Raw genomic sequence first — 71,346 nt, 5'->3', positions numbered from 1 at the left:
GCTGGTAAACAGTTCTTGTATTGAACACAAGGTGGCACCGCTTCCTTTGCTGAAGGTCTGTCTGGCATTTAGCTTTGTCAAGTTGATACAGGTTTATATATTGATTATATTACTACTGGTTCAGTAGATATTGCTGATCTTGTCACCGTTCTGTTCAGTTAGAGCACAGAGACCTTTTATACATGAGCACATGTTTTTCTTATTTAAATGACAGAACGAGGTGGCTTTCAGTAGGGCTGCCCTTTAATTTGGGTTACCATTCGGTAATGGTTAGCAATTGCAGATATTAGAGGCTGGGTTCAGTTGAACACAAGGGGAAACCCAAAGAGACAGGAAGTCAGACCCTGCGTGGACTGGAAGTAATGAGGTGTGGTACCCAGCCCTAGTTAGTCACCAGCGACCAAAACGATGACAGTGAATGAGAAGTGTTTGTGGATGTCATTCCCGGGTCCAGGCATGTGAGAATGTAGCCTGTAGGTTTATTACTACATGACTTAACATACAGAAACTAATGACTCATGAACGGGTGGGCTTGTTCTGTCAACACTGTCACTTCAGATTAAGACTAAAAGCTCAGTGATAATAAAGTCCATTTCAAGAGGAACATTATACCTGTTTAGGCTGTACAAATTTGGCAATGTAGAGCAGGCTCTGCAATGAGCAGTTTTTAAGGATGTTTCTTATTGTGTGTTATATCAGTGTACTATTGATTGAAAATGTAACTGTAGTGGTTTAACCTGTTTAATAATAAATGGTGCACATTCTCACAGATGCTGATGTAATAAAGTATTCTTAAAAGTTGTTGTGTTTTCCTTCTTCAAAAAAAAACCAGGCTCCTCTGTGTACTACTTCATTTAAACGGACCTTTTCACAGTTTATTGCTATGCAGCTGCTACAGGATAAACAAGTAGCCTAGCCTATAATATACGGTGTTGCTTATTCAGGTTAACATATTCCAATGGACAGTCATTGTAAAAACAACCATTATGTTTCGATTCGATTATTAAAATAGATGTTTCCTAAAGCAAGCACTCGTCCTCGCGTTTTTAACGAAGGGAAGCCCATATTCATAATGCACCAGCATATGACCACCACCGCATAATTAATATCAGCAGAATATCTGGAACGCCACATTCGTCAAGAGGCAGCATCCTCCAACCAACACAGGGTCCAAAATGGAGTAACGCTGAATGCTGAATGTTCTCTGTTTCAAACGGAAAGTGTTGCGTTGCAGGTGAAAATTGAGACTTCTAAAAACCACTGTGAGGAAATCGCCTTCGTTGTTCCTGCTGTCTAGCTAGCTGCGCAGAACAGGTAACTGACATGGGATTACTTCGGCAACTGACTGGAAGGAAGCTAGTCCAGTTAGCGTTAGCGGCTAATGCTATGCTCATAGATACCTTTTTAACAACAGCTTTTAAGCAATAAAGGTTGCCTGCGCGTTACATGACTGTTTGAAAGCATTAAAGTTAAGCAACGTAATGCAATTTGTGATTCGTATTAGTGAAATATTTCGAAATGGTAGTATAAACCAAAGCTAAACAGTGCTAACGTTAGGTGCTTTGTTTGCGATGCTAATTTTAATGGTGTGTAACATGAGCTAACAGCTGTAAATAACATAGCCAGAGCTAGCAACATTAAAACCTATTTTGTGGCTGCTTGTTAGTGTAGCGATATTATTCGTTCCCTTCATATCCCCCTTTGCGTATGAATAAAGCGTCATATCTTATTACATTAATGCGGCCCTGCTTGGTAAGTAACATCATAACCAAAACGTATGACGTTTTGCAAAATAATATATATCAATGCATTAACTATACTACTTTATGTACATTGTGTCATTTTACCAGAAGAGCTCCTATGTGTTTAAATCTTAAAGTGTTCATGTTACCGCTGCAGGCCCTCTGATCATTACATGTACGATGTGAGGGTCTAAGGACAGAGGGTGTCGTATTGTCATACTGATATTCTGATATTCTGTACACACTGTGAAGACCACTGAGACAAATGTAACATTTGTGATATTGGGCTATATAAATAAACATTGATTGATTGGTTGACATTAGCTTGTACAGTGTGTGTTAGTAAGCGATTCAGCCAGCAATGTGCGCAAATATCATGTTTGCGTTTAGAGGCCTGCACAATGGAAGAGCCTTTAGAATAAGAAGTGCTCTCTAAAATGCACACAGTCATTCATATAAATATGATCGATTGTGGACGGGATGTATATGTTTCCAAAGTTTGATTGTGTTGACCTGTGCGTCGGTTGTGAGCAGGTGTTCATTGTGACTGCCTGTGTTCCAGTGAAGAATGGAGCCTTCAGAGCAGGCAGCCCAGACTCCGGCTCTCCAGGATGTCAACCCTGTCTTCCTGCAGCAGCTCAGAGAGCTGGACATCCCAGAGGAGGCAGCCAAACAGGTGGGAGTCACAGCACACATTTACATCAACATGTAATGATGTGTGCTACTGTGAAGGTGTCATGTTTCTATAAGCTCCTATGACATAGCTGTGTTGATGGTTAATAATACTGAAAGATGTATGGAAAGAAAAGAAACGATAGTTACGGCTGTAACTACGGTTCTATGAGTCCCGGATGACCGCCAGAGGCGGTGCTTTAGCACTGGATATGTCCATCGCGCGCATGCGCAGCTCGAGTACCAATAACAACAAAGTCACCTGTGACCCACGTGACACCGGCTATATCAGCCGGTATTGTCGGAGGATCTGTTCCCCGAATCTTCTCGCGAGCACACAAGAATTCTGAGTGACAGGGAACTCTGGCGGTCATCCGGGACTCATAGACCGTAGTTACAGCCGTAACTATCGTTCTATTTCGTCCCTACTGACCGCCAGAGGCGGTGCTTTAGCACTGGATGACCTATACCAACAATGTCATGAAGAATCCAAGCCCTTGCTCACCACTGGAAGCAGCGGAGCTCGGCAAAAGGACCACGCCCAAAGAATGGGGAGTGGTGACATTGACCTGATGACAACTGGAGAATGTGCCAGAAGACGCCCACGACGCCGCGGCGCAGATGGTCTCCAGGGGGCACCCCTCTCAGGGCAGCCCACTATGTGGAGATGCTCCTTGTAGAGTGGCATCTCAGCCTGGTGGCAGGGGGCGGCCACTGGCCCCGTAAGCCTGTGAGATGGTATCGACAAACCCAGTGGGGAAGCCACTGGTTAGAGGGCCTAACCTCCTTTAGTGCCGCCAGGGCAAACTCAAGAGTTGCTCCTCCTGCCGTATACAGGCAGTAGCCTTGATATACGCCCTTTGGGCACCCCCGGGCACAGCAACTTCGATGTGCCGTACTCCTGAATGTCAAGCGTGCCAGCTGGGCAGGCTGATTGAAGTGAGTTTGTGGAAGTCCCACCTCCCGCATGTATTGTTTATGGAGAGGACATGCAACTCCCCGACTCACTTCCTGAGGCTATGGCAAGCAGAAATGCTGCCTTTGTGGGCAGCCACCTAAGCCCCACCTGGGCCAGGGGCTCGAAGGGAGGAGGTGATAGGGCATCCGGCAGCAAGGGCAGGTCCCAAGCCGGAGCCCTCGGGGTGCAAGGGGGACGCTGCCGTAAAGCCCCCTCTCATAAAGAGGGACACCGACCTGTGGCACCCCACCGTGGCGCCGTCGACCGAACATGTCGGGCAGAATCGCAGCCACATAAATTCAGAGTGGAGTTGAGAACGTCCACTATCTAGAAGGGACTGTTGTCTAAGCAACAATGTACATGCTGTCCCCAAGGAACACGCACATTCTTGCCCCCCAGTTGGGGTAGAAAGTGCGTGAGTGCAAGCTGCACGGCCCGAAGCTCTAGCACGTTGACCCGGCGCGCACTCTGCTGGGCAGACCACTGACCCTGAACGGTCCTGCCCTGCCGCACTGCACCCCACCCTGAGAGACATGCACCTATGGTGATGGTCTCCTGGCGGGATGGGATGGCGCCCATGGGCACGCCTACCAGAGATAGGCCCTCCCCCTCCAGCGTGACGGAGAGTGGAGCAATGCTGCGACACCCTGACTTCACTGTGCCTGTGCCACTTGGCGTCCAAGTGAAGGCTGTTCAGCCACATCTGCATGGGGCACAACGACAGCGGGCCTAAGGGCCCAGCGGCCGAGGCAGCTGCCAGTCTGCCCAAGGGCCGGAGGAACTGAATATAAGGCACCCTCTTGCCCGGCCCACGTGGAAGTAGGCATCCCTCGGTTGGGAACCACTCCACCTGTGCGTATGCAGTAGTCAGCATATAGAATGCAGCACCTTCAGGAATCTGTTGATTCCTCTGAGGTCCAAGATCGGGCGAAATCCGCCGACTTTCTTGCTCACGAGAAAGTATGCCGAGTAGAACCCCCTGGCTAAGCAGAGGGTCTTACTGGGTTGATTGCGTCCTTGGACAAAAGGACGGACAACTCTTGGCCCAGAGGTAGGGGCCTCTGCCGGATCGCTGACGACTGTCAATTAGACCCAGCCGAAAGCTAGGGGCCGGAGCTGCGGTCCGTACCCCTGGGTTAAGGTGAAAACCACCCAAGGGACGGAAGTACAGACTGCCCAGAAACTGAGCTGCTGCTGGGAAAGCAGCCGCCGACCACCCCGGGATTTCAGAGCCCAGCCCTCCGACCCTGAGCCTCTTGGGAGGTTCCGGTCAGGCTCTGGGGCACGAGGCCGCCTGGAAGGCGGGCGACATGGGGCACGAAAGTTGAGGCGGTTGAGTGGGCCGCTAAGACCTCTGCAGACCAACCCCTGTAATCCAGCGGCTGAGTGCGGCTGCTAGAGCGGCCCCTGGGCCTGCTGGGAGTGGGCACAGGTCTGCGAGGACCCGAGTGCTGCTGCCTGGTCTGCCTAGCTTGGGCGGCACACTCCAGTGCCTCCGAGGGCAGCTGATCTAAACAGCTCCCCTGGCTCGACTGGTATGCGACGGAGGACTCTCCGTCAACCGGAGGAGGTGCGTCAGCCGAAGGAGGGGCGCCAACCGAAGGAGGGGCGCCCACCGAAGGAGGGGGGGTTAGCAGCCCCTACACCGGGCCCAGGCTGAAGGGCCAAGAGGCGACTTCATCATGCCCCTATCGGCAGCTAGCCGATCCACTTTAGAGGAAGCCTATTTCTAGTCCTTCTATTGGGGGGAGCACACAAAGCCATCGCTCCCTCAAGTCGCCGGGAACGGCCGAATTGATCTGGAGGAGTATGTGACAAGGAGAGGTGTCTGTTGGCTGCTGCCAGACGTTCCACCTCAGTGATTCGAGCCACTCTGAGCACCCGAGGCATGCAGCTACAGCTCATGCAGGCGTTTAAGAACTGCCTTCACTGGTTGAGTTAGAGACGAATGCCAGATGCAGCGTAACCGGGTGCGGGGAACACAGCCTTCACCAGCTACCTGCTTAACAGAAAAAACAAGGCAGTTTGGCGTTCTACCAGGAGCGGGGGGCGAGAACTGCCTTCACTGGTTGAGTTAGAGACGAATGCCAGATGCAGCGTAACCGGGTGCGGGAACACAGCCTTCACCAGCTACCTGCTTAACAGAAAAACAAGGCAGTTTGGCGTCTACCAGGAGCGGAGGCAAGAACTGCCTTCACTGGTTGAGTTAGAGTCGAATGCCAGATGCAGTGTAACCGGGAGCGGGTGCGGGAACACAGCCTTCACCAGCTACCTGCTTAACAGAAAAACAAGGCAGTTTAGCGTCTACCAGGAGCGGGGGCGAGAACTGCCTTCACTGGTTGAGTTAGAGACGAATGCCAGATGCAGTGTAACCGGGAGCGGGTGCGGGAACACAGCCTTCACCGGCTACCTGCTTAACGGAGAAACAAGGCAGTTCCGCGTCTACCAGGAGCGGGGGCGAGAACACTGCCTTCACTGGTCGAGTTAGAGACGAATGCCAGATGCAGCGTAACCGGAAGCGGGTGCGGGAACACAGCCTTCACCAGCTACCTGCTTAACAGAAAAAACAAGGGCAGTTTGGCGTCTACCAGGAGCGGGGGCGAGAACTGCCTTCACTGGTTGAGTTAGAGACGAATGCCCGATGCAGTGTAACCGGGAGCGGGTGCGGGAACACAGCCTTCACCGGCTACCTGCTTAACGGAAAACGAGGCCGTTTGGCGGTCTACCAGGAGCGGGGGCGAGAACTGCCTTCACTGGCTGAGCTAGAGGCGAGCGCCAGATGCAGTGTAACCGGGAGCGGGAACACAGCCTTCACCGGCTACCTGCTGAACGGGAAGAGTAGAGCGGTGCTACTACTCGCCGAACAGAAAAGGGGATGTAGCTACATCCGCATTACCGGTAGAGGGAGCGAGAGCACTGCCTTCACCTAGCTGGGTAAAATAAAGAAGCTAACAGTATACGCAAGACGTTAGCCGAGCGGCTGCTGCTAACGATCAAGCGAGATCAAGTCAAATAACACACATGTTTAAGACCAGATAACTAGCTTCTAAAGAATAGAATAGCATAGAGCCGTAGTTACAGCAGTAACCATGGCCAGGGCTCACACGGCATCTAACCGTAGTTACAGTAGTAACTATGGCCAGTACTTACACGGCTTAGCACCGTCGTTACAGTCGTAACTCTGGCCAGTACTTGCACGGCTTGGAACCGTAGTTACAGTAGTAACTATGGCCAGTACTTACATGGTTTAGCACCGTAGTTACAGTAGTAACTATGGCCATTACACGGCATAGAGCCGTAGTTACGGTAGTGCCTATGGCCAGTACGTGCACGGCTTGGAACCGTAGTTACAGTAGTAACTATGGCCAGTACTTACGGCTTAACCCCGTAGTTACAGTATTAACTATGGCCAGTACTTACACAGCTTGGAACCGTAGTTACAGTAGTAATAACTCTGGCCAGTACTTACGGCTTAGAACCTTAGTTACAATAGTAACTGTGGCCGGTGCTAAAAGTGTCAGCCAACGGCTGCCCACTAGACAATATAATATTGGGAGGATGAAATCCTCCTTAATGGCCATACATGCAGAGCACACGGCACACACAGTGAAGATTGTTCTCTGCATATCGTCCTAGTGCTAGGAGTCTAGTACTAGGAGCCGTAAATACCACGATATAGCGCTACTGCAACCATACCATGCGTTTACCGGGAGCAGCAGCGAGAGCACTGCCCTCACCGGCTGAGTTAAATAATGAAGCTTAACCGTACATGCAAGGTGTTAGCCAAGCGGCTGCTGCTAACAATCAAGCAACCAAGTCAGAACACAATGTTAAGACCAGATAATTAGCTTCTAAGAAAGAGAACAGCCCGCATAGAACCGTGTCTGGTTACAGTAGTAACCGCACATGCCGAGCACACAGCACCCGCCGTGAAGATGTTCTCTGCATATCATCCTAGTGCTAGGAGTCTAGTACTAGGAGCAGTAATACAACGAACCTAGCGCTACTGCAATCAAACCCTATGCTACAGGGAGCGGGAGCACTGCCCTGAGTTAATAGTTAAGCTCAACAGCAAGGTGTTAGCCAAGCGGCTGCTGCTAACAATCAAGCGACCAAGTCAGAACACAAATGTTAAGACCAGATAATAGCTTCTAGAAAATAGAAAGTACTTACCTTACTTTCTGCATCTAAACGAAAAAACGGGTTTAAAGTATGACACTCTTGGCTTTCCATACTAAATCGAATGAGGGACGCAGCCAAAGCTGGGACTCAAATGCTAATGATAGCTCGGGCACAACGCCACAAGCAGAACTTTCAAAAGGGCAACTTTATGGGAGAGGAAGCGGGAACACTGTCGTCACCAGAAAGTCTAAGCCACAAACAATAAGACGGTAATCAGGACAACTTGGCTGGGAGCGGGTGTGGAAACACAGCCATCACTAGCAACAAGCTGACACAAACCTGTCTGTCGAGGCTCTGCACAGCCGGCGCAGCTCCTGGAGGACGCGTCTAACGACCCGTAGCTCCGACTGTCAGTCGCGAAGCTTCATGCGGCCAGCTGTTTGCAGAGAAATCCCTCCGATCAAACGTTCAAGCCTGAACGCTGTAGGCTACGAAAACGTAGCCACGGTACCCTCGCGCAGCGAGAAGATGAAAAGGAACAGATCCTCTGACAATACCGGCTGATATAGCCGGTGTCACGTGGGTCACAGGTGACTTTGTTGTTATTGGTACTCGAGCTGCGCATGCGCGCGATGGACATATCCAGTGCTAAAGCACCGCCTCTGGCGGTCAGTAGGGACGAAATAGAACCTGAGTGGGTAGCACATCGCTGCCCATTGTATTATACCTTATTGGCTACAATGTAATGGTATCTTGATCATGCACAACATTTCCCCCTGATCGATACTATGAGATGTGAACACTGCATTACTTGACAACTTTAGTGCTAAACATTCAAATGTACCGCTGTTACATAGAGAATTCCCTTATAACATTTATTCTAAGAGCATAGGTTATAGCTGTAGCCCCTTCAGATGATTCCAGAAATGGTTTATGTATTCAGGGACAGATTCTGATGGGATTGATTTACCAAAGAGAGCTACAGACTTAGCTAAAACTAAACATAAAAAAAGACTAAAGCATAGTCCTCTTTTATTTACAGTTTAAGTATTCATTTAGTAGCTTAGCCGACAGTGTGAACCTTGACCTGGCATCCTGGTGGGCAGCTAAGCACACTTCTTTAGATGAGGGTTGTACCTGTATGATATAGTCCCTGTATGAAAACCGTCTCAGGCAAGAAATTACTGTTTTACATTATTATTATTATTATTATTATTATTAGACACATTGATTCTTAAAGGAACATAATTATGAATATAAACAAATTATAAACCTAAAAAATATCATGTAACTATATTATGTTATTAAACAAAAATAACGTTGGTTTACATGAACTACTAAATTAAATATAACATAAGATGTGAGCTTTTAAAACAATGATTTGTATATAGCATATACCATAGGTGTGCCACACGAGACTGTTCCTGTCTGTGCTTCACACTTGTTAACACTGTAGATATGCAAATGCAAGGGTAGATAACCGTCACCCACCATACCACTGGCACCTAGCTGCTCATGCAAGGTCCACTGTTAGATATTCCTTTAGAAAGGTAGCATGTGGTAATGTTTGACTGGTTCCAGTGTTGTGGTTTTGATACCTCTTCTAAGTCATGTATTAAAACGACCAATAATTGAATATCCTAAATAATAATCCAGTATAAACTGAGCAGTGTGAGTGAACCAGTTATGAAGAAAGAGGTATAACTGAATATATGTATTTATCAGTTGTCAGCCAACATAAGTGACAGGTATGGCCACACTATTATAAACTAATATGCCCATTTCCCTTTTCTCTTCAGGCACTTCTACACACTCGGAACGTGTCTGCCGAGGAGGCGGCAATGTACTACTTCAACAAGCTGGAGAATGAGGTGCCCATAAGATAGCCTTAGTCCCCACAGGTACACCTTGGTACATTAGACCTTGTGACGTTTGTCCAAAGCCAAATCTCAGTGTCTCTCTGTCTGCTCCACTCTCAGGAAGAGGGGGACGATGACCTCATGTTCAAGATGGTGTTTGTGGTGAACATGGACCTGGCCATGGGGGTCGGAAAGGTTGGTTCCAATGCCGCTCCTCTCACCAAAACTAAGGAAGGGCTTTTTGGCGTAGCTACATTTGAATCTCGGTTTTACAGTGATGTAAAGCTGCTATATCTGTGGGTGTTTTACAAAGGTTTTAATTTGTGTTACTTCGTAATATTTGATGTTCTTCTGTGCTTTTGCTCTGCGTGGGAGTATTTCATGCTAAAACCAGTTGCAGTGAAACAGTGATTGTTGGGATTTCATATCAATGTAGTTGAACAGTTTGCATTCCATTAGAAAGCTGCGTTATGTTTTCCAGGTCCCGTATGGAGTGGTTTGACCTTGGTCTGAAACATCACATGAAGGCCATTTGCAGTGTGGCCTAAATAAAGATTCCCGTGTAGTGGTGACATCAGTGGTGTTTGTGTGCAGGTGGCAGCCCAGGTTGGACACGCTGCTGTGGGTTTGTACCAGGCTCTACAAGAGAAGAACAGCTGGAGGGAGATGGCCTGGAAGTGGGACCACAGTGGGTAAGACCTGCACAACAGAACCGTTTATTTCAGGAGGAGCAAGCATGTTCTACAGCTGCTGTTTGCAAACATCCAAAATGTTTATCCAATAATGCTACAGTTCCTGGAGTGTTCACGCGAGTCCCCCTTTAGTCTCTTGAATACAAAAGAAAGGAAATGCAGCCCCTAAACTGAGTAGGGGTAGATGTACTTCCTTTGCATTTTCTTTTTCGATCATTGCTCTGATGATTATAATATTGTTGAATAATGAAGTTGTTTCTAATTAACATTAATGATGAAAATCAATGTGCATGGTGTTGATACAGATCCAAGAAGGTGGTGGTCCAGGGGACCAATGTGGCTCATCTACTGGAGCTGCAGGCCCTGGCCATGAGCCTCAGTCTACCCGCCTACCTGGTCCAAGATGCAGGGCTCACCCAGGTAGGACCTTCTTTAAGTAATATGGTGTGTACTTGTCTTTCGGAAGCGCTAGTAATTATTCGCAAAACATTGTCCAATTATTGGTACTAAAATCTTTGGTTAGAAAATGTATTTTTTCAGTTTTAACAAGTGCCTTGACATGAAGACCTTTTTGTGTGGCAGGTGGAAGCTGGGTCGCGCACCGTGCTGGCCATTCTTGGGGAGGAAGAGATGGTGAACAACGTCACTGGGAGTCTGAAGCTGCTTTGAGGGGCTGACCCCCACGGTGGGGGAGGCATTGCTCTGCAGTGCCACTGTGCATCCAGCAGAAGGCATTATTTCCCAGCGGCAGGGAGAGTCTTGGCATGCAAGCGGCAACCTTTACAACAACAAAAAAAGACCTGAAGAACAAGGGAAATCCAGACATGTCCCAACACCAGAAACAAACCCCCTCAGCCATTTGTTTCCCTTTCATTCTTTGTCTGAGCCGCTTAGCCGGCCTTAAGAGCAGGAGGGAGAGAGCACGGTTGTTCACAGGGTAACGAGGCGTAGGCCGTTGAATTTTCTTTTTCTGGTGACCTTTCTCTTTTTACACAGGCAACTTACTTACTAAAGTCTTATTAGAACATTTCAAACACCTTGAGTATGTGGTCCAGTTTCAGATATGGCAAAGTTAAAAAAGTTGAGTTGGTGGCCGAACCAACATGCTTATTCAAGGGGCAATGTACTTTAGACAAATACACGATGTAATTATAATTATACCCATAGCAGACGTAGTATTTCCCTGTTGGATCCACTATTCCTGAGTGAAGGATAAACTATTAACTGATCATCCGTGAACACACTAATTTTGATGTTTAAATGATTTTGTGTCTGTATGCAACGTTTCCCCCAAAGACCCCTATCCTATAGAATCAATAACATTACCCATTATGGATAAATGGCTATATATTGTATACATTTGCCTGTTGGTGGGCCATATACTGTATAATCTGTGGTGTGCCATCCTGAACCATATGCGCAGTTACTGGACTTTGTTGTATTGTTTTTCTTTGTGCAAAAGGGAGAAAACTCTAAATTGAAATGTTTGGATTGACTGTTGGAATTGATGGCGGTCGAGAGGTTATGTGGAGCCAAAACGTCATGAAGTAAAGGTCTGCTGGGCTAACGTATGCACTGACTGCCTGTGAGGGATAGTTCACTTTAATGAAGTTGATCCATTTACAGCTTGACAACATGCAGATAATTGTGTGTATGACAATTATTATAGACTTGGTGAATAGTCTTGCACACTATTAATCTTAATACACAAAATGATGTTTGAGCTGTGTCTATGTTCTCATTTACAAATATTTGCGGGCATGAGCTGCCACTCCCAGAATTCCTGGTTTAATGTCAACGATTTTATTTGTAACAGATCCTAAAGAAACGGGGGTGGCATGCATGCGATATGAAATGTACATTTCAGTAGACAAGTTGGAATCCCAAAGTTCTGTCAATTTTAGTTACATGTCGACACTTTGATACCTCCTATGTTTTACAGCCATTTGTGTGAGTGCTTCAGACTATGTATGGAGACAATTAAAATGCCTCCAGATTAAGTAACAACCATCTTGAATCGTGATTTGTTCTTACACACTTGAACATAGAGACAATGCATATGAGAGAGGGGCTGGAGCAGTGTGGGGGAGGGTGGCCAATGGCATATTGCAGTGCGTGGTTAGGACCGGCCATATTACATAGCTTTTTCACCGCAGTAACAATGGCAGCATTGTGAAATATGGCCATGCCGACCATGAGAGTCCGGCCGGGGAGCTTGTAAATATTAACCTCATGACGTGCAGTTGGAAATAACTCTGGGGTCGTGTTTATTTAGTAACCTACAACCGAGTAGATACCACAGAGAGGAAGTCATTCCTAGAAAATAATTGCATATTCAGTTGAAAGTATAAATAACCAAGGGAAGTTGGTTATTACTGTAGGGCGTAGCCTTCATTTCATATAATTGATCTATTACAAATATGCATTGTCGTCAGTGGCTTAGCAGGATTGTGTTCACACCTGTTACTAATGCAAGGTAATGTGAATGTTTACATCATTTCCATAGCGTGATACTATTATGATGGTTTGACAGCACATTGTTTTAATGTCAAGTGTCACAGGTGTAAAATATCGTGTAAACCACATCCGGATCACTGCTTTGGTCGGTCTTCCTGCGCGTTATCATATACATTCATACCCAAATGTATAAAATGCAAACATCCCTAATTGTGTTTTTCTGATTCAGATTCATGAAAATCTTTTTAATTATTGAAGCCCCACAACACAATTATTCTGCTGTCTAATGTCGTCGCTCGTCAGACCGTTCTTATTATACATCCATGGTCAGACCTCTGCAACAAATGACGTTGGCATTTATTTCCACAGCCAATCCGAGTTGCCCCTCGATTCTCATGACTGGCCAAGAAACCAATCGCGTTATTATCACTATTTGTTTATAATAGTGGCTTGGTTAAGTAGACTGTAAAAGCTATATGAAAACAATGTATTACTTCTGTTAAATAATGTATCCGATGTGCTTAGTAGCCTCGCCAATAACTTTAATTTAATGAAAAATAAAACCAGGGCGCGTCTCAAATCTCCTTACGCTAAACATCACAGAAAGCTGGCCATTTCCTCTTACAACTCCCTGAAATGGTTCTATTGAGCCGCTGCTGACGGGAAGTGTCGTTCACTTGTTCAGTATGTCTGCATAGTGTGCGCAACAGACTTATTTCGGTAGCGGGAACAGAGGTAGGACTGGAAGGAGAAGTTATCAATTGATGCAACTCAGGAGCAATGGTCAATTTCCCTATCCAACCCCTCAGCAGATGTTACACAGCGACACCTCATCCTCCATTTATCTGACGTGCCGTAGGTGGGGCTGACCCATTGGGCCAACCCTGACTCTGGTGTCCCTGGAACTGGGCCCTAGAGACCCCGTGTAGCTAACGCTCGCTACTCTGAATTTCTATGAAAGCTCCTTCCACGTTAAATAGATTCATACAACTCTCAAATAAAAAGCATTAATAATCCCACTAACGAGTTAAAATAAATCCCATGGAATTTCTCATATTATAACGATAATTTCCAGAAAATAAGGAGGCACCGATCCTCAGTTGGTTGTCAAAGCGTCTCCCGATTTCAGCCCCTCTCGCTCTCCTTGCTTGCAGTCACCAGTAAACTCATATCATAATGGAACTGAAATGTCGTACCGCTCCTGAAAAAGGAGCCCGCCCCGTTTGACGTAGTTAGCTAGCGGAAAAAAAACGTCGACGCTGTAAATTACCCAAAGACTCTCATGTCGTGTCACGTCGTGTGTAACATGACTGACACATTGATATCGAATCATTAGTGAGAGGCGGGACATCAGAGCAAGGGCCGCCCAGCCAGAGAGCCCCTGCATTGTCGCCAGGGAAACCCCGTGGCGTGGTTGTGTGTCAGTTTCGCTGGGACCCGCGGTCGATGCCGGTGAGGAGGGGGATGGGCGCCTCTGCGAGTGTAAGGACCCGAGACAGAATCAGAGCCCTCTATCACATACAGCAGCATATATCCCATTATAAATAGCGACTGTATATATACAATACACTAAAATACATGGATTTATCCACCGGGGATATATAATAGACACTCAATGGATGCAGTGCACCTGAACAGGACAGGGAATTTAACTTTCCGCCTATGCGTAGGAGACGCTGAGAAGTTTGTTTCCTACCCCTGGAGGGGGAGCTACTTTTAAGGGCAAAGGATACAGGAGACTCCGAGGCCGATTTGCAGGCCTACTGGTCTGGTTGGATTTGATGTTGGGATACTCTAAGGACTTCTCACTGTACATGCATTTGCCTCGTTTGTTCAAGTTTGGAATGCCTCTTTAGGTGAGTACTTTGAATATTTGTTAATATAACACTGCTATATGTATGTTACTGCTTCCATTTACAAACAAGTATTGATCATGTTTTCAGTCCCCCTAACGTAGCCATGAAGCTAACCAACTTGGCTAACTCCTCAGCATCCACATAAGTTTATTAGAACAAGTTGGTTGTCCTCACTATCTTTACACATTTAAAGTGAATTGCTAACACGCTTTCCATGTTGATGGTCTGCCTGCAGTGCTGCTCTGTGTCTGGACTGATCTTCCATGACTTTTTGATCAGCTCCTCGTGTTGTTTTTGATGGCAAGCTTGTTAGTGTGGAAATCCACAACACTAATGGTGTTATAATAGATAATGCTAAAACATTATTTTAAGCAAACATGTCTCCAAAGCTATCGACACCATCCTGCAAGTTTTCGAGAGTTTGACTGGTGTAACGTTTGCTCCATTCAGGGTCCCTGCAGTTCAGTTTTTCTCAGTCTTCATACCAGGAACAAACCAGTCACACTTGGTTAACGTTATAATGTTGTACGACCTGGACGACCAATACACGTTATAGGGATATTGTGTTTTGCCACAAACCCTCTAAGCTACGGATTGGTGTCGTGTTGAACTATTGCTTTAATTTTTTTTTGTGGAGCAAGTTTCGATAATGTGTGTCCGCAAAGCCTAAACATACACTAACGTTACACAGACCAAACAACTCCAGCAGCACATCTATGCAATTAATTAAATGTAACATAGATGTTATTAGGTTGAGTTGAGCCTTTAAATACGTTAGACCTACAACAGATGTGTTTAGTAGGGAAGTTCAGAATCAGGCAGTATCGTTAAGATAATATGCAAACTTGTTAGTTGGAAGCCAAAATATATTTTGGGCACTGTCCTTTCGACATTAATGTCTTCAATGTTTTTCTGAGACGCCAAAATTGTCGAATTTTTCAAGTTATCAATGACATAACTTGCAATTAGATCATTATTGACGACTCATGTTAGCTGAGCAGCCAGCTGCTGTGTTTGTTAGCAGACCAGCCATAGGCAACAAATGCTATATTAGCTTTTAAGCTAACTTTTTGGATGTTTTCCAGTTGATTGTGTCCTTATTTTGAACCGCTTCTTTTCTGCAGACATTCCATGGACCTTAACTATGTTTAAGCCTGACTTTTTAAGCTGCATCTATTATTGCAGTGGGTTTTTGCACTTATACGTTTATTTTAATTAAATAATAGTGTCTGCATCATGGTGGTGTTCGACTACTTCATGTTAATGCTTCTGTCTTTGGCAACATTCCTGATTTCGCTCAGGCGTGTGAATCGAGCTGTGGCTGGGTTGTGTTTTTCTCTATTTGTGCTTGTTATTCTTTCCCTGTGTGTTTTGGTATTCAGCAATCAGAAAACCAGATCTGTTGGGTAGTGACTTGCTCTTCTTCACCTCCCCCACCTACCAACCCCCAGCCTCTGTGGCGGTTAAGAGAAATGGGTGGTATTTAGAGGGGAGCTCTTGTTTCCTTTTTTAGCCTCCATTTTTATTTCAACGTGTGAATATCATTGTTGAGTAGGTATGCAGCAATCACAAGTTTCAAGCAAGTTAGAGACCTCGAAGCGGATGCGTTTGTAAAGAACTTGCGTGGCATTACATTATTCAGACCTTTTATTGATATGAGAGAATGCAATACATGTAACCCTTCCCATTTTTAGATTGAGTTTGGTTCTCAATATTAAGCTATACATTTCCGAAATATAGTGGATAATCATTCCGAGTTGAAATGTAACACTGAGATCTGTGAGCTAGCCACTACCATGGTTTGGGACAGGGCAGAATGGACTGAGATTAGAAAGCGCCCAGTGTTATGTTTTTGTGAGTTTTTATATGTATTAGGACCCCGCGGTTTCGGAGCATTAATGGCTGCCCTCGCCATCGCCTGTAGCTGCTCTCCCCTCAGCTGCAGCGCGCAGCCCCGCATCGTGCGGAGCACGGAGCCGGGTACACGGAGAACCAGCTCATTGTAATACCTCGGACATGGTTAGGTCAATTCATGTGCCCACGGATGTGTGATTACATCTCTGCAGAGATAGTTGTGTCGTACCTGTCATAATTTCAGCTCCAAACATATTACAATTTATACTCTCAGAAATCTTTCCTCGTTTAGATTCAATTATTTTCTGCACAATACCTGGTGTCAGGGTGATTCTGTTACAGTCATATTTAATATATTCTCACTTTAAAGTACTGCGTTCACTGATCAAGGATAATCAAACCACCCAAAAACATGGTTAAAATCAACTCTTTGAGATTGAAATAATGTATTTGTGTGTTTCTTGCTCCATAAATACAAATATTTCACCTGTGCCCCACTGAGAGCATTCAGCCAGCACCAAGTATTTGGGTTGATCTTGATGCCTGTTGGAAGCCATGATGCAGTGCACTGATCCTTGTTTTCATTGGTTGCGACTGACATTCTCTGAATATGTTTCACATCTTTTAATAGACTGTGGGCTGCAACATGCAAACCTGGCCTCTCAGAACCATTGGAAACATGAGCCCCCCCCCCCCCCCCCCCCCAGCATTCCCCCTGACCCTGACGTGCCGTTTTAACTCACCCTGCCACCCTGGGAAAGCTAAGAGTGAAGTGCTTGGCAGCTTGTTGCTGCTCTGACCCGCCATGTTGGTTTTCCAGTGCTCTCAGGCAGCTTCAGACTGTGTGATGGAGTGAGATACATGTGTTGTGGGTGTTGGGTTACAACGGGTGAGAGAGGACTGCTTTCAAAGTGTGTGTGTGTGTGTGTGTGTGTGTGTGTGTGTGTGTGTGTGTGTGTGTGTGTGTGTGTGTGTGTGTGTGTGTGTGTGTGTGTGTGTGTGTGTGTGTGTGTGTGTGTGTGTGTGTGTGTGTGTGTGTGTGTGTGTGTGTGTGTGTGTGTGTGTGTGTGTGTGTGTGTGTGTGTGTGTGTGTGTGTGTGTGTGTGTGTGTGTGTGTGTGTGTGTGTGTGTGTGTGTGTGTGTTCCCAATGTGGGCCTCTAAAACATTGTGGATCTAAGGAATGTATGGACATACAAGGTTAGCCTGGCCCAGTTTTGTGTTTACTAAAGAGTTAAAGCCTGTCTTTCTCATTCACAGAGTGGTTACAAACCAAGAAATGTAACTGCAAGGTGACATGCCCTTGAAAACATAAGTAGAATGTGTCAGCACTGTGTTGTAGTGCGTCTGGATCATACTCGGAACAGAATTGTAATCCCGCTCTGTGTTCCTGCTTGTAAAAGACAGAGTGAAGCAGGATGCTGGCTGATTTCCAAAAGAGGAGACAGGATTCTGACATGGTGCAGACGGTCGGAAAAGAGGGAGCAGGGGGTGTTGCTGTGAGGAATAAGGGAGGGGGAGAACCCTGTCCTTTTAGCTTTTCATTTGCATGCTGATGACACTTTGTATCCTTGCATTGAGGGCAGGTGTAGCTATTGATATGTTAAAAAGGTTTCCTGCGTCTTGTGCTTATGTGACCAAGTCAACCAAGCAAGTATTGTGGGTCTGCACATATACAGATCAAACATATTACATTTATTAAATCAATTATGTGCATTTGATCTTGAATTGTAGTTTAACCTAACTAAAATGTATTAGCTTATAGCAACTCATGTTCTTAGTCTTATATAAAATATTAAGCTACTGAGTCAAATATGTATTTATTTGTATTTTCTTTGCATATGAGAAGCATGGGGGATAGATATAGCAACAGTCCATGTACCCAGCCCGCTCTGCATCTTCCCCTCTGCAGCTGCTGTGTGTCCGACTTGCACAACAGGGTTAAAAACAAGTCACTCTGACGCCTGCCTCTTCGGTGCATTCCTATTGGTGCAGAAGCTCTGGAGCTGCTCCAATTGGGCGCAGCCTTTTCTCTGCGTTGGGGGAGCAGTGTTGCAGAGGGCTGTGCTGGTTAATTCTGTTTCGTGCCGAGAAGCAATGCTTCTTGGGAGGATAATGGAGGAGGCGGAGGAAGCAATCTACGTAATCCTATCTCTCTCTCTCTCTCTCCCGTTCTTGTTTTATTGCACCCTTATGTTTTGTCCTTCATTTCTTTTTCTTTCTCTCACTGTCACGCTGCTTGTCTCGCTTTCTTGTGATACTTGGCCGAACTTATAGCAGGAGAAAGCTCAGTAATAATCAGAGTGGTCTGTCCACCTTTAGAACTCCAGGCAGACATTTTAGGCTTCACCACATTCCTTTCTCGTTCCTCTCCCCCTTTCCTGTGTGTCTCTTTTTTTCTCATGTAACTAAGGAGACCAAATAATGATCGAGAATACCACATACTTTGTGCAAGGTGAAACGTAGATTGCAATATGTGCAACACATTTCCAAGTGTGTTTACTCAGAGGGTGTTGTCGGGGGAAGAGAGAGCAAATAAGGAGCAGGGCAGCAGAAAACAAGCAGGAGAGCGTTTGCACCAAAGTCAAGCCACTCGACACCAACGCGCTCACAGCTGCCCTGTTTTGTAATGCACAGCAGCAGTGCTAAAAACAAGAGGAAACAAATGGCTCTGGCCAGGCTTTCCATTTCACAGGGGCCTTGCTCTGTCACCTTGATCAAATGGTTGTTGTTGGGAAGATACACAAACACATTTACACTTTTTCCCCCTTAAGATCTTTTAGTTTAGTTGTTTTCCTTTTGACCCTGTAACAGTCAGAGCAGGACAGTTAAAGCCCTACAGCAGTTCAAAATGGCTGCCAATCCTCTGTGACTTTTTGTCTTGTGCGACACCTTACAAATTTGGCATTGGTTGGTCTCAATACGTTTGTTGTTCTGCTAATGTTGTTGGAGCCAGGACAAGCCTTTCTGTGGCTTTTGATGAAACAGTCGGCCAGGAAATGTCATGTAAACGTGTTTGTCATGAAGATCACGTGTGACAGGGTGTCTCTGGTTTATGTTATGCTAGAGCATGAGTTTATCTAACGAGACGGCTGTTTTAGACTTGTCCTTGGAAAACTCCCCTCCCCATATTTGGAAGACAACATGGCTTGCAGGGAGTACTGCCATTGTGAAGCCTGTGTGTCTACCAACAATCTCAAATGGACAACAATGAAGATTTAGGCTAGGTTTAATTTGCGTACCTTTTTTAGTTTTGGAGGTTTTTTTATGATGAGGATTCAGTCTTTATATAAAAGCAGCGTGCCTTTAGCTTTCCTTTAGAGGGAAATGGAAAGTCAGAAGTGAATAAGAAAGGTAGTCAAGCAGCCAACACTAGGTTTTTTGTTGTCTCTCCTTTTTTCGTATGTTGGCGAGTCTCAAACTGATGGTTGTTGGCTTGTTTGCTCTGAAACAGATGATTGATTTTGTGTCGTTGTCCCTGCTGTCCACTGCTCTCTCCCCCACCCCTCTGATAGCACCTACTTGGCCTTTGTTCTCCATTGTGTGTCCCTTATCCCCAGTCTGGTCCCGGTCTATTCAGGCAACTGGACATTGCTGTGTTAATGGCGACCAACACTGCGCTCCCAGGACACCGGCCTCTCAGCATCTCAACAGCGCTATCGCTGCTACAGTTGAAGCATTGAGGCTTTTTTTTTTCATGTATTTCTGTGTCTATATCGTTTTTGAACTGCTGTTTTTGGTCATTAATACTACAAAACAGTAGTATTCATGGCTAAGACAATTTTTCTGATCTATCACATTGCGAATAAAGGCATAAATCAAACGCAATGTACCGATTGGACATATCCAACAGTAACATTTCATAAAACAGAAGCTCCGTATTCCCAACGAAGACTTCAAACTTAATTTTTCCTTTCAACTTTGACAAAGGCAGGTTATCAAATCCTCTCTTTCTCTTTATATTTGCAGTAAGGTATTTAGCATTACTCGTGTTGTTGTTGTTGTACTCGTGACGCCCCCAGTGGGGGAATGCCTTTATCCAGTAGAGATAAATATCATCCGGTTGTCCATCATTTTGACCAACAGTCATAATCTAGTTCTCACAATTTTTGATAAATTCCGATAAAGTTCTGTAAGTCGACCAGGGAAAAGCTTCTAAAATCAAAGCACTTCATGTCAAAGTTGTGTTTGTAGAAGAATGTCCCTCTTGCTGGACTGCTTTTCCCTTCTGTCCATCTGATGTTCATGAGAAACACGACTGGGGAAGGTGTGTCCGTCATTATAGTGAGTTTTCTTTTTGTTCCTTTGCCTCAGATGGACAACCTTTTAGTTTGCTCTGGCGGATGATTCGAGATTAATATTTGATATATTGTGCAGCCTTAACCCAGGCCCCTTGGAAAGTTCAAAGTACAATAATAATAATTCTTACTGTGGTATAGTGTTGCACGGTGTACCACTACTTGAAAGGTACCGCGATATCCTCCGTTTCATTAGTATCGATACTTTAAGAATGACGGGGAAAAGTACTCCGGTGAGAAAGCGCTGTTTTAATTAGAGCCGTGTGTTCAGCGCTCTGCTTCCACTCCCTGCACTGCAGCCGTGCCTGCAGTCCCGCCCCTCTCAAGCACGCTCTAAGTGCCTCCCCTCTCTCATGCACACGCTAGCTGCCAGAGCATGTGAGAAAACGGGGAGCAAGTGGCTGCAAGTGGGAGTGCAACTGCCGCTGCGCCTCGGCTTGTTGACAAAAAAGACGCCAGAAGCGAAATGTGGAAGTATTTGAGCGATATCTCTGACAGCGAGGGCAAGCCTACGGACACCACGAGGCCTGTCTGTAAGACATGTTTTAGATCCCTGCAAACCAAGGGAGCCAACACATCAGACTTGGCTAAGCACCTCGCCGACCGGCATCCAGAGCTGTTTAAAGAATGTAAAGACGGACAGGTTGGCGAATGTGATAGATAACATAATTACATCATGCTCAAGCCCATGCCCTCAAATCTAAGTCAAACCAGTTTAATTTATTTTGTGACAAACGAACGTTTTAGTAGTTTGACGAGGCAATTAATGGCAATGATAACTGTCTAATATGGCTATGTTTTTAGCTAACTTACCAATGTGGCTAACATCTGCAATGTACATTTTGTCAATAATTATTTATATTACTGTACTATTACATGTTAATAAAATATAAAGTTAACTATCAAAGAAATCACATAAACTCAAGTATAAAGAAGAGACCATGTCGTAAGAAAACACTTAACAGATAAACTACAATTGTATTGATCATGAAAATAATAAAAGAAAAGTATCGAAAAATAATCTGAATTGCAATTCTTGACTTGGTATCGGTATCGAAACCAAAATGTTGGTATCGTGACAACACTACTGTGGTGCCAGATGTTTGCATCATCTAATGGCGCATTTCCACTACAGCGCGGTTTAAGCGTGCCGTGCCCGGCCCGTTTTTGGTTGCGTTTCCACTAGGCGTAGTTCCGGCTAGCGGGTACTTTTTCACAGTTTTTCTGGCTCTCCAAAATCGAGGTTCTTTCCGGGCCAACAACCGGTTATGCTAAACTAGTGAGAGAATCGCTGGCAACTACAACACAATGAACATATTTGACTGTGATTTAATTGTAATACACGTTTCAAATGATGCCGAAGTAACAACATACTGATACCGGTTAGTAAAAACCATGAATTAATGCTTTGACAAGTCTGCAGACAGACGGAAGGCGAAGAACCTTTTAAAATCCGTGTTTTCTGAATGCAGATCGGCTAAGCTAACGTTGTATATGCTCCGACCGTCCACACTCACAACAACGGCCTATACAAACATAAATAAACCAGCGACTGTATTTGCCATGACACAGGCAGTCTGTGGTTTGTACTTGTTTAACTTTTGTCTAGTTTCTGAACAGATATGAAGAGCTGTGAGTGTGAGTGCTAAGAGCTAACGGCTGATGTTGGTTTTGTGTTTCGTGTTTCGCATTGAAGATGACGTCACAGCTCTGTCTAAACTGCGTTACTATAGTTACTACCCCAGCTACTAAACTGTAGTGGAAACGCAGCATAAAGTGTGCCTGGCCTAACTATGCCGTACTAAGCCGTGCGAGGCCCTGCAGTGGAAATTAGGGATGCCAGCGATTATTCGAATATTCGCTAAAGTCTCCATAATCGAATATTATTTTTAAAAATCGATTTTATTTATATATATATTTTTTTTTTATTTATGTATTTTTTTTTTTTCTGGCTTATTTTCAACCAAAATATATATAAATATATATATATGCTAATAATAGTAATAGTATTAATAATTGTCATTGGTCACACCACCAGTTTGTTTTACTGTAAACTTGGAGGAAGCCTGCGTGGGGGGTCGGGGTCGGTCGAATAATCGATTATTATTCGCCAGGGCTGCCGAATAATCGATTTTGGTCATGGTCAGTTTCTGGCAACCCTAGTGGAAATGCGCCATAAATAGCACTGCCATCGGTTCTGTTCTCCCATTACGATTGTACTCTAGCGCTGTGCAATTAATCGTATTTTAATCTCGATTTTGCCATGCAACGATCATGAAAACAATTATTTTGCTGCATTCCCTTTCGCAATGATGTTCTCAATTTGTCTTGCGTTATACATCCTGCCCGTGCGTGCGCTTTCACCCCTCCCTAAAAGCCCTCTCAGCCAGGTTGTGTTGTGACTTGCAGTCTGTTTAATAAATCCATATAAACACGTTACAAGGGAAGCTTTAGTTACCGTTAGGGATGGGAACGATTAATTGAATATTCAAAATTATTCATGTGTTCGAATATGAGTTATATATATTTTTTTATTATTATTTTTTTCCGGGAGTGATGCCTAAGTTGATATTATCAAATTGAATAATTCAATGTGTATATATATATATACGACAGTGCCATAGCTAAATGTGTGACGTCTAAAGGTGTGTTTTGCTCCGCTCACCGGTCCCTCACAGCGGGCAGAGCTGCAGGTGCTGATCTCTCTCTCGTGTCCGGTTATACTTCACTCATGTTTATGTCCAAATCCATCAGATCTAGCTAGTTCTAGCCAAAGATATGGCTGCTGCCCCTCCCTACACGCAGATCATGCAGACTCAAACCCAAGGCCCAAATGTGGGGCAAATGTGCTCCGCAGCCGTTGCGAGGTTCCGGCGCTAACAGTTCAAGAGCGTGCTCCCCCGCCCCCTGTCAACACTCGCGACACATGATTGGCCAGCCTAAACAACAATAAGCGCTGCTCGGCAACCGTGTGTGGCGGCAAAGTACATAGACATTTTGACTGGAGAGATTTAGTTTTGCCGGTATTCAACATATTTTACCAGTCATAGTCCGGTAATTATTTACATTCTAAGAAGAGTCCGACACAGACATGGCGTCAAAAAGGAGTAATGTGTGGAAATATTTCGACCAGGTTAGTGAGTGCGGTGTAGAGGTCAAACTATGCCAAATTAAACTTATATAGGCTACATACTATACCTTACTATACCCGCAACCTCCGTTCCAGCTGAGAGGGTCTTCTCTACAGCTGGCCTGATTGTGAATCCCGCACATGAAAGCTGTAGGCCTATAGCTGTCAAACTGTGATCACCAGTTCAATACATTTGACAAATTCTACTTGGTTTCTACACTTATTTGAACATGTATGTAATGTATTTATCAACAAAAATTATCCCAAAAAAAAATGTAAAAAGAAAAAAAAAGAAAATCTTTTAAAAAAATTATTTTTTACCCAATTTTATTTTATAGGATATGTACATTTCGGTTAACCGGTTAACCGTTTTTTGGGGGGTCGAATATTCGAATATACATTTGCTTTCAAATTCCCATCCCTAGTTGCCGTGTCTCTATTCTCCGGTCTCTAGCGTTCAGTCAACTTTCACTAACCTCGACAAGCCGAAGCCTCTTAGACCCCATGTACACGCAAACGCTTACGAAACGCAAACGAACCAAATACGATATCAAAAAAGTCTTCCGTTCACACGAGACCGCTCAGGAGCGCTGGAGACGCTGTAGTACATATGCCGGGCCTGTAAGTGGCGCTGTACTTTCGCCACAAAATACACCAAAAGTAGCGAAGAAGACTCCCGAGCATGGTTGCCCTTCTGTTTATGCCCCGTGGTGGATGTAGTTCAACTGTTCATATACAGTTGCAAGAAAAAGTATGTGAACTAGGGATGTCCCGATCACCTTTTTTTGCTCCCGATCCGATTCCGATCATTTGATTTTGACAATCTGCCGATACCGATTTTTCCCGATCCGATCTTTATGCAATGCATTAAGAGAAAAAAAAGGTAACAGATAACGGCTGGTCATGCAACGCGATGAATTAAGCTATCTTGGCTGTTATTGTGTTGGCCTTTTTACTGTTCTGGGGCAGTTTCTCTTTCCTTTTAAAAGTCTCTGAAAGTGTCGGTTGTTTCAGTGCCGTTACCTGAGTGGCCGCTGTGTACTCGCCGTGTTGTTGTTGGTGTTTGTTTCTCAGGTAGCGTATTAGATTGGTCGCGTTGAACGTAGCTCTGTTCTTTCCACCACGCGGAACCTCCTTCTTGCAAACATTGCATCTGGCTGTTACACTGCCTTCGCTTTCAATTTTATAATACTTCCAAACTCCTGACATTTTCTCTGTCCCGACTCCCGAGTCACCAGCTGAACGTAGCCTCTCGTTAGCTTACTGCTACTATTAGACACTACGCCCACTCTGTTGCCAGCTTTGAGAGGAATAAGCAACCAGGTCTATGCAAACAAGCCCAAAGAAAGCAACACATACATGATGTTGTGTAATTTTAAACCAAAACTAAGTCCTCAGGATGACTTTAAGACGTGAACATGGTCATTTTTGTTTTGTAACATTAAATAAAAAAAAAAAAAAGTGTATATAAAAAAAAAAAAAATCCCGATCCCCGATTTTTTGAAAATCACGTGATCGGCTCCGATCACGTGATCGGCTCCGATCACGTGATCGGATCGGGACATCTCTAATGTGAACCCTTTGAAATTACCTGGATTTCTGCATAAGTTGGTCATAAAATGTGTTCTGATCTTCATCTAAGTCACAACAATAGACAAACACAGTCTGCTTAAACTAATACCACACAAACAATTATATGTTTTCATGTTTTTATTGAACACACCATGTAAACATTCACAGTGCAGGGTGGAAACAGTATGTGAACCCCGAGGCTAAAGACTTCTTCAAGAGCTAATTGGAGTCAGGAGTCAGCCAACCTGGAGTCTATCAATGAGACGAGATTGGAGGTGTTGGTTAAAGCTGCCCTGCCCTATAAAAAATACACCAGTTTTGAATTTGCTATTCTTAAGAAGCATTGCCAGATGTGAGCCATGCCTCGCACAAAAGAGCTCTCAGAAGACCTACGATTTAAGAATTGTTGACTTGCATAAAGCTGGAAAGGGTTACAAAAGTGTCTCTGAAAGCCTTGATGTTCATCAGTCCACGGTAAGACAAGTTGTCTATACATGGAGAAAGTTCAGCACTGTTGCTACTCTCCCTAGGAGTGGCCGTCCTGTAAAGATGACTGCAAGAGCACAGCGCAGAATGCTCAATGAGGTGAAGAAGGATCCTAGAGTGTCAGCTAGAGACTTAAAGAAATCTCTGGCACATGCCAACATCTCTGTTGACGAATCTACGATACGTAAAACACTGAACAAGAATGGAGACACCACGGAGGAAGCCACTGCTGTCCAGAAAAAACATTGCTGCATGTTTGAAGTTTGCAAAAGAGCACCTGGATGTTCCACAGCACTACTGGCAAAATATTCTGTGGACAGATGAAACCAAAGTTGAGTGGTTTGGAAAGAACACACAACGCTATGTGTGGAGAATCCAAAGGGTTCACATACTTTTTCTTGCAACTGTAGTTCTCCATGTCCACTTGTTGCCGATGGTTGTGGAAGAGGAGCTGTAGATTTTGCACTAACATCTGTAGCATGGTCAGTAGCAGTAGCCAGTAGCTACTGACCATGCTACAGCAGTGAGCAGCAGAGGTGGGGCTATGGCTTCATCGTTATCAGGAAATGATCGTATAGGACGTACACACTGAGCCGTTTGGCCCCCCAGAGGGTTCCGTTTGCAGATCTATCCATCTTGGGACCCGTTATCGTTTGCGGGGCAGTGTTTCCCCTATATACAAATAGTGGCGGCGCAGCGCCGCTGCTGAAATATGGGCGCAGCTACTAGGGGGCGCCAGCCAGGTAAGGGTCGCCACTTATTATTTTAATAAAAAAAAATTGTTATTACAATAATAAGTGGCGACCCTTTTTCATTTTTGTTTGTTATGTGGATTTGTAGTATTGTGTTACTGTATGTTCAATAAAGGTGTATTTTTGCTAAATGTTGAGACATTGCCACTGTATGTACTAGGCAGGGCCGATTTTTGGCATGCCCTAGGGCACCAGGTCTGGGGGGCGCTGCGCTGGTAGCTCTGGGAGGGAAAAAACATTTTTGACTGTTGGTGCTCATCCTAATTGTTGGCCTTGATGTAACAACATTCATAATTAAGTAAATGTAACACCCTTTTAACCCCGGTTACACTTTTCATTTGCCCTGTACGATGGGTGCTGTAAGAGATGAAAGTGGGGGATGTTGGCTTATCAGGCGCCCGCAGCTCACAGCCAAAGTGCGAGTGTGGGAGAGGGAGAGGGCGCACCGGTACCGGCGCAGTTGTTATTAGAATCTGGTGCTAGCTGCGCTAACGGATATAAGAAGTAGAGGTGGAGGAGAGCTCTCCTGTCAGACTGAGAGGCTCAGTGAGGTAAAGGACTCTCTGAGTGTTTCGATATGTTAAAGGTGACATGTCATGCTTTTCCGGTTATTACCCGTCCCCTTGTGTGTTATGAAGGTTTTTATGCATGTAAACGGTGTGCAGAGTCAAAACCCTCAAAGTACACCATGTAGGGACTGGGAGTAAAACTCTAAAACAGAAAATATCTCTCCAAAACGCATCGTTGGAGATACGTCATTGTCCATTTGATTCTTCCGGGTCCATCATGATGTCATGTCGTCCGCGGAACGAAATGGACCAATCCGTGGAGCCGTTGCGTTACGTCCGCGCAGCTGTTACGTTAAGCCCCCACTGATTGGTCCAAATTGACCACTCCACGGTCCGATATTAGGAATTATGACGTCATCCCGATAAACCCGATAAAAGTATTAATAGCCCCGATAATATACAATATATTTTTGAGGTAAAAAAAAGAAAAAGATACTGCGGTGTGGGTGGATTGGGATGAGGGGCGCTTGTTTTTCTCTCGGCTCCTCCCGTTTTGCCAGTACTGTGGTATTAGTGGTTTAGGAAGAGGGGAGTTTTTCACAAATCCAGCGCTCCCTAACTCATGCCTGGCTGTGACGTAAATGGTGTGCGGCCGTGAAGCCAGGACAGTAAACAAACATGTTGTCGGTAGTATGGGACTATTTCAAAGTTTCAGAGTTAGATAGTTCGCTTGTATTAACAAATGCAATGCAGAAGTTCCACGAGGAGGGACAAAAGCAACGAGCTATAATACTTCCAACCTAATCAGTCACCTGAAACATCGTCATCGCTACGATAGTGTGTTAACAGCGTACGAAGACGCCTGCGCTGCTAAACTAGCGGCGAATCCAAAGCCAGCTGCAAAGGCACCGGGGCTTTTACCTATCGACGAGGATTTTGAAAAAGGCAAGAACTTTATTTGGGAAAATAAATATGGTCACTTTGAAGAGTCAAAACTGTTCTTGGTTTTGTTTTGTTCATAGTAGTAATGCTCATGTCATTTGCTCACTTAGTCTTTTTTTTTTACCACCAGGTGTGCAAAAACTACAGGTACATTTAATATATATTATATTATTATCGGTATCGGTCTTGAGAAGCAGGAAGTTATCGGTTTAAAAAAAACAATATCGTGCATCCCTAATTATTTGGATAAATAAAAACAGGTTTGAAATCATTCCAATGTATACTAAAGGACAGTAAACCAAAAATATCGTTTAAATTTGGAGAGATACAAAAATATGCATAAATAAATGTTAACTAGATCAAATAAGATATGAATGAACAACAAAAATAAAATAAGCCACATTTATTTGTTATTGGCTATGGTAGGTTATTGGTTATGTTCACATACTTATTTGATTATTAAAATGTAAACCAATCTTTTTCATATGGGTGTTTTAGAGTTTTACCCCCTAGATCAGGTCTCTAGTAATGTGTGCTCAAAGTGCACCAGATTGAAGCATTTTACTTTAAATTGTTAAAAAAAAAATCTTCCCGGGGGGGGCATAACCCCGGACCCCCCTAGAGGATGTGACATCCATACAATAATGAATAAATTTGAAGCCATTTTGATATATATCACCTATGTCTAGTGCTGCGGACAGAACTCACATTCAGGTTCAGGTCCAGGTCCGTACTCAAGTCCAGAGGTTCAGGTTCAGGTCCGGACTTATAAGTCCGGACCTGAACCCATGGCTTGTGTCAAGTTGTGTGAGTAACTAAAGTGAACTTATTGTGAGCTAATTATCAATTGAAAATAAACTCATAACCAACTCAAATTCAAACTCGTCAGGTTTATTGTGCTCCCTTCCAACTTGTGTCTACATTTCTCTACAAAGTACAAATGTAAAAAAAACACTTTTTGCCACTTAGTCTACAAATGACTTATGACAGCAACTACAGTGAACTACTACAAAGTTCAAACATTTATTTCATTTACCAAACTGAAGTAACCAAACAGTCCCTGAGCTGACTGAGCCTAAATCCCTAAAACTTTGCGTGTAGAGTAGACTATACGCATTACACTGTTACACACCTACTATACAGTATACACTGTAGTGACTGTACAGTCAGAGTGTACTGTACTGTCTGTACACCATGTCTTTTCTACAACTCTACATATGTACATCATACAGTACATACTACATACATAGTAGGGTTGCCAGAAACTAACCATGATCAAAATCGATTATTCGGCAGCCCTGACGAATAATAATCGATTAAGAGTACTGCGTGTAGCAGTATAATTAAACATTACAGGTTGTAAGTGACATTAGTTAGTAGTAGTGCTGGAGCGACGCGTCGACTTCAAAATATCGTCGACGACATATGTCCGCGTCGACGCGTCGCTACACACACGTGGGTGTGTAAACAAAGCAACAAGCAGTTCGCAATCGCACTTCAAACACAATGGAGACTGCAACGGCTACCACCTCCTCCTCACAGGATTGCGCACGAAGCCCTCAAACGAAAACATCTCGCCCTAGGTCTTCAAAAGCATGGGAATATTTTAAAGTTAGTCCAAAACGCAAAGATATTGTCATGTGCAGTCTTTGCCAAATGGAGTTGGCATATCACACAAGCACAACGGCTATGTTGGAACATTTAAAGCGGCAGCTAGCTGTGGTGGCTACCATTAGCAGCTAGCATTTGCTCTCCGATTTTTACATACAAATGGAATTATGGATTATAAATTCAATCATTTTTTTATACATAGACGTTAACAACCTATGGATTAACCGATTCAGCCGCGTTTTTTCTCATTTTAATGCCATTGAACACGTCTTTTGATCAAATTGACAGCTACGGTGGTGAGACGATCTCCCTAGAAGCTCTGTAAAGGTACGTGTTGTGATGACTGTATTTGCTTCCCCTGTCGCGAGTCCGGATCACTCAGTGATGATACTATATACCTACATAATCTGTGGAGTCTCAGCTTTAATCGGATATCTTGTATGTGCAGCTACGATGAGTAATAAGGGTACTTTTATCTTGAGTTCTGTGCCAATGTCCGTTAGCATTTTTCGCTCATGGGTCATTTAGATGCTTCTTATGAGACTTGTGTTTTGTTTTGGTAAACATGGTTTGTATCGGCAGTTAGCTGAGATTATTACCGTTAATCTGGTATAACACATTAATAGTTTGTTAAATATTAAGATCCCCTGAGACACAGTATTGTGAAAACATTTTTTTTTACATTACGTTTTTTTTAAATGACGTTTTCTATGAATTGAACAACAGACAAATAATCGTTAGATTAGTCGACTAATCGATCAAATAATCGCCCGATTAATCGTTTTCGAAATAATCGTTTCCCCCCAACACTAGTTAGTAGGTTGTGGAAGTGTACTCCAAAATATTTGTTTATCTTTATTGGTATTTAGTATTTATTTCTTAAAGGTCACATGTCATGGCCATTTCCACTGATCATAATTCCACGGTTGTGGTCTACTAGAATAGATTTAGACTGTGCAATTTTCCAAACTCACATTGGTTTCGCATACAGCATCTCTGTAAAGTATGTGTTTTCACTCTCCACTAAACGGCTCGTTGCAGCTCTTGCCCCCCCCCCTCCCTGTGAGCCCAGTGTGCTCCGATTGGTCGGGACGTTGTGAATGGCGCTAAGCTCCGTGGAGGTGTGATTTCCTTGTTTAGCGATACACAGCCAAACTCACCCTGAGCACACACAAAGTCACAGCCGAAGTAAAAACAATAAGTGTGGCTTGATATTGAGTAAGACAAAGGTTGATAAACGCTGTGAGAATGGGTCTGCAGAGAGAATTTCGCCGCGATCTCAACTGTCTGTTATCAGCCTGCAGCCAGGGAGGAGAGATCAGCAGAGCTGCATGCATTGAGTGTGTGAGGAAGTTCGTGGATTGGTCAATTTGGACCAATCAGCGGGGGCTTAACGTAACGGCTCCGCGGACATAACGTAACGGCTCCACGGATTGGTCCATTTCGTTCCGGGGACGACATGACATCATGATGTCCCCGGAAGAATCAAATGGACAGTGACGTATCTCCAACGAGGCGTTTTGGGGAGGTGTTTTCTGTTTTAGAGTTTTACTCCCTACAGGGTGTACTTTGAGGGTTTTGACTCTGCACACCGTTTACATGCATAAAAACCTTCATAACCACAAGGGGACGGGCAATAACCGGAAAAGCATGACATGTCACCTTTAAAACCCACCACTTCTCCTTAGCGTATTAACATTACATTACATTGCATTTAGCTGACGCTTTTATCCAAAGCGACTTACAATAAGTGCGTTCGACCAACAAAATACAAACTTGAAGAAAACAGAATCATATAAGTACATCAGGTTTCATAGAGCAAAAACATTTCAAGTGCTACTCAACTGGCTTTAGATAAGCCAGCCCTTTATTAGTATACAAGTGCTTTGTTAATAGTTCTATCGCTCGAAGTAGAGTCGAAAGAGATGAGTTTTCAGTCTGCGCCGGAAGGTGTGTAAGCTATCTGCTGTCCTGATGTCAATGGGGAGCTCATTCCACCATTTTGGAGCCAGGATAGCAAACCCACATGTTTTTGCTGATGGGAACTTGGGTCCCCTTCGCAGCGAGGGTGCATCGAGCCGTTTGGTTGATGCAGAGCGGAGTGCACGTGCTGGGGTGTACGGTTTAACCATGTCCTGGATGTAGGAAGGGCCAGATCCATTCGCAGCATGGTACGCAAGTACCATTGTCTTGAAGTGGATTCTAGCAGTTACCGGAAGCCAGTGGAGGGAGCGGAGGAGCGGCGTGGTGTGGGAGAATTTAGGAAGGTTGAAGACCAGACGAGCCGCTGCATTCTGGATGAGCTGCAGAGGTCGGATGGCACATGCAGGTAGACCAGCCAGCTCTTTGCAGTAGTCTAGGCGTGAGCTGACGAGAGCCTGGACCAGAACCTGCGTGGCTTTCTGGGTCAGCTGGGGACGCATCCTCCTGATGTTGTAAGGCGTGTATCTGCAGCAACGGGTTGTAGCAGCGATGTTTGCAGTGAAGGACAGGTTGTTATCTAGGATCACACCCAGATTCCTTGCAGTCTGAGTCGGGGAAACAACAGAGGTGCCGATGTTGATTGTTAGGTCAAGAGTGGGACAATCTTTTCCCGGAAGGAAAAGCAGTTCAGTCTTGTCAAGGTTGAGCTTGAGGTGATGAGCAGACATCCACTGAGAGATGTCAGCTAGACAAGCAGAGATGCGTGCGACGACCTGGGTCTCTGAGCGGGGAAAGGACAGAATTAATTGGGTGTCGTCAGCGTAGGGCTGGGCGATTTGGCCTTTTTTTTTCTTTCTGTTTTTTTCTAAACAAACCAGACCATGGCAACATTTCAATACATATTTTCTTTATTAACACAATAAAAAATAAATGAGATTACCAAGTAGTCTAGGCCTATGTGAACAAATCAGTTGTTCAAGAATAAAAAAATAAAAAATAAAAACAGCATCACAGCACTTGGCTGTCATTAATGTGCAAAGATTTTTTTGAAATCAAACTGGAAAAAAAATCTCTTGTAGGCCATCCCTGAAAAAACTTGAAATACAACAAATAATAAATAATGATAATGAAATGAATAATAAAAAAATACCCTCAAACAAAATAACATCCCTTTTAACTTTCTAGGAAGTAGTCTTTCTACAGACCTTACACAGAACAGTTGTTTGTTCTATGTATGACCGCTTGTACCCGAACCACTTCCATACAACTGAAGTAGCACCTTTTTTAGGAATGAGTTCTCAGGGCATGACATTAAGGATTTTGGGAGATGGCCCTGTGGGCCATCTAAGCTAATTTACAGATGGCCCTGAGTCCAATAGAGATGGCCCTGAAAAATGCGTGTGGACGAAATGACTCACGAAAGGTTTGGGGGACCTGCAGGTCTTAGATGCTGTCTGGTGCATTCTCTAGAATTATAAGATGAACCACCACAATATTATATTGTACAATTTCAATTGTATTCTTAATTTCACTTCTTCTCGTTTGTGTTTGCTGATTCAACGACTCAATGGCCCTCTGTCTGTCAGAGGGCCACTGACTGGGGTTGAAGATGGAACATTTTGAAGGGACACTCCCTTTCTGGAGATCTTGGAATCTTTTCTCCAGGTGCTTGATGAGCACATCTGCAAACACATACAAAATATCAAATTATAATCCCTGTCTCTGGACCACCATAAAAAAATCATTTATATCATAACAAATGTGAAATTATATTCCTGTCTCTGGACCACCATAAAATAATTATCTATTAAAACTAGGGATCGACCGATTATCGGGGCCGATATTCCTCATTTGACCGATTATCGGTATCGGCCTTTTTTTTATAAAATTGCCGATAACACTTTGGCTCTGATGCGGCCGTTTCTCTGTCTGCAGTCACCACTCTCTGTACACGAGCAATGTCCCGCCCACAGCGCTATCTGATAGGCTATTACTGAAGTGTCAATCAACACTGAAGATTTTCCGGGCGGGAGCCAGCCAGAGAGGCGGGAACTTCTCAGATTACAGGCAGGTGCGAAGAACGCAGACACAGACAGAGACAAGCAGCAGCGCTGAGCGGCAGAGCCACACATGTGTTTCGAAGGTAAATCAGTTGAAAGCCGAAGTTCAATAAACATCCCAATCCCCTATGCTGAAGTTGCAAAAACAGCACGATCTATTGATCCAATTCTATCCGCTACCCAGTTACACAGGGACGCGAGAAGTCAGTCAGAGTTGGGGTGCGTGCAGCGTCTCGCAGCGGAGTAACTGTGGTGCGGAGGGGGGGCTGCGAGTGGAGCCTCGCAGTTTTTCAGGTTGATATGTGAAGCTCATTAGCTAATGTATTTAGCAAATGTTTAGCAAAATATTAGAAGTGAGGCTACTAGTCTAACGTTAGCTCTACTGTAATAGCCTCACTTTTAATAGTTTGCAAAACATTAGCTAGCACTAGTGTTTTGCAGTTGCTAGCAGCTTATTGGGATTTTATGCTAGATAGACAGGCATTGGTTTGATATAATACATTACGCATTATTGTTAGTTAAGCATGTCAGCCTGCTGCCCCACTTCTTGTCTCTCTCTATCTCATAGCAGATGGCTGCACTAAAGAAAAGGGCTCAGAGAGGAAACCAGTTGTAAGATGTTTAAAAGTTGATTAAACATAATATATGCTTAAATGCATTTCAAAGAAGTTGTGTTGAGTTGTGTTGGAGTTTGTGTTATTCTACATTTTGACACTATAGATTTTTTGATTTTACTGCAAATGTATATCGGTTCCAAATATCGGTTATCGGTCTCCTTGATTACTAATAATCGGTATCGGCCTTGAAAAAGCCATATCGGTCGATCCCTAATTAAAACATGTTATGCCCATATTTACTTATGAAGAAAATATTTACTTTTGAAGAAAAAATATTGAATATTTACTTTGAAGAAAATATTATTGGGCACATACCTATCACTTTGATTATCTTTTTTCGGGGGGGGGGGGGGGCTGCAGCTCAGTCTTTCTCTTCTTTGCAGGTTGTTCACCTTGCTTTGGTGGACTTGCATAGCGACACTTATTGTTTAGGTGTCTTTTTAATAAGCAGGTAGTCATATCATTAGCTAGAACTAGCTGGATCTGATCGATATGGACATAAACGCGAGTGAAGTCTAATCTGACGGGAGAGAGAGAGATCACCTGCTGCTGCTGCTGCTGCTGCTGCTGACGAGTCGACACGCAGCTCTGCATAATCACATGCAGCGGTGAGCGGACAACACACACACTTCAGGTTAGAATATCACACGTAGCTATTTTAATTACTTCTCAAACTACCTAAACTAGTTATAGATGTGTTTAGTTTTACTGTCGGGTCACTCATTACTGGATCCGCGAGCTGCATGATACTGGCATAATAGATTGCCCGATCGGGCCACCAGCAGGTGAGGCTTCATTGCCCGAGCTAAATGCTAGATGGCCCCGGGCCATCGGGCCATCCTTAATGTCGAGCCCTGGTTCTTCATCTGTGTTCGTGGACATTTTTATGGTACGTCTGTCAGTGAAGCGGTGAATGTGATTGTAGTAGGCTATGTGACTACCCGATCTGCAGCTCTGCACATGCGCACAGTGTTATAAATTAAAATCAATGTTTTTGATGGCATAAAGTACCTTAAACATACCGTCAGTTTAAATGCTGTTTTATACTGAAAAACCAGAAGTTCTCGTGTGCAGTTGTTTAGCTTTTATTCTGAAAATCCTTCATCTCCGGTTAGCATTTAGCATGTGGCTAATATACCATTTACTATAGAGGTGAATTTAGTAGCGATATGACACGGAGTGTTGCACACCGAAACCTACTGATTTCAACACTACAACTACTGTATAGACGTCGAGATATTATTATTGCTGAATATTAAATGAAGGTACAGTTTATTTGAATACGTTTGTTTACAGACGTGGGTAGCATGAGACAACATCCGGAACTACCAGAAATGAAACCAGCCGTGAAGTTTTTCCTGTATTGAGTATTGATTACAGCGTTCAAAACAATATTAAATGAAAAGTCATGAAAGAGATAAGGAGGAGAAAAGGCGTGTTTAGTTATATATGTAATGTACAATGTCTGAGTCCTCTGTTATGCTCAACAACGAACAACGAACACAGCATAACAACAGCAGATCGGGCAGAGCTGCAGTTCGGGTAGTCACAGGCAATGTGGCTGAGTTTTGTGCGTGTTCTGGAAAGTGAGAGAGTAAGCTACTACGGAGTCCCTTAAAGAAAAACAAATCTGCGGAGTCTAGAAATGTTTTAAAATCGCGATTTTTCGGTTCAGCCATTTCACAAACCGTAGGAAAGTAAAAATGCAAATTAATCGTGAAAACCGAAAAAATCGCCCAGCCCTACGTCAGCGTAGCAGTGGTATGAAAAACCATGCGGGCTAATGACAGATCCGAGCGAGTTTGTGTACAAGGAGAAGAGGAGGGGACCAAGAACAGAGCCCTGAAGGACCCCTGTAGTTAATTGACAAGGGTCGGACTCCGACCCTCTCCAAGTAACCCTGTAGGTGCGGTCTTTGAGGTATGAGGTGATGAGGGAAAGTGCAGAGCCTGAAACTCCAAGTTCTTGGAGAGTGAGAAGGAGGATCTGATGATTCACTGTGTCGAATGCAGCAGACAGGTCCAAAAGGATGATGACAGAGGATAGGGAGTCTGCTTTAGCAGTGTGCAGTTCCCCAGTGACAGCAAGGAGGGCAGTTTCTGTGGAGTGACCTGCCTTGAAACCAGACTGGTGCAGATCCAGAAGGTTGTTCTGATGGAGATAACAGGAGAGTTGTTTAAAGACAGCGCGTTCAAGTGTTTTAGACAGGAACGGGAGGAGAGAGACAGGCCTGTAGTTTATAACATCAGACGGGTTGAGAGTGGGTTTCTTTAGGAGAGGGTTTACTCTTGCCTCCTTGAGACTGTTTGGAAAGTGACCAGAAGTTAGAGAAGTGTTGATGAAATGGGTGAGAAGCGGTAGAATATCAGGAGCAATAGTTTGAAGGGATAGGGTCCAGAGGACAGGTGGTAGGGCGGGCAGAGGTAATGAGGGTAAGAACCTCACTTGGAGAGAGAGGGGAAAAGGAGGTCAGTGTGCGGGTGAAAGGAGGGTCAGGTGACCCAGCGGTGAGTAACGGTGAGTCAGAAAAAGAAGAGCGAATATCATCAACCTTTTTTTCAAAGTCGTTAACAAAGTCGCTTGACAGAAGGGAGGAGGGGGAAGGGGCTTTGGGAGGGTCCAGGAGCGTGGAGAAGATGGAAAATAGTTTTTTGGGATTGGAATAGGAAGATTGAATCTTATCTTGAAAGAAAGTGCTTTTTGCCTGAGAGATCGAAGAAGAGAAAGAGCAGAGGAGAGCCTGATAGGTTAGGAGGTCGTCACGGTGTTTGGATTTCCACCGTTTCCGCTCTGCTGCCCGAAGGACGGTTCTATTAGCACGCAGTGCGTCATTTAGCCAGGGAGCAGGAAGGGACTGACGAGACTGCCGAGATGTGAGAGAGTCCAGAGAGGATGAGAGAGTAGAGAGGAGAGCTTCTGCAGCAGAGTTTGGAGGTAGGAGTTGGAACGAGTCCGAGGAAGGGAGGGCTGAGAGCACCGATGAGGCAAAGGTAGAGGGGGAGAGGGAACAAAAGTTACGGCGGACAAGTGCAGGATGAGAAGAGATTAGTTTATGTTTGGAAAGGGGTAGAGAGAATGAAATGAAGAAGTGATCGGATGTGTGGAGCAGGTTTACAGAGAGGTTAGAACTAGTGCAGTTCCTTTAGAATATGAGATCAAGGACATTGCCAGCTTTATGAGTTGGTGGGGACGGAGACAGTGAGAAAGCAAAGGCGGTTAACAGAGATGTTAGTTCGTCTATCTTCCCCGTCTGGAGGTTGAAGTCTCCGAGAAGTACAGCGGGAGGGCCAGATTCAGGGATGTGTGATAGGAGATTATCCAATTCCTCCAAGAAGTCCCCCAAGGCGCCTGGTGGACGGGAGAGAACAACAATGGTTAATTGTATAGGATGGGTTACTGTGACGGCATGGAATTCAAAGGTGGAAGGAGTGAAGTTAGGTAGCTTGAAGAGGGAAAAGCTCCATTTGGGAGAGAGCAGGAGACCAGTGCCACCTCCACTGCCAGTGGGTCTGGGTGTATGGGAGAAGGAATATGCTGGGGTGGATGTGTTGGATGGAGTAATCCACGTCTCAGTGAGAGCAAGGAAATCCAGGGACTGCAGGGAAGCGTAGCCAGAGATGAAGTCGGCCTTAACATCTTTTAGAGCGTTGCTTTTATTGCTTTTAAATTACCTATTGTTTTTACTTGTACTTACTTTTTGTATGTTTTGTTTTATTTATTTGCCTGTACAGCACTAAACTCTGGAGATTTAAAGTGCTATATAAATAAAGCTGTATTGTATTTATTATTTTGATATTATTTATTTAAATGTAATTAATTTTTTTATTGGTTTTTCAGTTGAATTATACTTAAAGGTGGGGTAGGTAAGTTTCAGAAACCGGCTCGAGATACACTTTTTGTTATATTCCATGGAATGCTCTTAACATCCCGATGGCAATGAATATCTTAAGTGCTTTGACAAAAAAATCTGTGGAAGCCGTGGTACTGTAAAAAGTACGGCCGGCTAAACGGATTAGATTGCCGTCTGTCAGCCTTCTATCTCGTGCACGCACAAATGTATCTCGTGCCCTCATTGGGCGTGCCGTCATTGGGCGTGCATTGCAGCAGTACTTCAATGACTCGCCAGCAGACGGCCACTTTCACCAGTCTGCTGACGTCATGTGCGCGTTCATGTGTGTTGGAGGAGGTGCTCTGTAAGGAAGTCTGAAGGAAGGGGCGGATTATTTCCGGCTGTGTACTTACACATTTTAGTGCACTCGAGCCGGTTTCTGAAACGTACCTACCCCACCTTTAAAGTTCAGGGTATTCAACTGTTAAAAACATACTGTTCAAATTATTATTTTAATTTGTTTTAAAGTTCAATATTATTTTAATTTGTTTTAAAGTTCAATAAATTGATGTTTTCAAAGTCAATGAATAATCATATTTAATAATCGTGATATCAATATTGACCAGAAATAATCGTGATTATGATTTTTGCCATAATCGCACAGCCCTATCTAGTAGGGGTGTAACGGTACACATACCCGTACCGAAATTATTCGGTACGGGCCCTTCGGTTCGGTACCGAAGTGTACCGAACGAATATAACGTTAAACGTAAAAAAAATTGAGAACGTGAACAACTTCTTGGAAGTAATCTCAGGTGCTGCGTCGCAGCATTCAGAGTAATTTGCTCCCATTGTGTTCAACGCGTTAGAGCGACCAAGTCATTTCATTGGACGAGCTGGTCAGAGGGATGCGTTCAAATGTAGTCAGTAATTTGAGGAAATGGCGAACGCAGATAAAGTTGAGCTCGAAAATCCTCCAGCATCATTGAAGTCTCCGGTTTGGGAACATTTTGGTTTCGCAGTTACGTACAAGGATGACGAACAAAGACAGGTGGACCGAACCAAAGCTGTGTGTCGGCATTGTTCAACTAAAATTGGTTACGCGGCTGGCAATACATCAAACTTGCACATGCACTCATTTGAAAAGGCATCACCCGAACGTGAATATCACCGGTACCAAAAGACTGAAGTGCAAACCCAACTCCCACTAGCATTTAAGCCTCCACCACTCGCAAAAACTTCAGACCGAGCCAAAGCTATTACAAACGGCAAATATCCTTATGTTGCCATGTTAGCAAAGCGCTATCTGGCTGTATCTGCTACTACCTCTGTCCCTAGCGAGGGTGTTCTCCACAGCAGGAGACATTGCTAGTGCCAGCAGATCTGCCCTTTCGGCAAGCAATGTGGACAAGTTCATCTTTCTTTAAACAACATGAAAATACAATGACAAGCAAGTCATTATGTCTAACTGGCTGCTTAGGTACTAGTACAGTACAGTTCAAATACAGATTATTTCAGTTCATCGAAAAGCTGCACCTTGATGTTTATTTTATTTTATATTTATTTGAGTGAATATTCATAGTTTAATAATAATTAAAAACCCAAAACTAATTTATGTTTTGTGAGTACTAGTACAGTAAAATACAGATTATTTCAGTTCATCGAAATGCTGCACCTTAATGTTTATTTTATTATATTTTGTATTTATTTGAGTGAATACATTATTCACAGTTTAATAATATTTTTTAAAAAATATGTTATGTTTTGTGATTTTTTTCTGCTGAACCGAACCGTGACCTAAAAACCGAGGTACGTACTGAACCGAAATGTTTGTGAACCGTTACACCCCTACTATCTAGCGCTGTGCTCAAAGTTCAAATTATCTTTCAACTTTGACCCTGATTGCACAGGGCTCGACATTAAGGACTGCCCGATGGCCCGGGGCCATCTAGGGTTTAACTCGGGCAATGAAGCCTCACCTGCTGGTTCCCCGATCGGGCAATCTATTATTCCAGTATCATGCAGCTCGCGGATCCAGTAATGAGTGACCCGACAGTAAAACTAAACATATCTATAACTAGTTTAGGTAGTTTGAGAGGTAATTTAAATAGCTACGTGTGATATTCTAACCTGAAGTGTGTGTTTTGTCCGCTCACCGCTGCATGTGATCATGCAGAGCTGCGTGTCCACTCGTCAGCAGCAGCTGATCTCTCTCTCTCCCGTCAGATTAGACTTCACTCGCGTTTATGTCCATATCGATCAGATCCAGCTAGTTCTAGCTAATGATATGACTACCTGCTTATTAAAAGACACCTAAACAATAAGTGTCGCAATGCAACTGGGTGAGGCCACAAAGTATAACGCAGCATTATGCATTTGTTTACATGCCCACCGGAACCCCGAGGCATTACCAACAGATCAACGCACAATCAACCCATACAGGACATCTCTTTCTCCACATTAAGTGTTAGACATTAGAATGGACTCTTCTTGTCTGTCACATACTCTTCTTGTCTGTCACATAAGTGGCACAACTGAAGCTGTATTGCGCTAAAGGGAAATTATTTTGACCGAAGAGATTTAGATTTGCCGGCTAACGGGAACTCTGATGTCGCCATTTTGTGTGCTTCGCGGATGCTCGGGTCTGCTCGGTCAGCTTCCGGATGAAGAGGCATTCGTTCGACCAACTTACAGTAGATAACATACAAACATGTTTAACAGGGGCCATAATAGTGTAAATAATGTTTGTTTTGGCAGTTATAACTGAATGTAATGTTTTCTACTTTTTTCCATCTGGGAAGGCATTTGCCTTCATCAGGTGGAAAGTGTCTTGACCAACAAATTAAGTATTTCTTATAGCTATGCAGGGCATGCAAGCGAGCAAACACAAATAGAACAAACAAACAAGTGAAATGAAGAATAAAATTGAAATTGTACAATATAATATTGTGGTGGTTCATCTTATAATTCAGTCTAGAGAATGCACCAGACAGCATCTAAGACCTGCAAAAATCTAAATGTTCTAGAGGGAGGCCCCCCAAACCCTTCGTGCGTCATTTCACCCGCGCGCATTTTTCAGGGCAATCTCTATTGGGCTCAGGGCCATCTGTAAATTAGCTTAGATGGCCCACAGGGGCCCAAAATCCTTAATGTCATGCACTGTTGCAGCTGACCTTCCTCAGCAACCAGTCAGATAACAGCTGTATGAAGCTGCACAACAAAGCTTGGGATGTAACCATAGAAACAAACTTAAGTAGTTGGTTTCACCACAAGGCCTCGCAGTGAGCAAAGAGAAAATCACGTAATGTGTGAAGACTGCTTTACCCACACATCAATAGTCTGTGCAGACCAATCTTGTTGTTTATATTTTTGAGAACAAAACGTTTTTAATCAAGGCCTGTTCTCACATTGACTCACACTAAATCATGTCATCAAGCTGTATGTTTATCATTTGTGACATTTGCAACAGGGTAGTAGTGAGGGTGTACAATCCAATTTGGTTTCCTGTCATATTTTCCTTGTCATATTGTTAATATATTTGGGTGAGTGAAATAAGATCTACAATGAGCCTTGCTTTCTCTCTGGCCACGTATTATTTTTGTCTTGACTTGTCCGTTATTCATCTTCAATTTCCTGGCGCTCTCTGAGACTGCAGCTCGACCTGCGCAGTGCTGGGGAATGGCAGATATTCATATCCTTCCTACAGCTAGCATGTGTGCGGGGGCAGAATGAGGGGGCGGGTGTAATCTCACTGTACTGGAAGTGTTGTGGAGGTTGTGCGAGGCACAGGTGGACACGGCGAGCATGGACAGTGTGTTCAAACCCAAACTGTGTTAGTATGTCCCTGTGTGTATGTATAGCCCATCTAGCGGTCACTTTGAAGCTAAATGTGGAAACAACATGGTGGACAGACCCTGACCTGTTGGCCATTGATTGACACAATCCAACTAACTAACTAATCAGATATCTTTCCAGTTGATTTAATGTTTTAGACCAGATTAAAAGACTGATTATGAACTACATTCACTTTGTAGGGTGAATATATTTATGAAAAAATAACAATTTATTTGTAGAGTTTTCTTTCTAAGAACTATAATTAACAGCAACTTTTCTTCTATGGGAAATGTATTTGTATGTAAATACATTTTAGGGAAAATATTATTCGATGGTTAAAACAATATGTATTTATTTATTTATATCTCAAAATTGTGGATAATTCCTCTCCAGTCATAACAATATATTTTTTAGTAACACATACTTTGACTTTTGTGATTGTAGGATAGTATAGAGTAGTTGAGGTATCTCACCTGATGTCCAGATGCACATTAGGGTCATTGAACCGCTGATGGAAGTTACAGAGTGACAAGCTGCCTTCATCAATCTCTTTACCTTCAACGGTATACTGTAAAGGGGCACCATCTTGCTTGTATTCAGGTTCCTACTTGAATTTTGGGAAATAAAGGGAATAAAGTATAATAACGCCCCTTTTAAAGTTTCCTATTGGGGACAAATCTGCCCTGCAACCTTACAGTGAATAAGTTTGCTCAGGTGCATGCTCCCTTTGTATTGTGTTGGTCCATGTTAGAAGGCTAACAAAACAGCAGCAGTGAGTCAGGCAGCAGCCTAGCCTTGTATGTATAATGGCGCGTTTCCACTGCAGGCCTCGCTCGGTTTGGTTAGGCCTTATTAGGCCCAGCTCACTTTAATGCTGCGCTTCCATTACAGTTTAGGAACTGGGGTAGTTACTATAGTAACGCAGTGTAGGCGGAGCCGTGACGTCATCTTCAATGAGAGCCCCAGAAAAACAACACAGCCGTTAGCTGTTAGCACTCAGAGCTCACAGCTCCTCATATCTGTTCAGAAACTAGACAAGAGTTAAACAAGTACAAACCACAGACTGCCTGTGTCATGGAGAATACAGTCGCTGCTTTATTTATGACTGTAGGCCGTTGTTGTGAGTGTGGACGGTCGGAGCATATATAACGTTAGCTTAGCCAAGCTACATTTAGAAAACACGCATTTTAAAAGGGTTCTTCGTCTGCCGTCTGTCTGCAGACTTGTCAAAGCATTAATTCATGGTTTTTACTAACCGGTATCAGTATGTTGTTACTTCGGCATCATTTTGAAACGTGTATTACAATTAAATCACAGTCAAATATGTTCATCTTGTTGTAGTTGTAGCCCGCTTGCCAGCGATTCTCTCTCTAGTTTAGCATACTCAGCCCGACTCAGCCTGGTTGTTCCTGGCCCTAGAACCACGATTTTATGGGGCCAGAAAAACTGTGAATTAGGACCCGCTAGCCGGTACTAGGCCAAGTGGCTCGGCACGCTTAAAGCGAGCTACCCGCTGCAGTGGAAACGCGCCATTATATCATTCTGAGCTCAGAAAACGACAAATGAAAGCTTTAACTCCATGATGAGATTCCGTAATGTGCGGAGGTATTTTTGCCGACGCGCATATGTGTTTCCGTTTCCGGTGTAGTATTTATTAGGTTGTTATATTCAGATATGAATTATAGAAACTAGAACTAAATGTGCTCTAGAAATGTCCCAAAACCTCCGTACATTACAGTGTCACTGTTCCCTGCCACATTTTTGGTCCAAGCAGCGTTGAAAAATAATAGAAATCAGCTCACTTGAGTCATTGTAAGTTGTTGCTGTTGTGGACAACGTTGCATAACTGTAATATTCACATCTATGGCCTCAGGAGCAAAGGTGAGACTTTGCTTTGAGTAATTCACTGGATCAATGTGGTGGGCTATAGCTTCTCTGGTTAGTGTATCTGTATGTGCATAATGTTTCTATTTGTGCTCTTTCACTATGTTGTTTAATGCTTACAGAACTTGCTGTTCTGAGGTCTGCTCAGACGAGGTGTGGTTTTGTGTGTATGTGACTTTGATCTGCTGTGCATATGCTCTCAGGGTTGGATTTATTTGTCTCCTCTATATTAATTTTACTCACTGATTCAACCCAGAGATACATTTAGATGTTAAAGGATAGTAAAACAGCACGTTAACCAATCACTTAATGTCGGTATTACAAAAAAAGAAGAGGCGAGATAGTTATGTGAGAGAGAGGGTCTCCTTTGCTGTTCATTCTGTCTGTCTCCCCCATGGACTTGTCTCCAAAATGGCCTCTGTTCTGGTGGAAGTGAACATACTTTGTTGAGCCTGCTGGTAATTTGAGCCCGGTATTCATGGCCAGAGGAACGGACAAGGAAGGGAGGGAGGTGCCGGAGGAGGAGGAGGGAGCGAGGTAAAGAAAGGCTTTCCTTCTTCGTAGGAATGTACCTTCCTAGTTCACCGTCTGGTTCTTCTGGAAGAGGCCCAAATAGTGACTCCCTTTGTGAGTTTGCTAGGAGTGAGGTGGCTATTTCCGTGAGGCAGCAATAATAGGGATAATAAAGAGCCAGTGGTCTTGGAAAAGGATCCGGATATGACTTCATGTTTAAGTATATTACAAATTCCATCACGGCCCCTTTCACGCTGTTCATGTATCTTATGATTCATATTTAAACAGTATTGAGTTAACAAAATCTTCATTTGATCTTGTTACCATAATCTGTTTCGGTATGTCCTCACCTGTGTGTCTCTATTTTCATTGAGGCCATGGAGCAGTGCAGTGATGACTTTTTTTCTTCTGGCCAGCCCACAAAGGGCTCCGTCAACCAGAGTTTCCGTTAGAATCTTTTTTTGCCGGTCAACATGTCCGTTAAAGTTTAAATCATCCGGACAAAATGAGAAAAGTGCCGGTCAAAGGTCTTAACTAGATTACTGTAGATTAACTACATTATTCAAAAGTGTACAGTAACTTTGGATAATAACACGGGCATAATAAACGGAGCCTCTCTTTCTCTCTCTCTCTCTCTCTCTCTCTCTCTCTCTCTCTCTCTCTCTCTCTCTCTCTCTCCTGACAGCCGGTCCCTCTCATGCAGCTGGCTGTTCCAGTAATGAGTGAACCGACAGTAAAGAATAAACATATTTATAACTAGTAGGGGTGTAACGGTATACGTATTCGTACCGAAATTATTCGGTATGGGCCCTTCGGTTCGGTACCGAAGTGTACCGAACGAATATAACGTTAAACGTAAACAATTGAGGATGTGAACAACTACTTGGAAGTAATCTCAGGTGCTGCGTCGCAGCATTCAGAGTAATTTGCTCACATTGGATTCAACGCGTCATAGAGCGACCAAGTCATTTCATTGGACGAGAGGCATACTAGAGAGCTGGTCACAGGGATGCGTTCAAATTTACTCAGTAATTTGAGGAAATGGCGAACGCAGATAAAGTTGAGCTCGAAAATCCTCCAGCATCATTGAAGTCTCCGGTTTGGGAACATTTTGGTTTCGCAGTTACGTACAAGGATGACGGACAAAGACAGGTGGACCGAACCAACGCTGTTTGTCGGCATTGTTCAACTAACATTGGTTACGCGGCTGGCAATACATCAAACTTGCACACTCATTTGAAAAGGCATCACCCGAACGTGAATATCACCGGTACCAAAAGAAAAAAGACTGAAGTGCAAACCCAACTCCCGCTAGCATTTAGCCTCCACCACTCGCAGAGAGTTCAGACCGAGCCAAAGCTATTACAAACGCCAAATATCCTTATGTTGCCATGTTAGCAAAGCGCTACCTGGCTGTATCTGCTACCTCTGTCCCTAGAGAGGGTGTTCTCCACAGCAGGAGACATTGTTAGTAGGGATGTCCCGATCACCTTTTTTTGCTTCCGATCATTTGATTTTCACAATCTGCCAATACCGATTTTTCCCGATCCGATCTTTATGCAATGCATTAAGAGAAAAAAAAAGGAGAAAAGTATTCAAGTTGTCCCTTAAGGTTATTTTTTTTATTTAAATGACAGTACCCAACTACCCATTCTATCCAACATGGATATAGCTTCTTTTTTTCACAGCAGCATTGGATCAGTTTAGTTGTGCAGCATTGGATCAAAACAAAATAAAGCTTATCAGTGGTCCACCACAAAATAAACATGTAAACAAATTGAGTGCAGATAGTGCAGTAACAAAACAAAAATAACTCTACTGGAAAGAGGTAGCTTGACTAGCTTCACAAGTTCACATTCAGTCACAAATAATAAAATAAAATGTGGCTTAGTGCAGAATTCTAGCCTTAAGAGCCTAGTCTAGTAATAATGCAATGAACAACAGCAGCTTAACATAACATGAATAAACAAAGCATTATTTTTCCATCTTACTGGAGTAACACAATTCAATAGTAATCAGCAGCGAACCGCTTCAACACGTGTATTTCTGTGTATTCACGGCATTAATTTTGTTATTCTACAGTATTGTTGTTTTATAGTTATTTGTTAATGTAACCCAATTTGTGTTTTTTGAAATTGAAAAGGATATTGCATTGTGTTTGTTACTGTCGTTGCAGTTGTATGTCTTAAGTGTAATTTGGCTTGGCTTCCTATTTATGGACATGCTTTTATTTTGAAGGTGAGGTAGCGCTGTTGACAGGAAGTTGTTGTTGCTTTGGAAACAACGTGATGGAGATTAACGGAGAAAAGTAATATCTACATATAAAGACGGAGAAAGTAAACGATAACGTTTATGGTTAAGTGTTAGCACCCCCCGAAGAGGCACAAGCTCTTACGTTGATATTGGAGATTTCAATAAATTAAATTTGGAAAAGAAACGGGGAAAAAACAAACACAACGAATATCCAAATAACGAAATTGAAACCCGAATAGTACTCCAACGAACGAACGAATATTCGGATATTCGGGTACAGCCCTAGTGTACTCGTCGTGTTGGTGTTTGTTTCTCAGGTAGCGTATTAGATTGGTCGTGTTGAACGTAGCTCTGTTCTTTCCACCACGCGGAACCTCCTTCTTGCAAACATTGCATCTGGCTGTTACACTGCCTTCGCTTTCAATTTTATAATACTTCCAAACTCCTGACATTTTCCCTGTCCCGACTCCCGAGTCACCAGCTGAACGTAGCCTCTCGTTAGCTTACTGCTACTATTAGACACTGCGCCCACTCTGTTGCCAGCTTTGAGAGAAATAAGCAACCAGGTCTGAAAACAAGCCCAAAAGAAGCAACACATACATGATGTTGTGTCATTTTAAACCAAAACTAAGTCCTCAGGATGACTTTAAGACGTGAACATGGTCATTTTTGTTTTGTAACATTAAATAAAATTTATTTTTAAACAAATAAATACAAAATTCCCGATTCCGATCTTTTGAAAATCACGTGATCGGCTCCGTGATCGGATCGGGACATCTCTAATTGTTAGTGCCAGCAGATCTGCCCTTTCGGCAAGCAATGTGGACAAGTACATTTTTCTTTAAAAAAACATGAAAATACAATGACAAGCAAGTCAGAATGTCAAACTGTCTGCTTAGGAACTAGTACAGATCAAATGCAGATTATTTCAGATCATTGAAATGCTGCACCTTAATGTTTATTTCATTATATGTTGTATTTATTTGAGTGAATATTCACAGTTTAATAATAATTAAAATCCCCCAAAAAATATTTTATGTGTTGTGATCATTTTTTCTGCTGTACCGAAAACGTACCGAACCAAAATGTTTGTGAACCGTTACACCCCTAATAACTAACTAGTTTAGGTTGTTCCAGAGGTAGATAAATGAGCTAAGTGTGTTAGGTCTAACTTGAAGTGTGTGTTTTGCTCCGCTCACCTGTCACAGTGGTCGGGGCTGTGATCATGCAGAGCTGCGTGTCTCCGTCAGCAGCATTTGATCTGATCTCTGATCTCTCTCTTTCCCGTCCGGTTATACTTCACTCGCGTTTATGTCCATATCGATTTAGTTCTAGATAATGATATGACTGCCTGCGTGTCAAAGGACACCTTGCTTGGCAACAAGGGTGTGGCGGCGAAAGTATAGTGCAGCATTAAGCATTTGTTTACATGAGGGGTCAAAATGTCCCCTTCAGGAGGATAGATTTCTTTCTCCACATTAAATGTCAGACATTAGAAAGGAAGTGATTGTGCATGTAGCGTATTGACTCTTCTTGTCTGTCATACAGTGGCGCAACTGATGCGCTAAGGGGAAATTATTTTGAGCGGACATTTTGAGCGGAGAGATTTCGATTTGCCGGTCTTCAGCATATTTTACCGGTCATAGTCCGGTAATTACCGGCTAACGGTCACTCTGCCGTCAACACTGTCTATAATGCTCACACGTTTTGTTCAGCAGGATTTCTTCCCAAAATGAACATATTTTATTATTTTTGGAGCGCAAATGCAATCGCCAGAGGTGAAAAGCTAATGTTAGTCCATAAAGGAACAACATCATGGTTGCATGCCTGCGTGTCCCCAGGACGATAGAGGGGGCTGATTTTCGGTTTGATGACGTTAAGATGTTTGAATAACTTGTTAGCAACCGACAACTTTGTAACACATAGAGGCTTCAGACATTTTACGAACGTATGTTATGTCGTAAAACAAAATGTGAAAATCTCAAAACACATTCAAAATACTGTTTGCTAGCAATGGCAGTAGCAGAATGTTCTCCCTTGTAACTAAAAGCCTGCTGACATTTATGTTGCTACCTCCCAGTGAGTGTCTCCAGCTGGATAAGGCTTGTCAGTGAGCACTGTTGAACTGACCTTGACATTATTGGAAGTCCCCGGCCTGGCTGTGGTTGCCCCGGTGCCAGAGAGAGTGAGGGCAGCACTATCAAAATGTCATGCAATGGGTGCCTGTTGTTCCTTACACCAGACTATTACATAATTATTATAATGTCCGGCAGTGGCTCAGTCAGTAGGGGCTTGGACTGGGAGCTGTAGGGTCGCTGGTTCACCTCCTGCCCTGCCGTGGTGCCCTTGAGCAAGGCACCGGACACCTCCCTTCCCCCCCCACTCCCATTGCTCCCCGGGCGCTGTACACTAGCTGCCCACTAGCTGCACACTAGCTGCCCACTGCTCCTAGTACTAGACTCCTGGTATTAGGATGGGTTAAAAGTAGGGATGCACGATATTGGTTTTTTGATACCAATACCGATAACTTCCTGCTTCTCAAGATCGATACCGATAACCGATAATAATATAATATATATATATATATATATATATATTTATATATATTAAATGTACCTGTAGTTTTTGCACACCTGGTGGTAAAAAAAAGACTAGTAGTGAGCAAATGACATGAGCATTACTACTATGAACAAAACAAAGCCAAGAACAGTTTTGACTCTTCAAAGTGACCATATTTATTTTCCCAAATAAAGTTCTTGCCTTTTTCAAAAGCCTCGTCGATAGGTAAAAGCCCCGGTGCCTTTGCAGCTGGCTTTGGATTCGCCGCTAGTTTAGCAGCGCAGGCGTCTTCGTACGCTGTTAACACACCATCGTAGCCATGGCGATGTTTCAGGTGACTGATTAGGTTGGAAGTATTATAGCTCGTTGCCTTCTTCCCTCCTCGTGGAACTTCTGCTTTGCATTTGTTAATACAAATAGCAAGCGAACTATCTAACTCTGAAACTTTGAAATAGTCCCATACTATACTAGCCGAGAACACATGTCACTGTGCCGTGTGCTCTGCATGTGTGACCATTAAAGAGGGTTTCATCCCTCCCAATTCAAATTCTAATTAATCTTTTTTTAAATCTTTTTTTAGATATGTACAGTCAATTCAATCATTGGTGATTTGTGAGGTAACGTTTTTGCACATATTTGCCCCAGGGATGACCTTGCTGTAAGCCAAATGGTCTCCTCAGCGTGTGAACAGAGGGCAGTTCCTCTTTCTGCAGCGTGGCTTCTGTCTCTGCGTCTCACTGAGGGAGGGAGGGAGGGAGGGAGGCAGAGAGAGAGAGAGAGAGAGAGAGAGAGAGAGAGAGAGAGACGGAGGAGAGCACAGGAGTGTGGGTCAGTGTTTCAGCAGAATGTGGTCACATGATGAGGGCTGGGCCTCTTGTTGGGTGACTCACCCCTCCAGGCGTCTGGAGGAAGGCGCCCCCTGCTGGTTTCCTTTATGACTGCATCCTAATGGGCGGCTCAGTGTAAGCAGAGCTGTAAAAGCCCCTGTTTGTGTTCCTGCTCTTTGGAGAGAGAGAAAACAGCCCCTCTCCATGCTGGGAGCCTCTGTACAGATGAGAGATGGGCCGATCCTACCATATATCATTTTACACACATTATGGCGATCTCTGTGCTTCTAACATGAAAGCCTTTATTGTCATCATGAGTCAGCAAATGTGGCCCCTCATTAGGCATGTAAAGAGGGTTTGCCTTTGTCATTGTTCAACTGAGCACTGCTGTTACCTCCAGCAAAGACCAACAGGCCTCCATTCTCTGTTTGTCATGTCATGACGAGCCTATGCGATGTTTGTTTTTCTGCTTTAAAATGATGTGGAATTGTACCTACAATAGTCCACGATTTGGGCCATAGATATCCACCTTTTGGATGATGTCTGTTGTTCTTCATTGCTTCCCCCTCCTGTTGACGCTGTGCAGCTCTGCTCCTCATACAATGGCACAACATGGTGTTTATGGTACCAATGTGCCGAGTGTCATTTACCGACCAACTCTTTGTCATAATGTGACTTAGTTGCCTGTCTTATATCCAGGTTTTCAGAAAGTATAAGAGACGAGCCAAAAGCCTTTATTCAGGCAAACATTGTGACAGTTCATAGCAGCAAAAGCACAGGATAACGCTCACATTTCCTAATGATGCAGTGTTATAGTGTTATAGTGTTGGAATCGTGCAGACTGGATAATCGGGTCTGCACATTATCAGTCTCTTTGTCACACACGTAGCACACTGCAGGAGATGGTCCGTGGCAGGAATGTTCTCACATATTGGAAAGCTGCTGGTACAAGTAGAGTGTGTAGGACGCCTGGCGCAAGGCATGTTACACACTCATAACAATGTTTGCATTTGGTTTTTTGCCATACGCGTTTGAGATGTTTTCAGCACCCCTACCTGCTTGCCGTGTCCTCTGGAGAATGAGCGTCTCAGGGACATCACACACACACACACACACACACACACACACACACACACACACACACACTTTGTACTCAGGTGCTGGCGGAGTAAAGTCTGTCTGATGTCCGGTCATTATCTTTTGTGTGTGTGTGTGTGTGTGTGTGTGTGTGTGTGTGTGTGTGTGTGTGTGTGTGTGTGTGTGTGTGTGTGTGTGTGTGTGTGTGTGTGTGTGTGTGTGTGTGTGTGTGTGTGTGTGTGTGTGTGTGTGTGTGTGTGTGTGTGTGTGTGTGTGTGTGTGGTGTGTGTGTGTGTGTGTGTGTGTGTGTGTGTGTGTGTGTGTGTGTGTGTGTGTGTGTGTGTGTGTGTGTGTGTGTGTGTGTGTGTGTGTGTGTGTGTGTGTGTGTGTGTGTGTGTGTGTGTGTGTGTGTGTGTGTGTGTAACTGATGCTCTATCTGTGTGTCCCTCTCCTCAGGCCCCCCATGACCGTGAGCCGTGGGCTACGGCTCAGCGGCGCCCCACCTCTGGAGTGGTTTGTTGCTGCATTCGGGACCCTGTGATTCCTCTCCAAACTTCCCCCACCCCCCTTCCCATCCTGTCCCTCCCCACCCCCTCCTCCCCCTCTTCCCCCCCTCCCACGCTTCGCTGTGCCGGACGTCATGAGCATAGTAATCGCGCTGGGAGTCACCACACCTGAAACGTCTTACTCAGATATGGCTGCTGGATCAGAGTGAGTACTAACTAACAACTAGTTGGACTTGTTAGAACAGTTTAACCCCAATGTACTTTGTGATATCTCTGGATGTGGAAACCTTGCTTAACTAGAGCAAGTGTCACAGATTGTTAACACACTTCCTGTTCGACCTGATCACCTGCACGTCTGCTGTAACGCAGTTGGTTAGTGTGAAGCCAAATAAACACAAATACATCTGATTGGAAAAGCAAACACACCTGAATGTTGTATTAAGAAACAGAAATGTCCTATGACACTGAACACCACCTTACCTTCGGCCCACTGTTGTGTTTACTGCTGCTCATTCCCAACCTTTTATGAACTGTTCTTTTGATGTTCTCCGTCTTCATATCCAAGCAATCAGGTTTAAGCCAAAATAAACAATGGCCAAATCTAACAGGAGGAACTTTCCTCTCCTGTTGTGGCGCATCTCCACGTGCACGGCCCGTTTTTGGTTGCGTTTCCACTTGGCCTAGCACCGGCTAGCGGGTACTATTTCACAGTTTTCTGGCCCCATAAAATCGAGGTTCTTTCCGGGCCAACAACCAGGCTGAGTCGGGCTGAGCATGCTAAACTAGAGAGAGAGAATCGCTGGCAAGCGGGCTACAACTACAACAAGATGAACATATTTTACCGTGATTAAATTGTAATACACGTTTCAAAATGATGCCGAAGTAACAACATACTGATACCGGTTAGTAAACACCATGAATTAATGCTTTGACAAGTCTGCAGACAGACGGCAGAGAAACACCTTTTAAAATGCGTGTTTTTTTAATGGAGATTGGCTAAGCTAACGCTATATATGCTCCGACCGTCCACACTCACAACAACGGCCTACAGACATAAATAAAGCAGCGACTGTATTCTCCATGACACAGACAGTCTATGGTTTGTACTTGTTTCACTTTAGTCTAGTTTCTGAACAGATATGAGGAGCTGTGAGCTCTGAGGGCTAACCGCTAACGGCTGATGTTGGTTTTGTTACTATAGTTACTGCCCCAGCTACTAAACTGTAATGGAAACGCAGCATAAAGTGAGTCAGTCCTAACGAGGCCTAACTATACCGCACTAAGCCGAGCGAGGCCCTGCAGTGGAAATGCACCATAACATCCAGTGTTACTGTCAGTAACCTCCAGTGGTTTCGAGGAACTGCCAGGGATCCCCAGCTAATGAAAACTAGCTTCAGTTATTCCCTTTTTAGAAAACAAATATTGTGGTGATAATAGGTTTCAACCCATCCTGATCCTGTACATTGTTAATACAGTATTATAACGGTTATGTCCATGCATTGTTGGTGAACTCCCCGTTGACACCTTCTCTGTGTAGCACCCTGGGTTGTGATGAGTATGCTTCCTCCAAACATCCTGTGAGCAGTTTGCTGTAGAGACCCAAAGAGATGTGAAGTTCAGTCCACGACTAAACCTAAGATTAAGTCCAAGATTGAACTTTAGCAGACACAAATAAAGGAAGTACAGGATGTTATGCTTCAGTCAGCTGGCGGCACTTGAACTCAAAACCGTCTGAAATGAAGCAATGTAGCACCGACTCATGTAGTGCTGAACTCAAATAAAGCATGCTACAACTGGTGCTTTATTTACCCTACTAACGTCACTTCAAACTTCCAGCCACCTCGCTCAATTGTTGTCATTACTTGTTAAAGTATTTCTGATAAATGTTAAACTACGCGTTATGTAAATTCCTAATAAAGGAATTGTGATATGAACAAGTCTGCCTGGGTGCAGGGTGAAAGTGCCCTGCACAAAGATCTCTTATGCCACATGTAATGAAACAACAAATCAGTTTTTATATTGTAGTAAAAGTTTCCGTGGTCTTGTAATAATTTGCACATTCTATGTGGGTGGAAGAGCCCCTCTCAAGAGACTGATTATCATCTCTGTAAATGTGTATTTGCCGTCTCTGGGACAGGAGCTAGGCTCGTATCGTATCTCCACAGGCCCGAGCTTTGTGGTGGTCGTGTCTGGGGAGATGTCCACAGTAAGAACAGTAGTCGCCTCTCTGCAGGTCAACCTGCTCACATGAGACTGAGGTTGTGGAATGCAGTCCCTCCACCCCCCCGTTCACTGCCCCCTTTTGTTTCCTCCAAACGCGAGGCAGACATGCAGCATCTTTTCTTAGAAATACAAAATATTAGGATTTAAAATGTTTATACAAACTTAGTATATATTTTTTTTGTACGTTTAAGTATCATATATTTGGGGGGAAATGCAAGGTCATACACTCAGACCTCAGCTAAAGAGAAGAATGAGTTGCATAACATAATGGTGTCCCACATTCCATTTCCTAGTTGGTTGTCCCAGGCTGAAGGGCCACTTCAGGGTGGTGCTGCCATCTAGTGACTGTTTGATGCCTTACTATTACAGTTGTTGACATGCAGACCTGGAAAATACACTGTATAATACATGAGTTCTAAATGTGGTTTTGTCATCATTCCCTAAAACACTCTTTCTGTTGGTTATTTCGCAGCCCTGAGTCAGTTGAAGCGAGCCCTGCTGTGAATGAGAAAAACTACAACCACAGCTGTGGGAGTGCACAGAGTCATGGGTATCGGGGTCTACCATATGCTGTGAGTTCATACCGCTCTTCTCTATTCATCAGTTGTAACTATGGCATGCCTTGCTATGGGACGTACTATTCCTCATCAGGCAGATATTAGTTAGTTTCAAGTATGAGTAATAAGCTCAAATAATAACTCGGTTAAATCTATCCAGTCTGTCTTGTTTTTAGAATCTTTGCAATTCAGTCAAGATTCAGCTAAGAGTCTGCGTTGCTTGCAGTTGGTCACCAGGTCTTTCCCGCTCTATAAGCACAGACTACTTTTGTTATTAACGGCTGTATTGTTTCACATACCTGTTTTTTGCCCTCATTTTCATTCGTCTCCATTTTCCGTTTCCCTTTTTGCCCGAACACCCGTTGTTTGAAGATGCAACAGTCTTCCGTTGTGTGTTGTCAGGATCACAACTATGGCGCGCCCCCTCCCCCTACCCCACCCGCCTCCCCGCTCTCCCAAACCATCATTCCCCGCATGGATCTCAACGGCGTGGTACGTGGCTCCCGCTACCACGACGCCATCGAGGACAACTCGGCGGACAGCGACAGCTCGTCGGAGGAGGAGGGGGCTGTGGCCAGCTGGTGCCACTGCAGCCTGACGCCCGACGGCCTGCTCATCAAGTGTGACAACTGCAGGTGAGGGGGGGGGTCATGGAGCGTAGTTTCCCGCTCCACACAGTGTGGTGGGACCGACCAGCGCAGCAGAAGTTCTTCCTGCTGAGAGAAGCGTAACAATTGGAGATCCTGGTCACTATCATTTTATTGTCAAATGTCACACATCTTATTACATCCCTCAAAGAGCCCACTCTGTTCACATTGTAGCAGCGTCAGAAGATGGATCATCTTTATTCATTATTTTTATACAAAACATGCTTCTGTTTGTCGAACTAAACGCATTGTTGGAAAGTGAGAACACGATTACATCCCTCAACTGTAAGTGCTCAAAATACAGCATGTATTCGTGTAGTCGTCCTCTTTCCATTTGTCCTTTCCAATGCTCAGTGTCCTTCTGTTCCTAATCACCTGGAGGCTGTTCAGCAGTTGAATGATGTGCACGACAGCATCCTTTGACTCGTGCACTCGCATGGCCCATGTGTACTAAGTGCTGATGTGTTTCATTCCCCTTTAGTGGCAGGGGACTCGACAGGAGGAAAGGAGCAGACGGCCAACACCGGAAAGCTGAGAATGTCTCGGGTACATTGTTTTGTCCTTTTGGTTAATGAATGTCCCCGGTACATTGTTTTGTCCTTTTGGTCAATGAATGTCCCCGGTACATTGTTTTGTCCTTTTGGTCAATGAATGTCCCCATGCCAGTTTCAGGGCTGTCTGATGACTGTGTTGTTCTCTCTGATGTTGTTTTTGATAGCTGGTGAGAGCAGTGCTACTGAGAGTGGGGACGAAGAGGTGTCGCCCTCCACCGTCTCTTACACCGCCACCCAGCATACGCCCACCAGCATCAAACTCACTGTCAACCGGGTCAAAAGGAGCAAATCCAAAAAGAGGAAGAAGAGTACAGAGAAGGCGCATGGAACGCCAAAGGGCAAGAAAGTCAAGGTATGACACTGTGTGAAGCAGAGTGGATGAAGAGGAAAGATATATATCGAGATGATACGCACGTAGTTCAAACCCCACTTTGGAGCTGTTGTTTTTGGTTACAAGCTCGTCACATTGACATTGAATACTTATGGGTTCATTACCCTTCTTTCAGGCTTTCAGAGAGGGCTCCAGGAAGTCCATGAGGATGAAGGTAAGATTGGCGTTAACCAATATGTCGATGCAATCATGACTCGCAGGGTGTCATTTTTTTTACTGATGCCCAAGCTTTGTGCTCGAGCCTTCCGGTCTACTCCGTCGGCTACATTCTGCTCAGGGATGGCGGTCTAACTTCAGCAGCTACGTTAACTAGGGCTCTGTTCGTTTATAGTCACCGTGTCCCGGTGGAACTCCGGCCCATGCTGGACCGCTGGTGAACTCGGAGCACTGTTAGAACGGGCTGTTCGGTTATTCAGAGCACAGCTCTATGAACAGAGGCGGAAGAAATACTCAGATCTTGTACTTGAGTAAAAGTAGTAGTACCAGAGAGTATGAATACTCTGTTACAGGTAAAAATCCTGCATTCAAAATGTTACTCAAGTAAACAGACATAATATACCTAAAGTACGGTGGCGGCTGGTAGAATGTTTTCGAGGGAGGGCTGGGCCACATCGAACGTCCCAGTATGACTTAATGCAAAACAAGTTTTCAGTGTTCATTTACCAGTCTTACATTGTGATGCCTCATAAACAATTCAAGCATTTCAGACTGAGGACTATGTACAAACACTTACATAATGTTTATAATATATATGTATGTATTTTACAGAGCAACGGTATAATCAACAGCAATACAAAAAGCTGAAGATGTAACTTATTCTTAAAGCCGATGTGGTGTAGGTCTTTGACGTGCCTTTAAAAGGGTGGCGGTCTTCAGGTGCTCTTCCAGCACAGGGTGCAGGGAGGAAACTAAATCCACCAATCCCCTGAAAATGCCAGGGTTGATTGAAGAGTCTCGTCATGCCCACGCAAAGCCAACTCAAAAGCCCCACAACACGTCATTATTTTGGATACAAATATAATGAGAAACCTCTGACACATCCTTCCCCATCTTGTGTTCTTCGTAGAACTCCACGACGGAGGCCAGTGTGCTGGATGAGAACACAGCGGAGGGCTGGGAGAGCAGGATCCGCCAGTGGACGGACCAGTACGAGGAGGCTCTGATCAACCAGTACAGCGCTGACGTCCAGACGCTGCTGGAGCTGCACCGCGCCGCCAGCAACACCGTGTCTAAGGCGGAGAGCGGCAGCGCCACCCCCCCCTGCACCACGCAGCTCCATGCCTCAGGCGATGCAATGGACACCATCAACCGCACGGAGCTGGCCTGCAACAACACCGTGCTGGGCTCACAGATGCAGGTCTGCCCCCACCCAATACTATATTGATTCAAACCTAATGTCCCCATGCACTTGCCCTTGCAAAACACGCTACATCACTGGGCAGTATTAACGAAGAGCATAATGGAGTGGTGCAGTGATGACGAAGGTTAGCTTTGCAAAGGCTCTTTTCACTTAAAGCCATTTGTTTTCCAATGGACTTATCTGTGGCATGTTGAAGGTACTTAAGGTCTCCACTTAATCGTAACAAAGGAGGCTAAAGCTAAGAAGTTCCAGACATTCACCAGTGGGGTATTTACTCACATATTCTATGTTGGATAACAAAAAATGAAAAGCTCAAACACGTGGGTTAACAACAGACCTTTCTCCAGGGGTTTCAACCCAAAATACGTTGACTTCAGGAAGAGGGAACCAGAACTTAAAAATGCAGACTAACACATTATATAAACAATTACTCAAAGTCAGTGATCTTAGACTGAATCCTTTTAGGCTGTCTGATTACATCTGGATTACTAAGTGAGCAGGCATGCTCTGCCTGCATGGATATAACCAGACACTGTGTCTTGATGCCATATTCAATAACATAAACGTCCAGTCGCAAATAGCTGTTTTGTGGTTTCCGTTTGCAGCTCCAGTTGGGCCGGGTAACCCGGGTGCAGAAACACAGGAAGATCCTGCGCGCGGCCAAGCACCTGGAGCCGGACACACTCGTCATTGAGTATCGGGGGAAGGTCATGCTCAAACAGCAGTTTGAGGTCAACGGGCAGTTCTTCAGAAAGTAAGAGATCATTGGATTGCTGTCGCTGGTCTGCAACCCTTTATACATTCAGTGACTGTTGTTTCACCGCTGATGATGCCATTGTCATCATGTTTTTTCCAGACCCTACCCGTTTGTGCTCTTCTACTCAAAGTTTGATGGTGCGGAGATGTGTGTTGATGCAAGGACCTTTGGGAATGACGCCCGCTTCATCAGAAGGTCCTGCACACCCAACGCTGAGGTCAGCCAACAAGTTCTCAACTCCTTTCTCCGCTGTTTCACTAGGTTCATATCGTTGACTCTCTTTAACTGGTGCATCTGTTCCCGTGTCCAGGTCCGGCATATGATTGCTGACGGCATGATCCATCTGTGTATCTACGCTGTCAGTCACATCACAAAGGACGCCGAGGTCACCATTGGATTTGATTACGACTTTAACAGCTGGTCAGTACTGCTCCTCCATTCCTATGTCTCTGCAGGCCTTTGAAGCATCCACTAAAAAGCATGCATCGGCGAGAACACATGTGAACCATGTGAGCATTAAGTATACGTGGGCGACGTCCTGGAGAGACATCGTAGTCTTCAAACACAACACGTCAGCTGCAAAGCGGTACTTGTGTAACTGGCTGCTTCAGAACATCGTTCTGTTCTCTAATGCAACCTTCTCTCTCTCCTAACAAACCACAGTCAGTACAAAGTGGACTGCGGCTGCCACAAGGGCAACCAGAACTGCCCGGTGCAGAAGCACAACCTGAGCCCAAGGGAGAACTTGCTCAGCAGCCCCTCCCTGCCTCCCCCCTCCCCTCTGGTTGGAGCTGAGACCCGACGGAGAAAAGCCCGGAGGAGAGAGATAGAGAGCTGCGTCTCTGGTGACAGCAACCAGAACCTGGACCAGCACCAGGAGGCCAAAGACCTGCAGGGGGCCAGCGACACAGAGGTGTGTACAAGGGTAGAGTAATGTCGCCTCAAAGGGACAACGTTTTCTAAAAAGCAGGAAACATTTGTAATATCCCAAGCTGGGTCCAATGTGTTGCTCACGTGCTGCCCGTCTGATACTAGGAGAGACTGCAGGACGAGCTGAAGGCGGAGGAGGGAGAGGTGGATGAAAATGGGGCCGCCATCTCCAATAAAAGAGTAAGGCATTCTAACTATTTTCTAATACTGCTGTTTTACTAATTGAGCTGACTTTTTCTAGATATTTATTTATCTGTGGCAATACATTCCAGTTCCAGCAATACATCAGCTGTATTAAAGAGAAGTGTACGGTGGTTTTCTGACACGTCTGTCTGTCCATGTAGACGTGTCACAGTGTGGAGAGGAGGCGGAAGAGAGTGGGAGGAGCCGAGGTGAAGGAGGAGGGTGGGGAAAGTGAGGACGGGGCAGGAAACCCCGCTGGGAACACTCCTCTCCCTCCCAACACTGGAGTGGGGGTCAGCACACGACGCACCTCCTACGTCATGGTCAGTGACCATCTGTGTGATGATGGTTCGTTGTTTTTTTATGTGTTGATTTCATTTTATTTATTCAATTTGATCATCCTCTATCAGGAAGTGCCATCGATGGAAGAAAAGACCTCATCACCCACCCTGCCAGCTCCCCCCGTCCCCCCTAAGCCTGCACGACCCAACAAGCCTCGGCCCAAAAGTCGGATCTCTCGCTACCGGTCCAGTTCCTCCCAGCGTGCCCGGCGGCAGCGCCAGGCGAACGCCCAGCTAGCAGCAGCAGCTGCTGCCGCGGCCGCAGCCGTGGCAGCGACGCCTGCCTCCGCTGACCAGGGAGCCTCTGTGGACGACGAGGCCTCTCAGGGCCCGTACGGGGCTGAGCACGTCCACGGAGAGAGCGCGCTGCATCTCCTCGATGGAGACAGTCTGAACTGCATCAATAGAGGCAATCTGCGCTACCCCAAGACCAAGAAGGTGAGAGGACTTTTAGGGTCTTTTAAGTGGTCAATTGCACTGTACAATGAAATAGTTGGATTCAGCTCTCATCAACATCTACAATTAAGAAACTATACATACATACAAACGTATAACATCAAAACTAGCATATAAGAACCTTTAAAAATAAAACCTGACATGCTTTATATATATTTTCCTGTCCAAGAATATAAGCACATGATTTGCTGCATGATGAATCTAAAAGTGAATCAGTTTTATATAATAGCAGGGATGATGTATAAATATGCATTGCAATAAATAGATCTCACAGTATGAATGTAACAGTAGCTAATTATTAGACTCGTGTCCTTCCTCAGTACCTGGTGACTGAGTGGTTGAATGATAAGGTCCCCGGAGCAGAGAAGGTCCACCAAGACGTGCCTGTCGAGCGCCCGCTGCGGATCACCACTGACCCCACGGTGCTGGCCACCACCCTCAACATGCTGCCCGGCCTCTCCCACTCATCGCTCATCTGCACCGCCCCAAGACACTACGTCCGCTTCGGCTCCCCCTTCAACCCCGAGAGGCGCCGGCCCCGCCCGCTCCAGATGGATGGCACTTATGGCTGCTACAAGAAGGTAAGAGATGCGGCAAAGCGTTAGAGGAAAAGCTTCTCTCCCTTTGAGTGCTAGTTCTACAAGCTTGTCTTACGGTTGTAAAACTATAAAAAAAATATCTGAAAAGCATTTTAAAATATTTAAACATGAATCCAATGTTTTAATATTTAAATCGCTCATTATTTTGTTATGTTTGGTTCTTTTCAGTTAAAAGAAATCTGTATTTCTGGTTTGCCAGCATACATTAGAGTGGTCAGAAAGCGTATATGACCTCTGACGTATGAATACATGTGACTTTAAATACCTTGTAATGTGTTAAAATGCTGTCATGTATTTAAAACTCAAGGCCTTCTGAGGCAATGGGTTCATAAATGTGCTGAATGTTTTTGAATGTCTTTTGAACAGATGTTTCAGTCTTAGTTTTGAAACGTGACTTTGCTGTTGTGTTGCTGCAGAGGTGGATAAAGCAGGTGGAGGATGAGAGCTGTTCAGCCAGTGTGGAGGACGGTACCGAGTCCACTTCCTCCCAGCAAAGCACCAGTAGCAGATCCACCCCTAACCCCCTGTCCGGCGGTATGTCCACACCCGTCTGATGACTCATTTACTGTGTCAATATCTACAGATCTTAACTAAGAGGGAACTGGGTGCTGTAACTTTCTAAAATACAACATATTAAAGTATTGTATATTTGTATACCTGACCTTGTGACTAGTATTTTATTTCCTGTTTTTATAAATCCTTGTAATATTTTCAAATATCCCGTTTTAAAATCGCAGATGTCAACGCACCGTTTAAGAAGCGCCGCTCCAAGTTCATGGCAGAGAGGACACCCGCCCCCTCGGACCACCTGCTCCGCCCGCTGTCCCCCATCTCTCCCCCGCTCCCAGAGGACTCCCTCCACTCGCAGCTCCTCACCCCCTGTGGCTCCCTGCTCCCTAACGGCCTGGCCTTCTCCCCCTTGCCCTCCCTGCCCGCCAGCCGCTGCAACACACCCCTGCAGTTTGAAGTAAGAGAACAGCCACGCCAACACTTTCAGTCACGGCTCTTTGAAATGTCCTGGTCAGTCCAGTTTAGTCCCGGTGTTAAAGTCAGCCATCCCAGGGTGGGCCTGAGCTCCATGACCTCCACAGATGGACCGTTTGGTTGTGGTAGTATGGCAGGTCTTCTCCTAACCGAACAAGCTGAGAGCAATGTATAGTAAATAATATGAGTCTCTATTTAAAAAGTGAACCTGTGTGTCTAAAAGTAGGGTCAGTGATTCAACGTCCCAGAGACTACAGTCAATGTTTTTAACTATTCCAAATAATATTCGGAGAACATTGTTAATCATTGAAGAAAAACTACTGTGTTCATGTTTGTTGCTATTAAATCTTCATTTGGGATGAAACACAAGGAGCGGCTCAACTTCACACCAACATACCATGTTCCCAGTGTTCAAGCGGCAGGAGTATAGTGCGGACCAAATGAAAAGAATGGACTCGCATTTAAGTAAAACATGTTATTAATAAGACTATAAGGAAGGACAGATGAGAGACTGTAGCTGGCACTGTTTGCAGACTGTAGTAAATAGAAAAAGAAAGCGTCAATTGCTTTAGGGTATATTGCACCACGTTTTATATTTACAGGCAGTGTTAGACTATTTAATATTTAGCAGACATCTTGTGCGTTTAACATTTGTAATGACTTCTGATTTTGTCTCTAGAACATATCCTCCCCTGAGGCCTCACCTGTTTACCGGCCCGAGTCCATCTCTCCTGAGGTACGCGCCCGTCTCTCTGCAGCCAACTCCTAGCTGCCGAGGCTACATGCTACTTCCAGCTGCTTGTTTCTCAGCGGTGTCTAATCACTGTGTCCTCTCTCTCTCTCTCTCTCTCTCTCTCTCTCTCTCTCTCTCTCCACCTGCAGCCGTGTCTCCAGACAGACTTTGACCTCGCTCGGCCTCAGTTCCCGGACCTGTCCCTCCCCTCCAGCCTGGAGAGCCCTGTGGCTGTGACCTCCGATGACTTTTCCCTTCCTGGAGGCCCTTCAGATTCCCAGGGCCAATCATCTGTAGGGGCCTCTTCCCTGAATCCTGCGTCCTGTCCCTCAGACCTTACCTCACAACAAAACAGGGAGCAGGCCTTCAGGACAGAGTTCAACCTCATATACACCTGCTCGCCCCTCAACGCAAACCTGGGGAACCCCGTGGCCCCCGAGCGCCACCTCTCCCAGTCAGAGGGAGGCTTTTCCCCAGCAGAGTCCTTCCACAGCTCTATCAGCGGCCAGGGGCTGCTGGGAGACGCAGGCCCCGGCTCCATGTCCCCCTACGGCGAGTCTCACTACGGGGGGGGCTACCCGGACAGTGGAACGCCTCCTCACACCAGCAACCCACCACAAAAGAAGAAGGCAAGTTCTCAACACGTTAATAAGAATGTGACAAATGTTTTTCAGTCAGGTAGCTTCTCAGCGTGTCATCTGTTCTTCTGCTGCACGAATGACTTGAGTGTGCAAACTGAAGAGCCAATCATGATGTGCTTCCTGCTCTGTGTTTGCTCGTTGACTCTGTCTTATATATATATCGATTGGTCCTTATGTCAGGTGGTCAAATCCAAAAAGCAACAGGCAATACAAATATTTAACCATTTTATGTTTATATCTGAAATGATTTCAACTCTGTAGCTTCGACCCTACCCCCCCTCCCTCCCCTCCTCTCCCTCAGTTCCCTTCCTCCCCCACGCTGCTCCTTGACACTTTTTGCCAAGTCTCTCTTCCACTTTTCTTCCAAGGCAGAGGGCCAACCAGCATACCATTAGTCTGCTGACAGGGAAGCCAGATTACCAGGCTATAGCTGTAAGAAGTGAATACAAGCCAGTACAAAATATGGTGAATATTCTCCCTACGACTACATCTTTAGAAGTGTGCATGTAAATATTGTTTCTTTGCATCTGCATACAGCACCCACCCCATGCCCCTCCCTCTCTCAAATCTACATCGAATTATGAAAATATTTTTAGCAGCAGTCATTATGCCATTTCAGTCAAGTCCATTGAAGTGTTAAGGTTCATCCATCGCCTTGAACACGAGGGGCTGAAGGTTCATGAGTTGTCGTCATGGTGTTGAGATGTCTGCTCCATCCCATCCATGGCTCTATCCAAACCGATCAATGCTCCATCCACGTCTGACACAACTACTCTTACACTGTGGTTCACACAGAAACACTTGCAGTGGATGTTTTAGCAGTCGCACGATTGATCAGTCTTCACTCAAATGTAACATTACACTGAGCTGAAATCTTTATGCAGCTGAACACACACACACACACACACACACACACAGTCCTGTAACTGAGGACACAAACCAATGGTTGACTGCGTGTGGCCTAGAACTCATCATCGTCAAAGTCTACAATATTTCAGTTCTGAATAGCCATGCAGTTACAATTGATTTGCATACCAGCCAAAATAATGAATATACATTTTTCAACTTTACTTTTATGTATATAATCAAATGCTCTGCGACATTTAGACCAGTCAAATAAGCTATCATAAGGTCAGATGAATAGTTGCATTTTAGAAAATGTTGCCCACTATGCATTAAAAGAGCTTAAAATAACTTGAGCCAGAGTTGGGTCATCCAGGCAGCAGACAAAGACATTTGAAGTCTTCAAATAAAAACTATGGTCATTACAATTTGAATACCAATGGCAGCCAACTGGTTCCATCAGCTATAATAACCTAGTTCACCCCTCAGTAAATGCTGAGGTGAGACTATGTGGCCACATGGCAGATCATTGGATCAGACATGTGAAAAATAATCCAATAGATTTATTATTTCAACTATATTTGGGTAAAGCTAAAAGTAAGCGCACTTCAAATGTTTCTAAAAGCCAGGAAAGCTAGTTACCAGGCACGTCTGGTCAACGTTAAAACAGACCATATGTCAGTAAACTGTGAAGACAATTAATAATGGCAGTATGGATTCTTCCTCACCATCTGCCCTTTTTCCCTCTTCAAAATAAGTGTGATTAACTTGTTTGTCAATTACAACCCAAATTGTAACTACCTATTCTATGTTGTATGGTACTGTGACAGGCAAGTCGTTGGAGGTATAACTGTAGGTTTGGTTTGATTGACATGGGCGGACATATGCACACTAAATTGATATCTGTGGAAACCAGGACCCCCACTGAAGACGTCGGTGATAGGTGGCGCTCGTCACGCCCTGACCTCGCACTCGGCAGTCTGTGTGTAATGTTAGACACACATTCAGAAAGATCCATCCATGTCAATATGTGAGGCGATCATCGCACCCCCTGCCTCTTCATACCCCCCTCTATTCCAACTTTGTCATGATGACACTAAGCTGGGATGACTGCTCTCATTGTTAACAGTGGAGGTGTGTGTACACGTTGTGTGTTTGTGCTCAAACTTTCTGTGGACATTGAAATGAGTGTGTGTGTAGTTGTTGCATCATGGCGTGGTGCATTACAGTTGCCTGCTGTTGCGTCAAAGCTGTATGATACTAACATTCAGAATACACAGAGCGACCTGCAGGTGTGTGTGGGACAGAAACAGAGATGCATACAGTGTCATTTCCATGGTGATCCCGCTGTGTTTTCTTTCTCTCATTGAATAGTGGAACAGCAGGTGAGTGCTCTGGTGTGGTGCATGCAGTGTGCCCATCATCAGTTTCATCGGTGTTTCAGCATCAGTGTGTGTGACTGCAGCTGTGTGTGAAACCTGCACAGCACACCCCTTCATCAACCCCCCCTCTGCCGCACCAGGTGTCCCTGCTGGAGTACCGTAAGAGGAAGCAGGGCAGCGGCCGCGACTCGGAGCCCGCCGGCAGCAGCTCGTCTCTGGGTGGGACCCCAACCCGCCCCGGCCTCCACTACAGCCAGGACCCCCCTCATCCCCATCACCAGCACCTGCAGCCCTCCCCACACAGCTCCTTCTCAGCCCCGCAGATGGAGGAACTCAGTCCTCCAGACCAGCAGGGCTCGTCAGGCCCCCCCCGACACCGGGACAGCAACAACCAGTGGTGAGGATTATATATAAATGATATATACATATATTATCATTTTTTCATTTAGCAGTTATTTATTTGATTTGCTCACCAAGCATCAAATTCAGTTTGCAGTTCAGCCTGAAGCTACTCATGACTTAAGTTTCTGAGGCTGCGGCCACACGAGGACGAAAACGGCTAAACGCATAGGATTAATGCAAACAAGCTTCCGTCCACACGCAATAGTTATCCGGATAGTGTCTGCCCACACGAGACCGCTCCGTTTAGCTCCAACCGCTGGAGAAGCTGCAGTACATATGCCGAGCCTGTACGTGGCGCTGTAACTTCCTCCACAAAAGCAGCGAAGAAGCATGGTTGTCATGGTTGCCCTTCTGTTTATTCTCCGCGGTGGGGGCCGAGGGAACCGGGCAGAGTTTTTCGCCAGTCAGCGTGTATTAAAGTTTAAATCTTCCGGACAAAATGATAAAAGTGCCGGTCAAAGGTCTTCTTTGTTAAAACAAACGAATAACGACTCTATATATTATAATAATAAAATACACGGAGCCTCTTTTTCCTCCCTCTCTTCGGACAGCGCCAGTGTCTGTCTCATGCAGCAGCTGATCCAGTAATCAGTGACCCGGCCGACTGTAAACATAAACATATTTATAACTAGTTTAGTTTGAGAGGTGTCTCCGTCCTGTCAGATTAGACTTCACTCGCGTTTAGGTCCATATCGAGAGAAAGATAAATAATCTGAATTCAGGGTGCAGTTTACTTTGACGCGGGGGTGAGCAGCAGAGGTGGGGAGAGGCGGAGCTATTGCCTCATCATTATTGCTGTAGATGTTGCACAAACAACTGTAGCATGGTCAATAGCGTCCGGAGCACGATAGCAACTCTGCGATCCGCCATTGTTGTTGTTGTTGGTGGCGAAACACTTCAGCACTGGCGCGGGGTAAGCGGAGGTGAGCAGAAGGTGGGGAGAGGCGGGGCTATTGCGCAATCACTATCAGTGATCTGAAAATGTCCGTATAGGGCGCACACACGGAGCCGTTTGACCCCCCAGAGAGTGGCGTATGCATTTCTATCCACCTTGGGACCCGTTGTCGTTTCCTCAGTCGTTTAGTGGCGTATTCGGTCGTCCTCGTGTGGCCGAACGGTCTATATGACACTAAACAGTAACGCAAACGACCGAATTCGTCCTCGTGTGGCCGCAGCCTTAATGTCATACTAAAGGAAACGGTTTGTTACTGCGTGGCCACATGGCTGATGCACACGTTGCAGTCAGGGGATTACCTCGGCCCCTCATGGCCCAGGACATCTAATGTAAACCAGCACCGCATGGCAACATAGAAACAGTTTGGATTGTACTTTTACCCTTGGCTTTGAATAACTCGGGTGTTTGTCAGCGACGGACTCTGGACACCTCTGAACAAAGATCTCCGTTTGTAGTGTGTGTGATGGGGTCGGGGTTTGGTCCTGATCAGAGCTGGCAGCTAATCTTTGGATTTGTGTTTATCTCCAGGATGGTGCCCACTGATGTAGAGCGTCTGAGGGAGGGTCAGGGCGTTCTGGAGCGAGTGCTGCGCAGCATTAAGATGGAGCGCGGCTACAAGAGGAGTGAAGGCTCCTCAGAAAAGGAATCTGGTATGATTAGAAACTCGCCTGCAGACAAGCTGCGATCACAAAGCCACAACTATGATGTGCTAACAATAAAAACAAATAAAAAAAAGATGTTGAGTTGATTCTCCTTTCTGTGTTTTCAGATGCAGATCGATATGAGGTGGGGGCAGTGTCTCCCATGACGAGCCCCCACAGAAACAGCCCCTCTGTGTACTCTCAGCAGGTACGAACATTCAATCAGTGGGGCAAGCATCCTCACAATAAGATTATAATAGAAGCAGTTAAATGTAAATATGGAATTAATAAGCATTTTCTGACCCATATATTTACATAAACTCATATGTTTATGAATGTTTTATTATTATTTATTTATTGTACACAGCTTGTGTTTTGTTCAGTTAGCAGACACACCGTTACCTGCAGGTACGGTCTTGATTTGTTCAACGGCATATTAAGTAACAATGGGACTATTTCTCATCATGCCCTCGTTCACCAGCATTACATGCACCAGTGTTCCTCAGACTGACTGTGTGTGTGTGTGTGTGTGTGTGTGTGTGTGTGTGTGTGTGTGTGTGTGTGTGTGTGTGTGTGTGTGTGTGTGTGTGTGTGTGTGTGTGTGTGTGTGTGTGTGTGTGTGTGTGTGTGTGTGTGTGTGTGTGTGTGTGTGTGTGTGTGTGTGTGTGTGTGTGTGTGTGTGTGTGTGTGTGTGTGTGTGTGTGTGTGTGTGTGTGTGTGTGTGTGTGTGTGTGTGTGTGTGTGTGTGTGTGTGTGTGTGTGTGTGTGTAGTCCTCAGAAAGCCTGCGGCAGACTGACAGCCCCTCCTTCCTCCAGCAGACCTCCAACTTTCCATTCCGGGGTTCCTACAGTCCCTCATCAGGCCAGAGCTTCTACCCCCGCCTCTCCTCCTCTCACCCTCCAGCGTCCCAGGACCACCCTCCCTCCTCCAGTCCCACCTCCTCCTCAGACTGCAGGCTTCCAGCTCTAAACCAGCAGAGCGGCAGCAGCAGCAGCGTGGACGGAGGCTACGGCAGCGGTCACTTAAAAGCGAGCCTTTTGAACAGCAGCTGCCCGGCAGGGATCCCGGGCCCCAGGGCCCACGGGCAGACTAAGATAGACTCGGGCGCCCAGGCCTCCAGGGGGGGGCAGCAGCAGCTGTCTCACACCCTAAAGGCAGGCAGCCCAGGCCAGGCGGGGCAGGCCAGCTCCAGGCTGCTGTCGGCCCCCGGACCCTCACACTACCCACAGCGGGGGCAGAGCCTCAGTCAGTTCCAGCACTCTCCCCTTCAGGGGCCCGGAGTTAGGACACAGTCAGGAAGCTTTTAGGACCTTGTTCAAGTGTGTGTGTGTATGTGTGTGTGTGTGTGTGAGTGAGTATGAAGCTGAAGCTGCGTACCCCCCCAACCCCTGGAGCTGCAGTGAGGTTGGGGCTCTCTGAGTTTGGGAGGGGGGGAAATGTACAGACCTAAGAGGAGCAAGGACTTCTTTACGAATTCCTCCTTTTATTATTTTCAGTCTTTTCTTTCTTTATTTTCAGAAGAAAACGAATGACCACATTCTGCACAAAGCTAATCACTGACTTTGGACTTCATTGGGAATCGCTGGGAAAGCGAGTTAAGACAACACATTCTGAAAAACAACAGAAATCACATGTAACTTGAAATTGTCCCCGGTGTTCCTCATGTGCCGGACTGTGCTAACAATGTCGGGAAGTTCAAACCTCCACACAAATGTCTGTACATAAAAAGTCGTACCTGTCGCCATATGATAAATGCTCAGATACATAACTGAAAGCAAGAGTTGTTTTATTTTTTTCGTTATTTTTTGATTTGGCGAGTGGCCGAGTCTGTGCTGCAGTAAAGATGTTTAATTTGGAAGGGGGGGGGGGCATGATGCAAACAGAGAGGACATGTTATTCATCCGTTCTACAGATGCATTAGAGAGGGGGAGGAGGCGACTCCCTGCATGGGATCATTCCATATGATTGTTCTCGCAGCCTTTTCTCTCGAGGTTCTCCGTTGGTTCCAATGTTTTGTTTTGGTTCTCTTCTGTCCTCTCATCCCCACTGGACTGTTTGAGTTGAGGACTGCCGTAGACCTCTGACATTGTACTTGAAACATACCGGTCTTATGATTCATGGTGCTGCATTCTTGTTTTTTCCAATAAATTTGAAATCCAGTTATGTTCCCCACATATGGCTGCATTCATCCTCTCATTGTATCGGTTACATCTCATTTATTTTTCTCCAAGTTCCTATCTATCATACATGGTGTTGGGATGCAGGAAGACATTAGAATAATCTAACTTAATTTCTATATAAAATGTTGGGTTGTTTTTATCCTGCAGATTTCTTTCAATTTATATAATATATATATATATACATGTTTTTCTGACCAATCCTTGCATTCCGTGGGACACCAGTGAAGTGATATCTGAGGGAGTGTTAAGGTAAAAAGCTGCTATGTTCTCCTGTGAGAGCTGCTTCCCTCCCATAGAATGCTGTATTTTTCTTTTTCACTGTTGTCCTCACAAACTGACTCGTAACAAAGAGGCGTTCCTCCTGGCACCGTAGTGGGACCTCAGACTCTCCTCCCTCTGACACTTTTATTTTGGACAAGAAGTTAAAAACTGTGTTTGGAAGACTTCAAGGACCGAGACTCCCCCCCCCCCCCCTCCTCCTTCACCACCACTACTACACCCACAGCCCACTAACACAGAAGGGTACTCATGTTTCATGAATGTTTGACGGATTGAAAAAATAAAGTTTTGACCCAAAATTAACCAGCACCTTAAAAGACACAACAGGACAATATGTATGACCGTGTGTACTTGTATAGAAAGAAATGTGATATAGACTTGTATGGAGAACATATAGTACACTGAATATATCGCATGATATTCCTTTTTTAGGGTCCGAGTGACCGGCTGTCATACGGTTGGAAGCTGATTATCAGGTCTGATCAAACAGCAGACTCAACATTCTCTTTGTTTGTAAAGACCATCTGTTGCTTTGTTTTATTTTTACACAGATCATAGTAGTAACTATTCAATTGTTCCCCTCCAAAAGGTTTAAGAAGCAAGAGATGTAATGCATTTTGATAATAAAATAATCATGATGGTAATGTATTTTGAAAACTACCATTGTGATGTGTCATTTTAGGGACTCGCTTGTATGTTTTGCACGTCACCCCAGTCCAAGTAGGGAGGAAATGCTATTGATAATTAGTTTTTTTAAATTCATATAGATATCTTACCCAAGTGCATTTTATTTTCCTAGTTTGGGACTACATTGAACACAGTCAGTGAGGATGGATACATGTCCCTAATGCTCTAATTATTAGCACACTGCAAGCCTGCTTTCAGCCAGCAGGGGTCTCAGTGATGGCCATCAGATGTGTTTATGCTAATGAATCGAGATCATTGTGAACAATACAAAGACTAAAGTCTGCATCCTTCAGATATCCATTTAAATGCTAGGGGAGAAACTGGATTTGGCGCTCAGTTTGAAGGGGAGCAGGAGCTCCGGTACACAGCTTCTGTAGAAGTAAATGGTCCATGTGGCGTTAGATCATCTGGCTATATCTGGAGGAGAAAAACAACGAAGATGTTGGTTACATATTGAAATACATGCGTCAACCACCTGAGTTCAGAGGAGTGAAGGTTGAGAATGTGTTGCCGAGTTGTTTGCTGTCTGCAGGTGGAGGTTTGGGGGCTTTAATATACTGTTGAGCTAGCCAGAATCTGCAGGTGGGTGCTGAAAGCTGCTGGCAGAGGGTGGAGGTTCTGAGGAGTTATCTCACAGACAGATAAAGGCTGGAGGGTGGAGCGGGTCCTGGCAGGTGCTCTTGAGCTCTGGATTAAAGAGGTTAGTCAACAGAGGAGCACTGATGCAAACAAAAGATGTAATCTGTTGTGTGGCGTTTTAAGACTGCGAAACCAAAAGTATACCTAAGCAAAAACTAGACTTCCAAAACTTAAACCTAAAACAAACCAAAAAATCAGTATTATCTACAGATTTTATTTGAGCATTTGGGGCTTTGGTTCTCCCAAAAACATCCACTTCATAAAGTGAAGGATGGACACAACCAGTGTGATAACGTCCTCATGCAAGAACCCTGGAACATCAGCAGCAGGTTTGGAAGGACGAGTACCGGGCCGGAAACAGAGCGTTGGCGCTTTCGGATTAAATGCTGGAGAATAGAGAACCGCAGTGGACGCGTCCTAAAACCCCGGAAGTAAGTTAGCATTTTTAGCACTTCCGGTTCCTTGCAATGTATAAAAAGCAATGTATTTTCTCCATAGGGTTTTGGAAAATAGCTTGAAATAAGGTCTGTGGTTGACACAAATTTAAGAGATAAATCACGTTTTGTTCTACGACAGTAGATACATCAGC

At 44.7% G+C, this 71,346-nt stretch overlaps 3 protein-coding genes across 7 annotated transcripts in view; all 3 read left to right on the top strand.

Annotated features, from left to right (window-relative positions):
- plxnb1b (plexin b1b) overlaps positions 1 to 696 on the top strand; it is a 135,867-nt gene extending 135,171 nt beyond the window's left edge. The window contains 1 exon segment of the mRNA XM_034082633.2: positions 1 to 696. This exon segment is cut by the window's left edge and continues 1,354 nt beyond it. The gene's annotated coding sequence lies outside the window, so the exon portion shown is untranslated.
- Positions 697 to 901: 205 nt separating this feature from the next.
- On the top strand, positions 902 to 12,052 carry LOC117446988 (probable peptidyl-tRNA hydrolase 2). Of its 3 annotated transcripts, none has more exons than XM_034083540.2 (7): positions 902 to 1,314; positions 2,277 to 2,418; positions 9,294 to 9,365; positions 9,474 to 9,548; positions 9,948 to 10,045; positions 10,351 to 10,465; positions 10,628 to 12,052. In XM_034083540.2, the coding sequence occupies exons 2-7, from the start codon at positions 2,311 to 2,313 to the stop codon at positions 10,712 to 10,714; spliced, it is 555 nt and encodes a 184-aa protein (XP_033939431.1). In that variant the 5' UTR covers positions 902 to 1,314; positions 2,277 to 2,310; the 3' UTR covers positions 10,715 to 12,052. The 3 variants fall into 3 exon arrangements, with proteins under 3 accessions (XP_033939431.1, XP_033939430.1, XP_033939432.1); XM_034083539.2 differs by having other exon boundaries at positions 905 to 1,314; positions 2,305 to 2,418; XM_034083541.2 differs by lacking the exon at positions 902 to 1,314 and adding an exon at positions 1,343 to 1,752 and having other exon boundaries at positions 2,305 to 2,418.
- A 39,425-nt stretch (positions 12,053 to 51,477) lies between these two features.
- Positions 51,478 to 70,110, top strand: setd5 (SET domain containing 5). Of its 3 annotated transcripts, none has more exons than XM_034082226.2 (24): positions 51,478 to 51,597; positions 54,088 to 54,187; positions 54,575 to 54,807; positions 55,301 to 55,365; positions 55,538 to 55,725; positions 55,880 to 55,918; positions 56,831 to 57,121; positions 57,730 to 57,878; positions 57,981 to 58,098; positions 58,192 to 58,301; positions 58,545 to 58,794; positions 58,917 to 58,991; positions 59,156 to 59,317; positions 59,405 to 59,773; positions 60,112 to 60,372; positions 60,807 to 60,924; positions 61,128 to 61,357; positions 62,054 to 62,110; positions 62,257 to 62,736; positions 63,121 to 63,213; positions 65,114 to 65,370; positions 66,859 to 66,980; positions 67,100 to 67,179; positions 67,743 to 70,110. In XM_034082226.2, the coding sequence occupies exons 1-24, from the start codon at positions 51,527 to 51,529 to the stop codon at positions 68,277 to 68,279; spliced, it is 4,455 nt and encodes a 1,484-aa protein (XP_033938117.1). In that variant the 5' UTR covers positions 51,478 to 51,526; the 3' UTR covers positions 68,280 to 70,110. The 3 variants fall into 3 exon arrangements, with proteins under 3 accessions (XP_033938117.1, XP_033938116.1, XP_033938118.1); XM_034082225.2 differs by having other exon boundaries at positions 54,545 to 54,807; XM_034082227.2 differs by lacking the exon at positions 63,121 to 63,213 and having other exon boundaries at positions 54,545 to 54,807.
- The last annotated feature ends 1,236 nt before the right edge of the window (positions 70,111 to 71,346 follow it).

Source organism: Pseudochaenichthys georgianus, chromosome 5 (genome assembly GCF_902827115.2).
Source record: "Pseudochaenichthys georgianus chromosome 5, fPseGeo1.2, whole genome shotgun sequence".
Lineage (NCBI taxonomy): Eukaryota > Metazoa > Chordata > Actinopteri > Perciformes > Channichthyidae > Pseudochaenichthys > Pseudochaenichthys georgianus.
The sequence above is the reverse complement of the archived record's forward strand: the minus strand, read 5'-3'. Positions and strand labels throughout refer to the sequence as shown.

Bases quoted from the DNA above. Each gene is read 5' to 3' on its own strand.
- LOC117446988 (XM_034083540.2), top strand. From the start codon at position 2,311: ATGGAGCCTTCAGAGCAGGCAGCCCAGACTCCGGCTCTCCAGGATGTC. The intron at 9,366-9,473 runs GTGCCCATAAGA...CTCCACTCTCAG, and splicing joins TCAACAAGCTGGAGAATGAG to GAAGAGGGGGACGATGACCT. The intron at 10,046-10,350 runs GTAAGACCTGCA...GTGTTGATACAG, and splicing joins TGGAAGTGGGACCACAGTGG to ATCCAAGAAGGTGGTGGTCC.
- setd5 (XM_034082225.2), top strand. From the start codon at position 51,527: ATGAGCATAGTAATCGCGCTGGGAGTCACCACACCTGAAACGTCTTAC. The intron at 55,366-55,537 runs GTACATTGTTTT...TGTTTTTGATAG, and splicing joins GAAAGCTGAGAATGTCTCGG to CTGGTGAGAGCAGTGCTACT. The intron at 61,358-62,053 runs GTAAGAGAACAG...TTTTGTCTCTAG, and splicing joins ACACACCCCTGCAGTTTGAA to AACATATCCTCCCCTGAGGC.